General features: G+C 50.7%; 2 protein-coding genes across 5 annotated transcripts; both read left to right on the top strand.

Annotated features, from left to right (window-relative positions):
• Positions 1 to 943: 943 nt before the first annotated feature.
• DPYSL2 (dihydropyrimidinase like 2) lies at positions 944 to 45,159 on the top strand. 4 transcript variants are annotated; one of them, XM_048928059.1, is made up of 16 exons: positions 944 to 1,046; positions 1,135 to 1,307; positions 1,942 to 2,311; positions 13,608 to 13,696; positions 14,903 to 15,087; positions 28,545 to 28,709; positions 29,317 to 29,378; positions 30,117 to 30,197; positions 31,028 to 31,096; positions 34,412 to 34,532; positions 37,147 to 37,303; positions 37,440 to 37,581; positions 37,696 to 37,866; positions 40,498 to 40,677; positions 41,935 to 42,100; positions 42,720 to 45,159. In XM_048928059.1, the coding sequence occupies exons 3-16, from the start codon at positions 1,961 to 1,963 to the stop codon at positions 42,809 to 42,811; spliced, it is 2,031 nt and encodes a 676-aa protein (XP_048784016.1). In that variant the 5' UTR covers positions 944 to 1,046; positions 1,135 to 1,307; positions 1,942 to 1,960; the 3' UTR covers positions 42,812 to 45,159. The 4 variants fall into 4 exon arrangements, with proteins under 4 accessions (XP_048784016.1, XP_048784018.1, XP_048784017.1 ...); XM_048928061.1 differs by lacking the exon at positions 1,135 to 1,307 and having other exon boundaries at positions 1,028 to 1,046; XM_048928060.1 differs by lacking the exons at positions 944 to 1,046; positions 1,135 to 1,307 and adding an exon at positions 1,486 to 1,605.
• A 5,034-nt stretch (positions 45,160 to 50,193) lies between these two features.
• Positions 50,194 to 57,024, top strand: PROM2 (prominin 2). Its single transcript, XM_048928084.1, has 24 exons — positions 50,194 to 50,514; positions 50,716 to 50,765; positions 50,880 to 51,082; positions 51,257 to 51,377; positions 51,514 to 51,577; positions 51,655 to 51,744; positions 51,849 to 52,048; positions 52,123 to 52,197; positions 52,272 to 52,335; positions 52,910 to 53,069; positions 53,246 to 53,398; positions 53,706 to 53,829; positions 54,420 to 54,511; positions 54,599 to 54,683; positions 54,798 to 54,944; positions 55,032 to 55,103; positions 55,178 to 55,270; positions 55,356 to 55,409; positions 55,691 to 55,771; positions 55,909 to 55,977; positions 56,072 to 56,161; positions 56,288 to 56,394; positions 56,492 to 56,569; positions 56,767 to 57,024. The coding sequence occupies exons 1-23, from the start codon at positions 50,298 to 50,300 to the stop codon at positions 56,553 to 56,555; spliced, it is 2,475 nt and encodes an 824-aa protein (XP_048784041.1). The 5' UTR covers positions 50,194 to 50,297; the 3' UTR covers positions 56,556 to 56,569; positions 56,767 to 57,024.
• The last annotated feature ends 1,818 nt before the right edge of the window (positions 57,025 to 58,842 follow it).

The raw sequence follows: 58,842 nt of genomic DNA, 5'->3' as shown, positions 1-58,842 counted from the left end.
ATGACCATTAATATTTATAAACCTTAAATAATACAGGACTTCAGGGTACCTGAGAGACCATATGTTGGCCTCCAATTCCCAGCAAAGCACCTGCGATCCCTGTGACCACAAGCCTGGCTGATCTTCTGTCCAAGTCCCAGAAGGGAAAGGGTTGGAGCTTTTCCCCCAAGGGCGTCTATCGAAGGCCTCCTCCCTCCTTCATTAGTTACCAGAGCACATCGCCGTCATCCTTCGAGGCCAAGCTCGAGGCTTCTTTCTTTCCTTTTAGTCTGGAGTCTTAATGCATTGTGTTGTGCATTTATTATGGGGCTTCACTGGTTTGTGACCTTGGGTGATTCTTTTTTTCTCCATCCATCTATTGGTAAAAATGCATTGAGTTGAGTGTTGCTCACAGGGAGAGAGAGCTCTGAGATTTCTTTTTTGTAAATCATTTATTTACTGCTTTTGATATTTTTGGGGTCTGAGTCTTGCCAAGGTGCTGGGTAACCGCTTGGACACAGATGCCTCTAAATTACCATTTAATGTGCATGTGCAAAGATGCATATCAATGAATAATGCATAGTAATACATTGCTTGGTGATTGGGCTTGGTTCAGAGCAATACTGCACATGAATTAGCCTTACGGGCCCAAGTTGGTGTTAATAACGTGTATCAGGTGGAGACCAAGTGAACACCACTGCGTGCTTCACCGCTTACCTTTGCAATAAAAACATCTCCCACATAACCCATCTCACCGGCCTCGCAGAAAATACCCCACAGAAACGACAGGGACAACTCTCCCTCGGATCGGCACCCTCTGGGGCCGTCGGTTTAGCGGCAAACCCGACGGAACGAGGCGGCGACGATCCCGGCTGCCGCAGCAGGAGGCGGCCGGGCCCCGCGGCGCGGGTGGTGCTGAACGGACAGCTCCGCCGGGCGGGGGCCGCCGCCGCTCTGCCCCCCCGCACGGCTGCGGGCCGCCGCCCCTCCCCGGGGAGGGAATGGGGGGCTTCTGCCGTTGCCCAGGCTTAATTGACTTGCTAGGTCACTAATTTCGCTTTCGCGAGGTAAGTACTGGTTAACGGCTCATTTTCTCCCCTCCCTCGGTTCCCACACCCCTCTCCCATCTGTTTCTCTTTTTCATTCTCTCTCCAGTGCCATCCATCAGCCCCTTTCCCCCCTTCCCCAAGAGGGACTATCAGAGGCCCGGCACCAGCGATGCCCCAAACCCTAGAAAGATGAGTCAGCGCTCAGCCTCCCGCCGGCCCCAGGAGCCCAGCCGCGATCTCCGCCGCTCCCCGCCCTCCGGCTGCGCTGCCTTGAGAAAAGTGAGGAACAATAGGATTCCCGGAGCACTCCCCGACTCCACCATTGCGGGGCTGGGGGAGGTAGGAGAGAGGGTGGGGGGAGGAAGGAAGCGATCCTTTCTCCCCCGCGTGGGGAACACGCCTCCGGAGGTGCGGGGGGTGCTCGGGCTCCGCCAGTCTCTCCGCAACTTGTAGCGAGAGCAGCGCGCTGGAGGAGGCGGCGAGCACCGATGGGGGCTGTTGCTCCAACCTGATCGAGTCCATTTGCCAATTCACCACTCGCATCACTTCCGGATCAGTCCCCAGTTTCTGCTGCAGAGTGAGGATTTTTTTTTTCTCTCTCTCTCTCTCCTTTTCCCTCCCTCCCCATCTGGATGCTGGGAACTTGAACCCTCCTCCCTTGATTGCAGCAGGATCTGCCCCAACCTTCCCTCAACTTTGCACTGCATCAAAGAAAAGAGAGCGAGCCACAGACTATATTGTATCGATGGGGGCAGGGGATTTGCCAGGCACAGCCCTCTGCCATTGATGCTGCCGTGTCTCTAGGACCCTGAGCGATCTCTTTTTTTTTTCCTCCTCTTTTTGCTTGTGTGTGTGTGTGTGTGTGTGTGTGTGAAGGATCCTCCTGGTTACCGCTGTTGTTATTTCCCCTTAGCAGGGAGACCACACGAGCCATGGCTGAGAAGAAGCAGTCTGGCCGGCAAGGCGAGGAGGAAGAAGTGCCAGCCTTCTTCAAAAACCTGGGCTCGGGCAGTCCGAAGCCCCGGCAGAAATTCTGTGGCATGTTCTGCCCGGTGGAAGGCTCCCTGGAGAACAAGACCATCGACTTCGACTCCCTCTCGGTGGGCCGCGGATCTAACAAAGTGGTGGCAAAGCAGAAGGATGTCGCCCACTTGGGTCCGGATGCTCAGTCTGTCTATTCCAGACAGAGTGGGAAGGGAGGGGAACCATCTGTTGATTTCGGAAGAAAGGTGGAGATAAGGAGTGCCACTGGGAAGGAGGCACTGCAGAACCTGAATGACAAGGTGGGTGCACGTATGTGTGTGTGTGTGTCTGATGGAGCTGCAGCTTGCACATGCAGTGGGCTGCAGGAGGGACGTATCATTTCCACCCTGCGTTTCCTGCTTTTGTCGCTTGCATGTACATAGCAGTCAGTGACTTCCCCTAAGAAGCAACATCTCTACTACAGCCTCCTTGGCAGACCTTTAATGTTATCCCTGTGCTCTCTGCAGGTGTGTGTGTATGTGCACGGGGAGGAGGGCAGAAGAAGAAAGGAGCCCCTGCACACACAAACACCCTCCTTTCCCCGCCCTGCCTTCCCATTTGGTGGCAGAGACTGACTTTTTTTGTTTCCCCAGCACAGCGGTAGCAAAATGCCCCACCCAGCCACTGAATGCAGCTCACGGAACAGAAGCGCAATTGTAAGCAAAAGAACATCAGTGAGCCTCCACCTACAGGGATCGATTCCCTGCAGGTTTCTTCCAGGGGAAGCTCAGCAATGCACTCCTCCTCCTCCCAGGGGAGGGGAGACTCCGAGCCACCCATGGGAGCTATATTTCAGTGCCAATTTTGATGAAGGCCTTTGGCTACAGGGGCATTTTTTGCCTCAGGAAAACGTGCCAGGGCTTTAGCAGGAGTGTGGTGTTCTCTTAAGAAATCTGCTGAACTCCTCCCAATCCTTTAAGGCTCCTGAAGCTATTTTCTCACTCTTTGTATGTGTCATGGTATAATAAACCTATCCTTTTCCTGAGGCAAAAGCCTGTTAAGCCACATGGTTCAAGCTGACCGTGCACAATTTTTTCCCCCTCCATAAATAGATTTAAGCAGGCTTTATTCCTATCTGAGCCATGAAATACTCAGAGTGTTCCTCCAACGAGTCTGGCTCCTGTGGAAGAGCTAGAATGAATGAAGCAGCAACCAGCAAACTGGTGAATTTCTAGTAGCATGTGGGGTAGAGTTGCACTGAGCGGTGCCCCAGTGGGTTTAAAGAGAATTCCTTTCTTCTGAGCTTCTGAGATGAGCCTCTTGATTTTCACTAATGAAACCGGTTGGGAGTTTGTCTGGAATTTGTGATACAGGCCGGTTCCCTGGTTTCACCTGCTGTCAGAAATGTGAAATGTTACCAGCAGCATTGCTGGCTCTTATCCTCCCCACGTCAGACCCTTCTCTGATGCTTCCTATTACAGTAACCTGAGGGCTCCATGCAGACACGCTTATGTGTGTGAACAGCTGTGGTTTACTGTGAGATCACAAAGGCAGGCCCTGATTTTCAGACGTTCTACACATCAACCTCTAATTAGAAGTGGGTGATGCTCCACGCCTCTTCTCATCAGGTCAAGCAAAAGTTTGCCTCTACTGATACCTGTGCCTTGATTTGAATACGATTATGATCCCACTCCCCCTCCATGGCTGATTAGTTGTCTTAGACATCTAATTCCTAAGGAGCACCTTAGGAATAAAGGCCTGTGTATCTCAGGAAGTCAAAGGTTTTACAATTTGGGGCATTTTCAGGACTAATTTGGAATACTTTGGTGTGTTGGTGTCCTAAAAGATGCAAATGTAAACAGGTAACGTATTCATTCTGAAAAGATGAATTACTGTGTGGTTGAGGGATACAGGATATTAAAATCTGCAAGTATAAATGGCAGATATCTATAAGGAATCAGATATCTACACAGAATATTGACCACATTTTGGTGAAAGAGTTTTTGGTTGGTTCTGTTTTTAAGCTTATCACAGAATGTTAACTGTGAAGGTGTGAAATGATGGGACAGTGCAACATGGGAGTTGTTTCTCGTTACCTTTGTGTAGCACTGGTGCCAGTGGATTGTGCTGTGAGGGGCTGTGTGCATTTGGGTAAGTGCAGCCTTCTATTAGTCTTGCTATGGATTGGCACTTCATAGTGAGAGTGTTTTAGCTTTAATGGTTTTCCAGCTGACTGCATCTATAGCTTGAATCAGTGGTTAGATTCTTAGCAGGTAAAGCTGGCTTTGCTTCAGTGCAATCAGTAGGAATGCATTTACGAAATGATCAAATACATTGAAATAAAAATACTGCAGGAAATGGCATTAAAGGCAGCACTGCATTAAAATCGGGTAGGAGTTGAAATGCTGAAGGCCTTCTGAAATTCTGCAACTGAATTTGGCCCAGTATTTTCAGACCTGCATTGACTGGATGCTATTTTCATGTGATGTGAATCTGAACTGTAGTGGAAAGAAACAGTATTCTAACAGATAAGATCTTGAAATTATATAAAATATTTTACAATGGGTAGAAATCTTAATGCTTCATTTTCTTTAGCTTGAGGCTGAAAATACATACAGGCACAGAGGATGGTTGGGTTCAGTAAAGGTACATGGAAGTGCGTAGCCAGTGACTGGATCCAAATGGGTTTAAAGCACAGTCATCCTTTCTGTCACTCTATAGAAAGATCTTGCATTAACCTCCATGGAAGTAATTAACAAAGCAAGAATGACAAGCTATTTTTTTATTGTTCAGGGGTCTTAACTTTCCAGAGGATAAAGAAAGGAATGCAATTATTCCACGTTAAATTGCAATATATTGTTCTGCAGGCACAGATAAGGGTAATCAAATCTATTTGTGCCTATTCTGTCTGCATTCTATAGGCATCTATCACAGCCTTGCTTTATTGCCTCTGGGCCATGCTGCCTCATAATTCAGGGCTAAGATCATCTCCAGAGGCAGCAGGAAGGCTTTCTGAGTTTGAGCAGCTCCTCACAGCGAGGCAGCGCGGCCCCGTCAGCAGGTTGATACCTGGGAGATGAGGTGAGTTTGCTCCCTGCCTTCCAGAATTCACCACGCTTCCATCTCCTGCCTTAAACCTGTCCCACTGTCCCTGTTGGGGTGCTTAGAGCCCGGTCCTGCAGCTGTTTGTTCAGTGTTGGAGCGCTGCTTTGTGCTTTGGGGCCGTGGCCTCCGCTGGGCCAGCACTGCTCTAGTGAGGATGTCACATTCAAACCCAGGTTTGCTTGGATGAGACCAACATGGAGCCTGGCTTTCACCAGCTGGAGGAGGGAGCAGTAAGCTCATGGCCTTTAATCTCATTTCTACAGAGCCTGAATCATAGAGTCACAGAATGCCCTGGGTTGCAAAGGCCCACAGTGCTCATCAGATCCAACCCCTTGTTGTGTGCAGGTCGCCCACCAGCAGCCCAGGCTGCCCAGAGCCACATCCAGCCTGGCCTCGAATGCCTGCAGGGATGGGGCATCCACAGCCTCCTTGGGCAGCCTGTGCCAGTGCCTCACCACCTGTGCAAAAAACTTCCTCCTGATATCCAACCTCAACCTCCCCTGTCTCAGTTTAAAACCATTCCCCCTTGTCCTGTCAACCCCTGAATGGGTCCTAAGAGCCTTCAGCCCAAGTGCGGGCCCTGGGACCACCCATCTTTAGATGCCAGACCTATCCACGTGATTTCCTGTGTGATAAGCCACTGTCTTCACCTTCTTTTGCTCTCTTATAACCCGTCCATAGGCCTTTGGGATGTGCAGAGCGCCGAGTGCAAACAATTGGTCTAACATTAAAAAAAAGCTACATATGATAAATAGAAATAACAAAAGCGGGCTAGGAAAACGTTCTTATTTTAGAGCTGACAGAAGAGGAAAGAGTCCTAAAGCACCTGAAGCTTTGGGTGCAACCCTCACTAAAGCCTGAAATCTCTCAGGGTCGAGGTTGGTCGTTTCTGGAGAGGAGTGGTGGATGGCACCACGTCGTTCAGTGCTCAGAAATCATGGACTCTGGAGCACTGATGGAACTGTAGTGTAAAACAAAGGCCTCGTTCCACACAGCTGCAAGTGCAGTTAGGATTTTAATTTGCTACAATGCCTATAATTTCTTTAGTCTTGTTTCAACAATATTGCTCGCAAAATAATTATACAGGAGGACGACTTGCACGATTTTCCAATGGATCACAATAATTTATCCGGCTACTAGGAAAATAAACCATAGGGGGAAAAAATTGATAATGAGCACAAATGTCACATTCCTCTGACTTCTCAGATTCCCCTCAAGCTATCAACGTGCATAGCTGGAATGCACTGTGTGCCCAGCGAGCGTATCACCAAGTGGTCTGCAGTGCTATGCGAGGAATCCGCTGCACCGCTCCTCTGACACAGGAAGGAGCAGAGGGCTTTGAGACAAGGCCAGTTTATTTGGAAGGAAAACATAAACACCTTGGGCCAAGTCCTATTCCTCCCAGTTTGGAGCAGAACTAGGTTGGAGGTCTGGGCTTTCGGCAGCACCTGGCGAAACAGGGATGGATGTGGTTCCTGGCGGCTCTGCGTGCCGCCCTCGTGCCAGTGCTGGGGCTCATCTGACACCAGCAGGTTGTTTTTAGCAGGCATGGTGCGTAGCTCTGCCCCTCTCCTCCTGTGGGAAGAGATGGCATTCAGGAGCAAAGCTGGAGCAAATTACCAGAAATATCAAACTTTGCTGCTGTAAGATTCACATTCAAATGCATTATCCTGTTCTTCAGTGCACCTCCTGGGGAGCTGGACTGGTTCTTAGGGGGGAGAATGCAGGTCTGAGTTGTTTCTGTGTCTGGAGTGATGACTGTGCTGTGTCCTGCAGGTGGACCCAGCTGGCTGGGTGATATCTGAGTGATAGCTGAGAGCCCAAAGATTTGGCCTGTATTTCTGGGGAAGGGGAAGGAACGATAAGAAATGGTGTAAATCCCCACGAACAGCTGTTTCTTGGACCCTGCTCTTGGTTCCTGTTGTGCTGGAGATGCTCATCTCCTTGCCCTGGATGGAAGGAAGGAGCTGTTAATTCTCATTTGTGGATCATTTTTTTAATTGACCTCTTTGTGTGGCTGCAAAGTGAACTGCTCCCCTCACAAACTCAGATGCTCTGTATTCAGGGGTTACTTCTCTGAGAAGGTTTTTCACAGTTGACCCCTATGGTCATTTCCATAGCATGACACTTAGTTCTCATTTTCTCCTGTAGGATAATAAAGCAAAGATGCCCATTGGTGAGGATAGTCTATGTCTGCAATTGAATTTAATCTACAGAGATTAAGTAAGGGTAATTCTTTGGTAGCCTTTTATGAAAGACGGAATGTACTATCTCACCGAATCATCTGATTCTACCATTCTCTGATACTTCTGCCATGCACCAGCTTGCATTTCGTCTTCCCAGTGCTCAATAAGAAGCACTGCTGGTCCATAGGAAACTTCTGAAGGCATCAAGACTAAGAGCCAACACAGCAATAGGCATGGCAGAATCAAGAGAGAAAACTAGAGCCTGACCAGTGAGTGCCTGAGGCCTTTAGCCCAGTTCTGCTGCCCCAGGGCAATAAGAAGAGCCTTTCTGACGATTCCCCAGCAGGCAGGGTGGGCTGTGGGCAGCCAGCAGCCCCAAGGGAAATGGAGAGGCTGCTGATGCACGAGTGCTAGAATTTCAGATACGCTTCCAGGGATGCTTTCAGTCCAACTCTGATCCCTATTTCTGTTACGTTTTTAAACGTCTATTTCTGTTTCTGAGTGTTAAGACTTCCCAGCAACGTGTCCTTCTGGAGAGACCTATAAGAATTCAGTAGGAGTAAAAGCAATTGGTTGTTGCAGAAATTCTGTGGGATTTGTTGCAATGACACTAAAATGCCACAAAGAAAGAGACTCTGCTGGTATTTTTTTCCCAGTAACTCCACTGTGGGAATGATGCTCCCTGCTAGGTGCATGGTGGTCTCCCACAGACCACGCGAAGTTAAGACTCAGAGCTGATGGAGACTGATTCCCACTCGTGCCTATGATGATTTGTTTTATTGCTGCTCCGAGACTCTCCTATTGCTGTGCAGTTCTCCTTCTCGACCTTTCCAGAAGGCACATTCAGGCAGAGATATTCCTTTAACACAGAACTGCACGCAGTCAGGGTTGGGCTGGCAGTGGGCACGATGCGCTCCTCCCCTGCCCTGCTGTTAAGTGGAGTTGTGCTCACATTGCATAATTCAAGGCATTTCTGTTGCTTTGGGGTTCCTGCACACTGCAGTGACTGCTGCCAGGGCACTGGGCTGGGCAGCTGTCCTTCGTGCTTCCATTCTAGCAAGGAAGATGGCAGTATTCTCTATAGCACCTTATTACCCTCTCCTAGACCTGTGGAAGACCCATCGTGCCAGCATTATCTAGAGCACCCATCCCAGCACCTCAGCAGGTAATGGCACAGCATTACAGCAGTGAGACTGGATGTGAGGCTGCAAGGATTTATGGAGCCCAGTGCGCTGCTGTCAACCCAGGAGCTGACTCCTGCAGCTGGCTTCTCATAAGGATTCATCTCCCTAAATTTGACTTAATGGGAAGGGTTTACACTGGGAGAATGAATCAGCTTCTGTAAGAGGTGTGGTGGTGCACCTCTGTAGGACCAGGCTCCGTTCCCACTTGTTCTCATCTGAGGCTTTGCTTGCCTGTGTTCGTCCCTCCCAATTACATCTATCTCGGGGAAAAATGCACTTCTGGTCCTTTAGGTGCACACTGAGCCATAGAGATTTTAAAATTGGGTGCTGTGTAGATGCTGAATGTCAAACACCCCTGGTTTCCAGCCATTTAATCTCTTCTTTTATTCTGTGCTACTTAGGCTCTTGCAGCACGGTGATGGGAAGGAAAAGCTCAGAGTCACATGAAGATTCATTATTTCTTTTTGTCACGATTGGATCAGAGTTATGGAAAATATTCCAAGTTCAAGAACTCCTGCTCCCAATTAGGCCCATATGCAGTAAGGATTACCTTTCCAAAAAGTATTTTAAATAGGTTTGAGCAGGTGAGAATAGCTTTAGGAGTATTGGTGTTTTGCTGACCTCTTCCCTTTAGAGATGCTTCTATTTCTGCTACCAGTGCTGTTGCTTCACAGCTTGGAGAAGAAATGAGCTGGTAGGAATGCAAGTGAGTGCTGGAGACGGATGGTTTCCTACTCCCATAGTTGTGTTCATCTGTCTATAGTGAATTTTCTGCTCTCGGGGCAGGGTTTTGAGCTGGGCTTTGCACGTCTCAGATCTGCTGCTTTGATCACAGAAACAAAGCATTGATGCTCTCTCAAACTCTTACTGTTGGCTTCCTTGATAGCTGTAGACGCTCTGTTACCTGGCAAGCAAAGGCAAGAAGCCATTCAGAAACAAAAGCGAGGAGCAAAACCAGCATTAAAGAGAGAAAAGGCCCAGCTGCACTGCCTACATGCAGGGATGTGGTGGAGGTGCTGTTGTCCACATTCTGAGCAGAAATATGCCGAGGTTTCCAAACATCAGAGCAGACCAGAAAGATGCAGGTTACACCCTTTTAATATTGTCACTTCTAATCAAAATAAAACCCGGCAGGCTAACAAATTAATCATTTTGCTGCTCTCGTGATGAGACGCTTTATCATTTGCTACTAATTGGATACTAACTGATGGGCATATCAGCTATTTAAACAGTGCCTGCTGCCCCACCTATACTCAGGAAAAGCTCTTTTTCCCTCATAGGCTCCTGTGAACTAACACACATGGAAGGTCCTGGTAGTCATCTGCTTGCACAGATGTTGCCTTTGTAATGATTAACTGCAGCAGGATTGTGAAGGCTTGTGAGCAGCTTGGGTATGTAAGGAGCGCTCTGTTATGTGATAGGAGCAGCTTGGTTTGCTTTGTGGGATGTGGAATTTGCACGTGGCCGAGGGAATGAGGTGAGTGCTGGTTGGTCATTAATGGGGCTGTCCTGACCCCCAAACACAGGTGGGCTCGGGCTGATGTTTTGGATGCCCCATCCCTGGAGGTGTCCGAGGCCAGGCTGGATGGGGCCCTGGGCAGCCTGGTCTGGCATTCAATGGGGAGGTTGGCGGCCCTGCATGCGGTGTGTGGGGGGGAATGGGATTTGGAGATTCATAATCCTTGAGGTCCCTTCCAACCTGGCCATTCTGTGATGCTGGGGCTCTCCAGAAGGCACGATAGATGTGCCAGGGCTGCGTTCCCAACGCCTGTCCTGCACTGCAGCCACGAACCCATTTCTTTGTGTTGCACGTGCAAGGAAAGAGGGAGATGCGCTGCCTGATGCTTTTCTTTCCTCAAGTGCCAGCCTGAGGAGCACAAGGACACAGAATCTCCCAGTGCGGCAGAAGCACCGAGTGCAGCACAAGGGCAGGAATCGGCCCCACGGCACCCAGCTCGGCAGCGGCTGCAGGAAGGGGCTTCGTTCTGCGCCTCGGCGAGAAAGCAGAGCTGTCCACTGGGACACGAAGGAGCCGGGAGCGGCTGCGCCTTATTTTTCCCCTCCATCCGCTAAGGCGTCGGCAGCGCCAAGAAGGGCGGGGTGGGACAAAGAAGATGGAGGGCGGCGCGTCCTCCGGCAGCGGAGCCGCGCTCGGTGCCCCGCGCCTCTCCGCAGCGCCGATCCGGAGCGCGGCGCCGCGCGGGCGTTTCCCGCCCCCCCCTCCTTTGCGCCAATTCGCCCCGCGCCTCATTTGCATCCCGCCGCGCGCGCAGCCAATGGCGCGCTGCGCCGGCGGGAGCGAGCGACAAGAGCGGCTCTCTGCGCATGCGCGGCGCGCTCCGCCGCTGGCGCTGTGCCGGTGCCCGGCCCCTCCCTGCGCGGGCGGGGCGGGGCGGCGCGGAGCTGCGCGCAGAGCGAAGAAAGGCGGCGCGGCGCCGGGCTGCTGCTGACTGCGCTGCGGAGAGCCGCGCTCACCTCCCCGGCGCTCCCCGCGCCCCTTTCCGTAGCATCGCGGTGGTTTGGGCTCGTGCCGATCGCTGTTATTTTATTTTTTTGGTATTGTTTCTTCTGTTGGTTTTTTTTTTTTCTTTTTTTTTTTTCTTTTTTTTTTTTTTTTTTTTTTTTTTCCCTTTGGGAAGCGTTTGCCGCACGCGAGACAATAGGGATACAGCATCCGCCCCGCAGCTTTTTCTTTATTTAGAAAAATAATAATAGGTGGATAAATAGAGCGGAGGTGAGCTCGCACCATGTCTTACCAGGGGAAGAAGAACATCCCGCGGATCACGGTGAGTGGGGGGCGCGGGGAAGGGGGAGGGGTGCGCGGGGATTAAAGCCCTTTGTGTGCCGGCAGCCGGGGCTCGGGGCCGGGTAATGAGATCAGCGCCGCGCGCGGCCCTTCCTGCGCCGGGGGACGGACGGGGACACGCAGCCCCCCGCCCGGCGGATCCCTCTTTCCCTTCCCCAGAAGCTTCTCGCAACGCGATCCTGGGGGAGCGGGGCCGGCGCCGTTATGTAAAGCCCCTCCCTCGCTTCCCCCCGTTGCGGGAGCCGATATAGGGCAGGTATTGCGGCCCCAACTTTTCCTTACGTAAGGTGGGCGCTCCCCTGTTCGGAGCGCTGCGGGCATCGGCCGCTCTGTCGGCTCCCCCCCCGCGGACACACCCAGCACCGTCGCCGTCCGAGCCGTGACAGCAGCGCTGCCCTCATCTCCCGTCGAGGTGTTTTTAGGGACGAATAAGAACTCTCCGACCGCACGGCAGGATGCCCGCAGGGACATAACGGGCGGCGATGGTTCCCGTGGGCCGGGAGCCGCCTGACGCATTTTTGTGATGACGGAACGCTCGGATTTCCGTGCTGGATGCGCCGTGCGGGGCAGCAGCCCAGCCCCGTTCCCATCGTTTTGCTGCAAACCGCGTCCGTGCGTGCAGGTGCTGCGTCCTGCTTTTGTCTCAGGGGCGGCCGAAACGAGCAGAAGGATCCGTGCTCCTTTCAGAGCCTTCCCGAGCCCCAGTCAGCAGCAGAGCATCCTCTGGGCGAGCGGTCCGTGACGCGATTTGGCCCTCGCTGCTGGGTGCGTTGGGCTTTCTGCTGCCCGTGACGCGGGTGGCCAAAGCTCAACCCATCCCCGTAGCTGCAGCCTTTGTAGCAGCACGGGGAGCCTGCATTGGAGGTGGGCACCGATACTGCAATGCTTTTGGGAATGGAAGGCATGTAGGGCAGTGCTCTGCTGCCTGACACTGGGAGGTGGGCAGCTTTTCTCGCCCTGAGTCAATTTGTTTGGCCCTAGTGGTGTTTGTAGCTGCTACTGTGTTTAAATCTCAGCTTTTCCTTTGGTTTTGGTGTTTTGGTTTTCATAAGCAGGCGTTGTTGGGGGAAGCTCTCCATTGCAGCAGGGGGAGAAAAAGGGAGGGGGAAGGAGAAGCATTTAATGTCTCCTAGAGTTGCTGCATAAAGGATGGATCTAAGGGTGTCAGTTAGGAGCTGGTGCCGTTTTAGCACTCAGACTGCTGAAAATGTGAGCTCCTTGGGAGGATGCTCGATTCCTTTCTTCTGTCAGACCTAATTCAAAATAAGGGCTCCGAGCTGCGCTATCGTGCATCCATTTGCTTAAGTTTGAGGCAGCTCTGAGTTCCTGTTCTGCTTTCTACCCTTCCTTGCAGTCACTTTTGGCATCACCATGCTGTGCTGTAGCTTTGTCATATGGGAGGACGAGGATGGAGTGCTGCACTGGGGCCAAGTGCAGATTGAACACAGTGCTGCATCTCTGTATGCGCTGTGATGGAAGCGTAGGTCATAGCAGGGGTGGAGGAGCCAGCAGAACAGAAGTCACTTCCAGCTTGTGTCCCCAAGCACAGCTCTGCAGCGCCTGCTCTGCTGTTGCTCACAGCTGCTGCAAAAAAGGGGCAGATTTGCTTTGGAGCTGCCCTGGCTGGGAAGGCAGGAGGTGACCTGGGTGGTGTATCAAACGCAGTGCCCAGCAGCTGCCTTGTCACAGCTACCTTTCTGTTCTGCCAAGCTGCTTCCCAGTCTGTGGGTGTTTTAATGAGGCTGTGCTTAAAGCCCTTCTTTTCAGCTTGCTTTGCTCATCTGGGCTTGTTTTCCATCCGATCATGTGGTAGTGATCTGGACAGGCAGTAAAAGCATCCGCTGCGCCCAAACGGCCCTGAGTTGGACAAACGGGGTTTGTTTGTGTGGTGTAACCCCTGGCAACAGACTTTGGGCCATTTCCCTGACAGCCGTTGACTCACAGTTGGCCGAGTGGTGGCTGCAGCCTGTGGGTGCACATGGGAAACTTTGCATGCGACCGAGGCATTGCAAACAGCAGCATGGTGGCCATTAAGCATCCCCAGAGAGCACTGTGCGCTGCCTTTGCTGCAGGTGATGGTGGTGCTGCAGGGCTGAGTGAAGCTGCCAAGCCTCGACCCAATGCCTTTTTCCCTTCTGATTCCTTGGGATCGTTTACATGATGAAAGGACTGAAACAAAGCATTTTTATCTCTGCAGTTGAAAGCACGGTGATGGACGGAGCTGCATTCTGACTCCTGAATAATGCAGAGCTTCTTTCCAGCCCTCTTTCATCTCAGGGGTGACACTGCAGACTGTCAGTGTAATTAGGAATTGCTGTGTGCTTCTTTGTTGCAGAGCGACCGTCTTCTGATCAAAGGTGGGAAGATTGTCAATGACGACCAGTCTTTCTATGCAGACATCTACATGGAAGATGGGCTCATCAAGTAAGTGAACGCGATGGCGTGCTGTGACTGGAGTGTGGGGAAAGGCACTGCTTGGACCCTCAGCGCGTTGGGTTGGGTTGCCAAGAGAAGCGAGTATTTCACTCACATACACACTGATCGATGCAGGAACCTTACAAACAAAACTGAGATGATCTGGCATTCGAGTGTGGGTTGAAGGAGGTGCTTTAAATGTGCTTAATTTTAGCCATGCGAACAGCCCCATGCTGAGATGGCACATATGTTTGGAGTTATCTGTGTTGTACAGTGAGCTGAGTTATGACTGAAGGCATTTTGAATGCAGGATTCAGTACCCGGATGCCTTTAATTCTGTTCTAAGGCAGGAAATTGGACTGAGGTGACCCCTCGGGGTCTCTTACAGTGCTGTTTTTTGCTATTCAGTGATGCATGGATCAATCCGAAATCCCTTTGAGTTAAAGAGGGTGCTGCTGTTTGTGGACATACCTCTTCCCAGCGCATTTCTGTGTTTGCATTCCCAAAACATGCATTTCTGGCACGTTAAATAGATCAGAGGTTTCTTAGGAAAATTACACTTAGGAAAAAAGCGGCCGAGCCAGAGGTTACAAACAAGGAGTTTTCCTGTTCTGGCTCTCACAGGCAGCACATGTGCTTTGTTCATCAAGGTTAGAAGTTAGAGGAGCCATCCACAAGCAGCTCTTTAATTGCCCCATGTCACCCACCATTGTGTTTTTCACAACCAGCGGGTGAGAGGAGCTCCCACCAGCACTGCATGTCCTCCTGTTGGTGCTACATGATACCTATGCATGGAAGGAGAGTACAGAGGCCAGAGTTCTTCTGTGCTTCCAAACCTGTTAACATCCATCTTGCTGCTGGATAGCCAGCACTGGGTGTTGCGTTGCCACTTGGTGACCTGCTCCTGTCCTAGCAGAGCTGCTTGCTTGTTGTGCTTGGTCCCTTCTCTAGCTGGCTGCCAGTGTGTCTCCAGCTTTTCCTTCCTCTTAAACCTAATGTTCCCCCCAGGTCCCGAAGTAATTGCGTGCTTTGCTCTCAATTATGCAGCTGCTTCAAGGGGAAGAATAAAACTCTATCAGCTGGGTCTGCCAGCCCTGTGCTTTGCTTTATATGGAAAAGGAAAACAGTGGCTGGGTTCAGCGGCGCAGGGTGTGTGTTTGCAGAGCGTGTGCCTCGTCTGCTGTCTGTCTGACCTGTTTGCAACCTGTGCACCAGGCAAATAGGAGAGAATCTCATCGTGCCCGGAGGAGTGAAAACCATCGAAGCCCACGGCAGGATGGTGATTCCTGGAGGGATTGATGTTCACACCCGCTTCCAGATGCCAGAGCAGGGGATGACTTCTGCTGATGACTTCTTCCAGGGGACCAAGGCTGCGCTGGCTGGGGGCACCACCATGATCAGTAAGCTGGCTGCTTCTCTGTTCCAGGAGAGCTTTACCTTTCTCCAGTGGTAACTAGAAAGCCTGCACAGAGGCAGTGAGGGGTGAGGGGTGTACCAGCAGCAGGGGATTTCCTGTGGCTGGTCAGGTTGCTGAGCAAAGCTTGTGTAGGGGCAGGGAGTGGGGATGAAACACTGAAGTCTCCACATCTGCAGCTGTCATCCACTTCCCTCCTGCTGGCACAGTTTGACTCTGGTACTTTGTGACTTCGCTGCTTTCCCTGTAGGTCTGCTCCTACTAAAAGCAGCCTGACTTTGAGCTCTGGCTCCAGTATGAGCAGCACCTTGGACACCCTGTGCCTGTTCCCTTCCTCAGTGATGTCCAAGGTTTGTGCTTGCTCACCTGTAGAGCTCAGCCTTTCTGGAACAGCAGTTGCTGCATTTACAGTGAGAGAAAGGACAGCTGCATCATGCAGGGCTGTCAGGGGAAGGGTCGGTGTCCGTAGCACAGTTCTTGCTGAGCAGCTGCATGCCGTTGTGTCTTCAAAACCTGGGCCACTTATTTGAGGGTTTGCATGATCCCAATCTGACACACAGTTTTGGCACTGGGGTTTTCGAATAATCAATTAAGTGCTGTTCCTTTTGTGCTCATATCGTCTTTTGGAGGAAGACAGAAATCAGGAAATGAAAACATCTCAAAATAAGGACAGGCAGATGGACTGGGCGTCCTGCAGGGTCAGGCACCCATCGTGTTCCTCTCTGTCTCTCCAGTGTCTCCTAGGTGACTTCCAGACTATCTGACCCCACTGACACTGGCTGCAGAGGTTTGGTGTTGCCTTTGTTTGGGCTGGAGGTTTGGAAAAAGAGAAAATAAAGCACTGCAGTGCAATTGGTCACATGTAAACCAGGGCATCCTGCAGCGTGTTGCTGCACGTGGCAATGAGGGACAAAGGTGTAAAGCAGCCCAATATCTGAGCACTGCATTTTTTTTCCTGCACTCTGAGGTGCTGCCATTCCACAGAAGGGGAGCTGAGATGCAGAGAAATGAAAGAATACAAATCAGAAGTTCTGGTGGCTTTTGTCCCATCCAGGTGTATACAAGGGGATGTGAGGCACAGCCAGGAGCTGCCCTCGCTCTCCTTGGTTCAAGCCCAGTTCCATATGATTGAGAACATCCTCAGCTCTTCGAGAAGAGCTCTCTGAACCCTGTCCCAACTGGGGGGGGGCTGGGATTGTCTGACACTGGGAGTAGGAGCCACTGGTGCCAATGAGCCAGGCTCTATTTTGGAAACAGAGCTTGTTCTGGGCCTGGCCCACACTGAATGGTGTGTGAACGTGGTCAGGAAGTAACCTGGGAAGTTATTTTTCATCGTGTTACCAACTCAGAGCATGAAGTTTGAGTGTGGAGATAACCTCACGCATTCAGGGAATGTAAACTGGGAATGCAGCTGTGGATATTCTCAATTTTATCACTAATATCCATTTTTCCCCTCTAAATCTTTGCTGTCAATCTAAGTTAATATGGCTTAAATGGGATTTGCTTTCCAGCTTCAGTCCATTGACTTTGTTTAGTTGGCTGTCTGTGTTGTTAGCACACCTGGTTCACGTTGTCCACTTGAGTCATCGCTTTGTTCTTCCTTGCTAAGTTGAATTAGATCAAAATAACTTTCCCTGTCGTTTGTGTCTGGGCTCTGACAGCATTATTTCCCTCCGTGGAACCATTGTGAGCAGAAAGTCAAGTTTTCTAAAGCAGCCCTTTACTTCAGAGGGATCAGCTGGGTCTTTGTACTTCAGAAGTGCTTAAGCCTCTCTGTTTGCACACACGTTGGTTGGCTTTATGACTGCAGTACCTGAATGTCTGTGTGATGGTGCTCATAACATGACTCTGAGTTGGGGAAACTGGAGAAAAGTCCCCCTTTAGAGCTTCCCCCATGCTTCCCAATCTCATCTCTATGTTTTTCTCCCCTGGTTTGCCTGGGTTGGCTGTGCTGTCTCTTTCAGCTCGAATCGCATGAACGTTGTCCCTTTAATTCTCACATGGGCTGCATCCGAGGGAAGCACACAGGAATTCCAGAATGTAATCTATTGTTTCCAAGCCATGTTCCTATTTACTTCCCCTTCACAGTAATCTCATTGCTGCACATCCATGATGGGAACATTGGGTTATTGATGGGTATTAAACAGTGCAGCCCCGTTTTCTGCCCAGCCCTTCTCTTCCTGAGCTCTCTCCTCTCACAAATTGGGACCGATTTCTGAGCAGGAATTCCTGCTGTGATGCTTCTGTCTCTGCCCCCCAGTGCCAAAGGCACATTGTGAGGCTCCAGCTGGCCTGGCTGGCATGCAAAGAAGCAAAACCAGGTTTGCTGTGCGAGGCTGAATTGAGGCACCGTGATGCAATTATTCTTCTGAAAGCGTCATTTGCTGCACCCCCTTTCTCCATCCCTGCCTTAAAACAGCATTACTGCGGGTTGTGTCAGCAGAGGGCGAACAGCACTGCGTGTCTCAGGAGAATATTGCTTTGGGAAGACTTGGATTCTGGCCCATTTCTAACGTTGGAATGAAGTGGTTGAGGGGAGAAGGATTCCAGGATGATCCGCAGCTGACTTTGGAAGAGGAGGGCGTATGGGGCTGTAGTTCGTCCAGCTTCCCTGAGCTCCCCCTTTTTCTGTATTGGTAGGACAGGGGAGGGTGGCATTAAGTTGTGCCAGGCTGGGTGTTAGGGACAATTTGTTCTCTGATAGAGCAGTGGTGCAGTGGCTCAGCTGCCCAAGGGGCGCTGGGGTCATCGTCTGCAGAGCTGTTCTATGGAGATGTGGTACTGGGGGTCAGTGGCACTGTGGGGCTTGGTGGTCTCAGAGGTCTTTCCAGCCATAGGGATTCCATGTTGTGTGGAAAGAGAATGATCCTTTGGAGTTTGGGAAAGGGCTCAGCCTGAAGTTGTTCTTTACAAGTATTTTTCTCACCTGTGTAGCCTATGGAGTTTATGTCGAGCTAAAGATGGCGTTTGTGGGCACCCTTTGTCTTGGCCAGAGAGAGGCTGATGCCCTCAGGCGTTCCCTGGAGCTACTGGAGAAGTTAAGAGCAGGGTGGTCTCTTAAAAGCACTGCAGTCGTTTTGTTGCTTATTGGTTGTGATGGGCGAAATCCCCTTCGACACCCACAGTCTGACTCCCCCTGACTTCAGCAGAGGCAGGATTTCCCCTCTGCTTCTTACCCTGCAGAAAGGACAAAGCTGAGCTGCGTGTATTTATGGGCTCCCCGATCCTCTGGTCTGTTGAATGTCCCATGGCAGCTCCCACACACGTTTAGTTCCCCCCAACGCTGCTGCTTTCTGGGTATCTGCAGTCCTTGAGTCTGACTGCTTGCTGACATTGCCTGTGTTGACTCAGTCAACCGCTGTTATAATCATAGGGAGAAATTACAGTGAGGAGAAATTATAGCTCTGTTTGGCTTGGTGACTTGGGAGCCAGCTGCCTTTTGAACTTGACTAGCAGTTATCCTAATAACATGGAGAATATGCACTTGGGATATGAGCTTTGTATCTGGGGAGGTTCAGAACACGAAGGGGAACTTTGAATGGAATGCACTCAGCTTCTTAATGTTTTACCCTGCTGTTAAAGGGAGGGCTGGAGCAGGATGGCAGGGCTCCTCAGGAGAGTGCTGGCTGCTGGGCTCCACTCAGCAGTGTAAGCAAGGTGACTTTACAGCTCCTGGGTCGTCCTGAGGGATCCCTATCTCACAGTTCATCAGCTTAGAAGGGTGATCCCAACCTACTATGGTGCCTCACCTCTCAGTTCTTGGGCTTCAGAAATGCAAGTGTAATAGAGGGAGGTTGGAGAAGGGCTTAAGGAAGGGCCAGGCAGCATTCTGGGGCAATGGCAAGCTGGCACAGTGTGTGTTAGATCCACACATGGAGATCACCTACAGTCCCACTGGTTGCTGGGTTGCTGTGAGGGTTAGTCCTGTCCTGGTAGAGAGGAAGAGTCTGGATGGTGGGCAGAGGAAAAGGATGGAAACAGAGGGAGAGAGGTGACCCAGCAGTCATGCACAGAGCATAAGCCAAGCAATTGAGTCCGAGGGCAGTGGCCACAAAGCTGCAGCACCTCACCTGATCATAGAATAGTTTGGGTTGGAAGAGACCTTACAGGTCATTTAGTCCACCCCCCCTGCAATGAGTGGGGAACCTATGGCTGTGTATGTGTGCATTGCATTGTTGTACAGAGACCAGCCTGAATTTTGCTCCTTTTTGCACCCAGAAGCAAAGATGAAGAGGAACTGTGCAGTGAGGGACACCAGGCCAGGCAGCGGCACATGCCTGCTTCACCTCCCGCAGCTGCTGGCAGTTCTGCAGCAGAGAAATGTTTAATTCTCTAGAAATGTAATGGAAACATCCACTTGTTTGGAAGTTGGATGTTTGTGTGGGGAGAGGCTTCTCTTGGATGCTGGTATTAAGATAATGTTGTGACCACACAGGAGTACAAAGTCCCTCCGGCCGTTTCTCTCCTCTCTCCAGTTCTCAGTGCCTTTTGTACCCCCCTGCTCTTTGGGCTCTGCACCAATTCATGCTTAACCTCCCTTGCTTTGCTGCCCTCCAGCTCCCTGCTGATGCATTTGGTGCTTTCATTCAGAGCAGGCTTAAAATCATTCATGAGAAAGGCTGTCTGCATGCAGGGATGGGCAGTCCCCTGTGGTGTGCTGCTCTGCTCCAGCTTTAAGCCCCTCTAAGTCCATTAGGCATCGTGGTACCCATGGGCTGACAGCCTGCTCTGCTGCCCGTGCTTCCTGCTGTCCCCTCTTTGCTTTCTGCTGGGTGGGATTGTGCCTGTTGTTCTGCTGGGATTTGCTAAGAGGTCTCTCTGGAGCCAATCTGCCAAGTCCTTGATGTCTCTTGCCAGTTAGCACAGAAGGAAGCAGCTGCTCAGCCCTTGACATACGTTGTGTGTTCCGTGCGTTGGATTCCCTTTGGGCTGCAGCGGTTGTAGCATCTTTGCTGCTGCTGTGAAGAGCAATTAAGAGCTGTGCTGCTTTGCCTGAGGTTGTGCAGGAGGTGGTGGTCCCTGGCTGGTGGCCGTACTTGGTGGCCCTGCCCAGTGGCCCTGTCTGTTGGCTGAGCCTTTCTTAGAGCATCGGCAGCTTGGGGATGGAGTCCTGTGAGCCACTGCTGTTCAGCACAGCTTGCCTGTAAGTAGATTTCCCCTATTTTCCCATCTTCTGTCTTTTCCAGAGCTGCTCTGCACACCGTGCCTGCCTTCTCTCTGGTCTCCTGCATCTTTGGCAGCCCTGATTTCTGACAGAGGCCCCAGCACTGTTTGTTTTGTTCCATAAGGAGGAAGGAGTGGCTGCAGGCTGTCCTGCACGTGCTGCAGCCTGGATACCCCAGTGTATCCAGCGTAGCTCTGCACAAATGAGTGCTGAAATGTCCACAGCGCTGACAGTGCAGCCGTCTTCCTGCAGATGGAACTGACCTACATTTTTCCATGCATCTGAAAAGAGGGATTTGGCACTCGCTCAAGAGAAGTAACCAGCGTTGTATGTTTATGCAATAGCACTTAATCCCTCTTATTCCATGCAATGGTCGGGATGGCTGTACTGCTTTCCCGCTGCATGAAGCCCACGTTCTTTTCTTTGAAGAGCTGCTTCTAAATGCTTCCCTTCCTTTCATGTGCCCAGTGCACTCAGCCCCAAGTCCCGTGCCTTAGGGATGACACACAGAAGGATGGAGCTAATGGGTATCACTTGACAGTGCATGCTGTGTGCTGCCAAGTTTGAGCTGGGTCCTCAGCTGCCTGAGCAGATGATCACTGTCTAAAGGTTGTCTACTGGAGACTGAAAAGCAGTCTGAAAAAACAACAAAAAAAAACTATCAAAAACCCAAACAGCAAAACCCCACCTCCATCAGCACTGTCTGTGATGAGTTTTCAGGGCATGTATCAAATCTTGCTGGATAGCCTGTCTTAATCACCCTCAAGTTGAGACAAGGTCATAAAAGCAGCGGGAAATGGTGCCTCCAGCCCTTCCTTTGGCACGGTTGGCTCTGCATGGATTGCTGCCTTCCTGCTGGCGTTCTTTGGCTTCTTTTGCCTTCTTGTGAGCTTGACTCAGCAAAAATCATCCTTGTCAGACAGGAACTTTAGCTTTCCACACTGGGAATTAGCTTTGCTTGTCAGGGGAAGGAAGCAAATGATGCCTGAAAGAAAGCATGGCAGAACAAAACACGTTATTTCTCGCGTGGGCGCGGTGGAATTTGGTGTCCTGAGTCAGCAGAGCCCTTTTCCATCTCTCAGCCACTGTGCCTTCAGTTCATGGATCCCCTCTGTTTCTTACAAATGGGGCCTTTTTAATCTTCCTGCTGGGAAGAAGTGTTAAAGGAATACCAATTAGCCCCCCGTCTAGTATAATCTAATCATGCTTTGCTTGCTGGGCGTGCATCTCTCTGCCGTGGCAGCTGTGTGCAATGGCAAGGAATGCAGCAATGGGCACTGAGGAGTTATGGCTGCTGGGAAGACTCTTTTCTTCCTTTGGTGCAGCGCTGTTGGTGCTGCCAATGGGCACACATTTAATTTCTCTGTGCTTCTGAATTCCCTGTTTTTGAGCAGTGGGAGGAACCATTGGGTTTGATGCAAATGGGGAACCTGACGGTGAATTTTCAAAGCCCATCCTATAGGGCTGTGCTGTTGGAAGTTCCCCTTCCAGGACATATTTTTAGCAGATTGCTCTGTTCCTGAAAGCAGTTCCATGTGTGCTGTGTGTGTGTTTTTGAGATCTGGGGGTCTCTGTGGTGGTTTACATATGAATGCCATTCCCTGGTGCAGCCTATGGGCAGCATGAGCTGGTGGAGGAGCTCTGTGAGAACCATCCCATGCTGTTACACAGCACAAAGAGGAGGGAGGGGGGAAGTTCCAAATAATTGCATGGCAAGAGGTAGAGTAACCAACAGTTACAACATCTCACCCCATAAACGTGTCCTTTTAGGATTCTTCCCAGCTCGGGGCACGGGAACTGATCCATCCCTTTCCAAGAGTTTTATTTATTTCAGATGGAGCTTTTCAGGATTTGTAGCAGTGTCCAAAGGGATGAGTTCAGCCCCTGATGGGGTTCAGATGACTTCTCATGCTGATGGATAGAGGCTCTCTGCCCACCATGAAGCAGAGTAGTGTGGTGAAATCATTGTAGCTGGAAAATCTGTAGATGCTCTTCTGTCATGTAGAATTCGGCTGTGGCTCCAAGATCAGTGTCTGCTCCTGTTAGTTTGAGGAGCAGTTTGCAATGGCAGCTGGATAGAACGGGGAAAAGTCCCATAAAGTCACCCTGCAGCTCTGGATCTATCTGCTACCAGCAGTGAAACTGAAGTCACAAATGTGAGAGATGGCGTAAAGGTTTGGTCTGTGGTGGAAACAAAAGACAGAGCCTTGTCTGTGCAAGCTTCAGTCATTAGTGTGGGTTGGAAGAGCCTCGCTGCAAAAATTCCCACTTACAACTGTGCTCCTCTTCATCTCTGTGCTCCCATGAGGCAGTGATGGGCAGTGAAAGAAGGCAGAGAGCCACAGCGTGATCCTGGGGACAGCAGTGCAGACCCAGAGCTGTTCCAGCTTCCCAAGTGGTGGAAAAAGCCTGCAGGGCAGGGCCCAGCTCTGCTGACCTGAGTGGGACAGCGTGTCCGCTTCTTTCTGATCGCAGTTTTGCCCCCTGGGTGCTGCTGTGGTTGCATTTGTTGTTGTGGTTGTGTGTTGCCTTGACCTGAGCTCCGCAGCTCCAGCAGCATTGCGCTCGGTCCCATTCCACAAAGCATTCCAGCCAATTGGCCTCTGAAGCGTTGGGCTTCAAGTGTGGAGTGAGCCTAAAGGAAGGTACAAGTTTTGGAATCACTCGAGTATCTCATCTGAACTTGGCTCCCCTCCTCCTTTAGCATGACCTGGGTGAGCAGTGAACCTGCTCTGTGAGGAACCGGGACCTTTCGTCTAAAGATGCAGTCATTCCAACTGTGGAATTGGGGTTAGTAATTATTGTTTGGACATACAGCCTGCTGTTCCTTAAATTTGTGTCCAGAAGACATTATTAATCATATTTTGGATCTGATCAGACAGCTAAAAAGACAAGGGAAATATCTACGTGACATCAGCGGGGGAGTAACAGAACGTTGCAGTCTGAAAATGTCACCAGCCTGGATATATCCAGTCCTTCTGAGTCCCGTCCAGTTCCTGACTTTCTCTGCATGGAGCCTAATAAACTGCATCAGGACTGACAGAAAACAACCTGTGGTGTCACTGACTCTGCCTTTCCCTCTGTTGGTCCAGCAGATTCTTCCAAGCGAATGACCTCGGTGTGTTTTGTTAGCATGGGATGTGCCATTGGGTGCAGAGAGCTGTTACTCCTCGGAATGATCCCTTCTGTTCTTCAGAAAGCGTAATTTGGGGATAGGACCCCCAGCTATGCAAACTGAATCTCTTTGTGAGCTGTTAGGAAGCTTCTTTCTTTATATCCTCACTGTCTTCCTTTGGCCAATGCATCAGCTTGGGTACAACAGGTAGGTGAAGCAGTGAGCTTAAAGGTGAACTAGTAGCGATCCTTCCTTGTTCTAGATTGAGTAAACACACCCTGCAGTGTGTTTTAGGGGAAGAACTGTCTGTAATGGGAATACAGGGGATGTGAGGCTCCTGCAGGTTGCTTGACTGGGGATTTTGGAGCTCAGAAGACGTGCTGAGGTCTCTGTCCTGTAGCTGAGAGTTGGCTTTAGAACAGTGCTGTCACTGCACAAGGCGTGTTGCCTTGACCTTGGTTATGAAGGTCTCTGATTATGGCATGAAGATTATGGCATGATCTTCTCCTGGGTCGGTCAGGGGCCTGCCTTCTCCTTTGGATCCCACTCACTTCCACAGCATCTCTCCCAGTCCACCCCAGTGCCAGGAGAGCATTGCTGCAGCAACAGACCAGCAGCAGCTCCAGTCCTCATTGCAGGGAGCTCTGCAATTACCAGGGATGAATTTAATTACAGCCTTTCCATAAAATGCCTTTCAGCAGTACATACAAGTCAATAAATACACCAGATTTCATCACAAACGGTGGCTGCGAGGATTAAGTAGTATTAAAAAGGCAGATGTGTTTATAGTAATCAAGCTGCTATTTAAAACCTGACTGCTATCAGTTAAATATTGAGGATTTACACCTTAAACTCTTGCACAATAGGTGCATTCTGTGCTGGTCATTGCCTGAAATAATGTGTACAACAGTGAATGGAGCCCTGCACACGTGGTTGTATGACATACCCAATTTTTTTGGCCTAATTCAGTTTTCTGTTGTCCATATAAAACAGTTTTTCTGTTTCCTGGTAGTGGCATTCATTAGCTGAAGACAGAGGAAGAGTTTTGTGCATGCTTTAGATGTCACATAATTAAAGGGGTTGAAAAAAGGCTTTAGAGGGCAAAGCTGGAAGCAAAAAACTATTAATAGAAACTCCAGGAAGAGCAGCCAGTGAGCCAAGCCCTGCTCAAATGAGGCAGGATGTAAAGAAAAGAAAAAAATCTGAACATGCCACAATACCAGGAAGCCATAAAACCCATTAATCCCCACCCATCAGGGCATCCATCCAGCAAATAACGTTCTGTTTCCAGTGCAGGGCTGGATTCAGCTGTGCCACTGAGGTCCAGAAAAGCAGCCGTTTCTCTTAAGCTGGGTTCCTAACCTGCATTTTTTTTGAGATCTTCAGGTGCCCCAGAGCTCTTTGAAGTGATGTTCGTCCGTCCCAGAGCATCCTGTAGGCTGTTGGTGATCACATCTGCCTGTTACTTCTGTTCTCCAACTGGGTGCTGCTGGGGGAGAGCTGGGCAGCCCCCTGCTTTGGGAAAGCTCCAGTGGGAAGAGGAAACCAACATGCCCCAAGAGATGGTGGATGCCCCGTGCCTGGGGACACCCGAGGTCAGCCTGGATGGAGCTCTGAGCACCTGTGGGTCCCTGTGCACTACAGGGAGTTGAGACAGATGACCTTTAAGGGTCCTTTCCAACTCGAACCATTCTGCGACTCAAAGTTTCCTTTAAATTGGTGCCTTTAAGTTTCCTCCTTCCCCTTCGACTTAATTCTGAGCGTTAACTCTTTGCTGCAGCGTCCAGCCTTATGGGATGGTAGGATGCACAGTGTTTCATGTGGCTGAACGCCAGCCCTGGGACGTGGAAGCCACACACATAAGCTCGCAGTTGTTGGTGCTGTTGTCTCACTTTGGCTTATTGTCTGCTTTTCATCTTGAGCTGATTAATCTGCCTGAGGAGGGGAGCAAAGGATCGGGAGAGGGGCAGAGAGCAGCCATGGGTGGTGAGTGGGTGGGAGCCCAAATAGTTGGAAGTAAGTACAGATGCACCTCATAAGCAGTGTTATGGGGGGAGAGCAAAACCAGCACATCAAAGGGGTAATTAAGGGCTGTTTGATGATGGCATGTGGGTGCACAGGTGCTCGAATCCCACTGCATTACAAAGGGTGGTGAACTTCTGCTTTGTCTGAGAAAAAGACAAACTGTCCAGTAATGCTGGAATCCCATCGGTTTCTTATCAAGAGAAAAATGAGATGATTTGTAAAATACATCATCTTTTTGTTTTTCTTCCTGTGGAGCAGTTGCTTTCCTGATGCAGACCAGCTTGCTTTACAGCCTCTTGCAGTTTGGATTCTGTGTCTCACAAGGGTAGAAGATAAATCTACAGAATGTTTTCTGCTCTGAGCTGGGAAACCACTGCAATCCAAACCCCAGCTTTGCCACTAAGAAGCAAAGAGGATTGGAGCTGAAGTTCAGTGCCGTGCAGGGAGCTGCTCTGAGGACCACAGCTCTGTAATTCCTCCTCGAGGTTTCGGCGTTAGTGAAGTGATACTGAAACGATCTTTCCTTTTCTGCCTTTTCTTCTTCCTTCTGTTTCTTTTTTTGGTGCATGCTTTGAGCTCGAAGTGAGTTGGCAGCTTCCTCTTCAGTACTCAGCAGCTGACATCATTTGTACAGCAGGAAGAAAACATCTGGGCTTGGAAGCGAGGCGAGATGAAGGCTGCAGTGGTCTGGAGAGCAAAGGGGTGACTGCAGTGTGTTGCAACAGCTTGCCTTGAACGCGTCCTGCAGGCACAGCAGTGAGCTGGGGGTTCCCTGGGGAGCAGCGCTCACTGAGGGCCAAGCACTCTGCTTTTCACATGGCAAACCCCCACGGCTGTGTGCTCTGCTGGGTCAGGAGACCTCACATCCGTGCTGCTGCCCGGGGGTCATCTCGGGAAGCTCAGGGCTGTGGGAACGGGGCAGATGGAGCTTTCATCTGCTGCTCTGTGCCGCTCCCTGCGTGGGGACCGTAAAGAAAAAGCTTTTTGTTGCAGTCTGAGCTCTGCCCGAGGGCTGGAAGGAGCTCTGAGATGTGTGAGGGCAATCCCTACCCGTGCCCAGTAAGCAGAAGTAGCTGCAATAATTGGTTGATTTAGCAGCAGGCAAAGAATCAGTCTTAACTCTTCTCCTTGAAGGGACCTGGGCTCATTCTTGCTTGTTTGGACTCTAGCTATTATGGTTTAACTAAAACACAACCAAACAAAAACTAAGCCCCCCAAGCCCTAGCATGGAGGAATGTGGGACGTGATCTCGCAGTGTAGTAATGAGAGGTGATAAAACTGAGAAGCCGTGTGCATGCCTGAATTTGCTCTAGGCTGGATCTTGGGCCTTACATCCGTGTTTCTTGTGCCTTCTGTGCAGCATCTGCTGCCTCTGCAGCAGCACGGATGGGTGATGGTTGGACTCAGTGATCTTTGTGGTTTCCCAGCCTTTATGACTCTATGAATGCAGCTTTTTCCCCCGTGCTGCAGGTCAGATGTGGCTGCTGAGCAGCTCTGTGCTGCTTCCCCAAATCTCTTTGGAGCTGTTAGATCCCAGGTTTGGGGAAGCTGGCGGTTACCTTGCACACCTGAGCCTGCCTCTTGCTGGGTCCTTCAACGTGGATGTAACCAAGTGGGTCACTGGTAGTATTTGCTTGGCAGAGAGCTGTGATGGAAGCAAAGCATTCTGTGTGGATGGGGATGATGGGTTGTATGGCTGCAGTGAGCCCCAGGGAGCTGCTGCAGGATGTGGTGGTGGTGCAGCTTCTATGTGACACATCCCAAATCCCAACATGTGCCCCATTACCTCCATCCCTTATCCTTACTATAACCAGCTGTAGTCTGGCTTTGTCAGAGATCTGGTAGAGGTCCCTTTCCCCACCTCCCTGCGCTGACTCCCATTAGTCATACTTGGGCAGTGCATGAAATGGGACGGTGATAAAGCTCTGATCCTGAACACCAGAGTCAGTCCTAGGGCCTCTGTGTTGGGCTGCAGAGACCATAGTGTTAACCCCTTGCTGCCCTCAGGCAGAAATCCCTAATGTCCATAGGCCACGTGTTGTCTGGGGGCTGAATGCACTTTTACAGCACCTTTCATCTGAGCAGAGATGGATTTATGACTGCGGTGCCATTGAGATTAAATGGGATTGTTTTGGCTTTTTAATTAGTTAGCAGGCTGAGGAAGACAGCTCTTTTGTTAAGACTGGGCCATGTCTGCAAACCTGGGTTTTCTCCATGTCCCTTTGGTAATGCAGAGGGAATGTTATTTTTCTCCTTGTTGTTCGTACTGTTTAAGCTGAAGATTAACTTTGGCAGAGTGACAATGGGCTGCAGAGTGGCCAGGAAACAATTCAGTCTGGAAGCTCGTGGAAGGGTTCTGACCATTGGAGAGGAGGAGCTGGTGGAGGAGAAATCAGATGGTTTTTCCAACAGCAGGACTGTTTGTCAGCTGAGTTTGGCTTCGTTTTCCCAGAGGTGATGAAAACGACATCCGTGAGCTGATGCCAAGCAAATGTCAGAGCTTTTACCCATAGCATAGATTTCTTTAATGGGCAGAAGCCTGTGTCCTCATGAGCAGATAGAGCCCTCCTGTTCCTGAACCCTTCAGCCCCCAGTGGTGCAGCTGTGCCAGTGGCACATGGACAAAGAGCTGCATGTCACATCCTTCCCTTTGCAAACCAGAGCAGTGCTTTGAGGGGCAGGCATGGCCTTTGGGAAAAAAGCAAATATTTGAACAGCTGTTTGCTAGCTGTCATGTGAAAGGCAGAGAGGGAGTGGGTAACGTTGCAGGAAATAGGGTTGGTTTGGGTTAGCCTCTTGCCTTTGTACAGCCTTTACACACCTCAGAAAGTGGAGACATCATTACCAAATCCCTTCAGTTACCATTTGAGGTGGTTCTGTAGGACTGGTGGAATATTCCATAGCTGCCTATGAGCCCGGGTGCTGTTAGACCCAGTGTGCTGGGCTGAAATCAGACTGAAGGGATGGCATGGGCAGCAAGGCTGTGTCTGCGTTCAGGACAGGCTGTTGGTCCTCCTTGTTCTTCACTTTGCACTGCCTCTTGTTTGGGATGTGGAGCAAAAACCAGCTCGTATCCTAAGGGTAAAAGTGATGGCTTGGTTTTGCAGCAGCTTACTGGTGTTCTTATTGTCTTTCCCAGTTGATCATGTGGTTCCTGAGCCGGGGACCAGTTTGCTGACTGCATTTGACCAGTGGCGAGAATGGGCAGACAGCAAATCCTGCTGTGATTACTCCCTGCACGTGGACATCACCGAGTGGCACAAAGGCGTCCAGGAGGAGATGGAAGCTCTGGTTAAAGATCACGGTACGTACAGTTAGAGAAAGCTGAGGGAAGCCTTTCCCCTCCTTGTTCTTCAGAATTGCTTCCTATGTTTCAAGACTGGCTTTTCAGATGTACTTTATCCTTACATCCTCACGACATCAGGCCCTGTTGTTGTCTTGTCCCACTGATGTGGGGAGCACTGATGTACAGAGGTGAGCCTTTGGCTGCTGCCGTGCAGAGGAGCACCTTTGTTCAGTGGAAACCCATCAGCTTGAACTTGAAAATCAAATGCTTTGTGTCGTGAGTGCAGGTGGGTGATCACTTCAGATGCGAAATGAAGGAAGAATCAGGGGCAGAAGAGCTGAATTAAGCAACCTCACAGGCTTTTCCCCTCTGTGATTTCCATGACATTGCATCCTCAGGCTTGAGTCATTTTCCATCTTGCTTTTAGTTTCACTGCCTTCACACCAATTTGCTATGAGAGCATATGTATCGCGTGCATGCATTTCACAGCAGGTTAAAGTAATTTATGTGTCTATGATTACTGCTTGATAAGGGGCTGATGGAGTGGGATGTCTTCTTTCTGTCCTGAGCCTTATCTGTGCCTGCAGTCTGTATGCTGAGGACAGTTCCTTTGCTCTCTTTCTAGGTGTGAATTCCTTCCTGGTTTACATGGCTTTCAAAGACCGCTTCCAGCTGTCTGACTCCCAGGTAGGAAGGATCAGCACATCTGTCTCTATCAGGGTTTATATTCACTGTATTTGGATCTAGCATTCTTCTGGTTTCTGTCTTTTTGTATGTGTAACAGTACCTGAGGTTTGTAACAGTACCCAGAGCTCTGCCTCGAAGAATTCTTTCAACTCTTGGCTAAGGGACAGCAATGGTAAAAGTCATTTTGAGGGAACAGAGGGTTTATCCCAACTCCTTTCGTGTGGAAGCAGTGGCAGTTTTATAAATTGCTGCTTTCTGCATCAATACAGGGCAGGATGATGAGATCCCTGGCATGAGTTTCAGTTTACAAACACATCCTAGTTCAGAAAGTGGGTTTGGGGCTGTTGTGTTGGAACCACTGGGACCTCAGAAAGGAACTGCCCTCCTGTTTGCCCTTCCAGTGGATCCATCTGAGCACAGCTAATTGTCGAGCTGGATAGTTTATATTTCTAAATGTGGTGGGAGGAGAGGAATGCCTGGGAGTCATTTGGAACCGTGTGGGAGGCAGTGGTGGATGACAGTTACCTCTAATGACTCTGATGAGCGTTTTAATGAGCGGCCGTTAACAGAGCAGGCATCAGTTGTGGGTTGGTCAACCTGAGCCCTCTCAAACTCATTGCAGAGTGGGAAATCACACTCCTCTGTCCTCCATTCTGACAAATTCTGTATGCTATTCGAATGTACAGCTGCAGACCACAGACCTGGTGTGTACTGTTGTGTGTATTCTCCCTCTTTCAGATCTATGAGGTCCTGAGCGTTATCCGGGATATTGGTGCCACAGCTCAAGTGCATGCTGAGAATGGTGACATCATTGCTGAGGTATGTTCTGTTTATTCTGTGGATTATCAGCTTCAAACTGCTGGGAGAGGTTTAAACTCAACATCCCTCTTTGCAACCAGGATATCTCTGAGCCACTTAAAAGCACAACGCAGCTGTGCATTGAATGTCATTCCCTTCATTGTCAGGGATAAGTCAGGTTTCTGGGGCAGCTGTTGGCCATCTCTGCCTTTCTGGCCATAACTGAAAGACTGTGCTGGCTGTGACTGCTGCTGCATGCAGAAAAATGCTGTGCAGTAACGTAAAGAAAGAAAACAACTTCGTGTAGTACCTGGGATGCTGACGCTTGGAATCCTTGAAATAGCCACAAAGAGGGCATTGCTAATTGGATGTAATCTGATCTGCAGCTCGTTTTACACGTTGTGCCTCTCCATGTGGCATTGCAAAAGGTTTCTGCATTGTCTCAGTGGGGAGAAGACCACCTGAGTCCTTGAGCCCAGCTGCCTGCCATCGCTGGATGATGTTTCCATGAGATGCTGTTTTTTGAGTCGTAGAGGGACCATTTTATAGACGTGAGTGAGCAGTGAAAGCTGAGGGGACTGTGAGCCCATTGTGAGGCAAATTAATACACAAGGCTTCCCGAGCTCCTGTGAGCGAATCAGCTGGGCTATTGCAGAGCTCTGGTTATGCTCAGCAGTGCATATTGGATAGAACTCTGGTTCTAAGGCCCTCATGCAAAGCCCCATGTGACCACCAACTAGGACAGATGCTCAGGATCTCGCTTGTACCTCTTTCAAACAGCTGTGTTTGCTGCAATAATGCACATTGCTTTAAATCTTTTTTTTTCTGCTCTTCTTTTTAATCTGCCTTAGGAGCAGCAAAGGATCCTGGAGCTGGGAATCACAGGCCCTGAAGGGCACGTGTTGAGCAGACCTGAAGAGGTGAGGATGCCTTTACCGTTGGGAAGCTCCGTTGGGATGGATGTGGCCAGAAGCAGGATTTCATCCTGGCTATAAGTAGTATTGCTATATGGGATAAGGGAGGAGGCAAGGACTCTTCTAGGGACTAGCTCCTACTAAATGACCAGTAACTGCTCCCTTCTGACTGCTGCCTTAGCTACAGTGGGTACTTACGAGAAATTGAGGAACCCCCCTCAGCTTTTCTGCTGGGGAGAGGAGTGCTTTCAGGGAACAATTTTTCCACCCTAAGGTTTAATTCACCCTCTGGAAATGCTCATCTCTTTCTGTAGGTTATTGGAGAGGGTCTGTGAAGGTGCTTTCACATGAGGTACCTAAAGCAGAGTGACGTTGTTTTAGACACTTGTATCTTCTGTTGTATTTGATTGTTAGATGAATGTTGTACAAATGGTGGATTTTATTTTTTTTTTCTACCACGAGGGACCCAAATGATGTACTGAAGGCACAGAAAATGTGTACCAGAGAGGGGAGCTGAGTTTCAGGTCCTAGGCAAGCACTTCAGCACACCTAACCCCTCATCTTCTCTGGGGTTGAACACCCTACTCCCATTTATCTCACTCTCTCTGAGTCCTTGAAAGAATGTGAAGAGCAGAAAAGAACTCACAAGTTGCCCTTTCAGTTCTTCATTTCCCTTCTTTCAGTATCTCTGAGCTCAGTACCTTACCACGGCATTCAAGGGTTGGGATGTCCATCTGTGTGCTTACACACCATAAGTTATCTCTCTTCCCCCAAGATAACAGGGCTGTGCTGCCCGCCAGATGTGGTCCTGCTGGAAGCTGGATGTGTGAGATCATCTGCACGTGCCCTCACGCTCCCTCAGTTTCCTCCCTCGGTTCAGACAAGCAGCATCCAGCAGCATTTCAGTAGGAACGTAAATCATTCAGCTGCTGCAGGCAGAGTGAAGGGAACGCTCTCAGCTTGGGCTGAGCCCTTGCAGAGCTGCTTGGCCTCAGGAGCTGGGATTCTTGCTTCCTGGAAGTTGTGAGCTCACACACCGAGCCTTCCACCCACTCCTGCATTTTTTTCAATGGGACATTTTTCTTGCCTTGCATCAGGAGAGCAGGAACAGATGCCGACTTGACACTTAAGGGCTCATCTGTGGAGCACCCCATAACTGCTGTGGACTTATGAAAGGCTGCTCCTATCATCAAATTAGCCCAGCCTCGTCTGGCTGCTTCGAAAACCATCATTAGCAGAGCAGGAGCTTCAAAGCATGAACCGTGTGCGCCCCTGGCTCGGGTTTGGTGCTCCATCTGTCTCCTGCACTGTGCAGGAATGTGTTGTTGGTAGTGGGGTGAGGAGGGCTGTCCCAGGACACGTGGCCCAGCAGCTGGGCAGCTCTGAGCTCAGCTGTGCCGTCTGCGCAGGGTGGAAGCTCTCAGCCCACGTTCTCCTCCTTTAAAGTCATAGGAAACAGAGCAGGAAACGATGTCATCTGGTTCCCTCCCCTCCTTTTTCCCTGTTGTGTTTTTCAAACCACGCAGCGCTGTTTACGTTGGCTGATGGAGGCCATGTCCTGCACCCCCTGTGAGCCTGCAGGTTGGGCAGGAGGCACGAATGGAGCCTCGCATTTTGCTGCTGGCTCTGGTGTCACAGCCAGCCTTCGGTCCCATCCTTCACAAAGCCACCCCCGTTCCAAGGCAGCATCACCCATCACTCTCTGTAGCTCCCAGCCTCACAGAGTGGATCATTCTGTGATGACTTCTCAGAGCCATCCGTCACTTTTCTGCTGTTTCTGTTTCAGCCACAAGAACGCCGAAAGCCCGAGCGATCCAAGCGCTCCAGGAAATGTCTGTCTTCTTTTTTCTTTTTTTCAGGAGAACTGCTGTGTTAGGGCTTCTGATGCATGCTGGTAATTGCAAACATTCCCCTTTGGACTAGTTGCTGGGTTATTGTTATGTGCCTGTCACCATAGCATCTGGGCACAAGGCAGGAATTCAGCAGCCTCGTTTTCTTCTGGGCAGAAATGATCCTCTTCCTGCTCAGCAGCTGCTTGGAGGCGTTTTGGTCAGAGCTGCGGAGCTGGGCGTTGTTTTATCCCTGTTTGCAAGTGAGGAAACCGAAGCATGGGGTGGAAATGTGAGTGCTGCAGCAGAGGAGCAGTGCGTGTGCCTGCAAACTGATGCCATTGGGAACATCAGCCCATCTGACGTTGCTCTTTGCTTCTCAGGATGGACAGTCAGGCTTTTCTTTGCTCTTTCTTTCAGCCTCCCTTTTCCTGCTGCTGACTGTGGAACCTTGAAAACAGCCTTCCTTTCAGCCTGTCCTTTTTGGGCCAGAAATGTCCCTGTTCTGGCAGCAGCACTCTCTAGGGAAGGTTGTCACCAGCCCTGGAGTGGTGACAGGCCTGGGCAGTACCCCTGTAGCTCTGCTGGGTTTGGGGAGCTGGTTGGGCATCCTTGTGCCAAATTCAGCTGCCAGCTCCTTTATTTCAGGTGCTCCTTTCAGTGCATGGCCCAGCAGCTGCTTCTGGGGCTGATGGGGTTTGGCTGAGTGTGACCTGGGACAAAGCACTGCAGAGCAGATCTCCAGAGTGCTGAGTGTGTGCCAGCCCTGGGCAGGTTCCTTTTGGAAATCAGGTGCCTGGTTGCTGTGGGTTTTCCTTTGTTGACATGGAAGATGTCCATGGCATCGCAGCTCTTTATAGTAGTAGGCACTATGAGAATTCCTCTCATTAAGTTTGTCAGCTGGACTGCTTTGATTAGGATATGTGACTTGGGAAACTCCTGATTGCATTCGTTCTAAGAGCAGCTAGCATGTAGTGCCTCAGCCTTGCTCAGGCTTTCCTTATGGGTATCAAAGTAGTTGATTTATGGGGTGGTTCACGCTCTGTCAGATCCCAAGCCAGATATCGTAGTGGAGGGTACAATTTAGAAGGCTTGCTTGCAAACGTGGCTTACCAGAATATGTGGCTACAGCATCTCTCTTCCGTGTGGGCTGGAACACGAATAGTTCTGCTGAGCTAACATTTAGTTGCTTATTTTTGCTTAGGTTAAAGGAGAGGCTTAACCATACTGACCCCAAGCACCTGGGGGGTTGCTTTAGGACTTAGCCTGCTTGTAGAGAGATTCAGAAGCAGCCTGGGAGGAAAGGGAGTAATGAGAGGGGAGTGTAGCTTGATGCCATCTTAATTATCCTGATTACATGGTACATTTTTCCGGCTCAGATTTGGAGAGGTGGGAGCTCACCTCACGCCTGCACACCCTGATTTCCCCTACAAGGAGGATGGGTTATGCTGTCATGCAGGGATGTTGCTGATTTGCTGACTTTGTTTCTCAGGTGGAGGCAGAAGCTGTGAACCGGGCAATCACCATCGCCAACCAAACCAACTGCCCTCTCTATATCACCAAGGTGATGAGCAAAAGCGCTGCTGAAGTCATTGCTCAAGCCAGGAAAAAGGGTAAGTTATTGCCCTTGGATGGAAGCAACCTATTAGCTCATTCCGTGCAAATCCTTGCCAACATAAGCTTCACCCCTACAGGAGGAGTTTCTTTTTCCAGTGTTACTATCCAGGCTGTCGTTCAAAAGGTCCCAAGCAACTGCTTCTGTCTCATCTCCTGCAGAGAAGTATTCAGGGATCGTTATCAGTGCCAGAAGCTGTTTTTTCTGCTCAGCCTCCTCGCACGCATCCCACTACACTGAGCCATGTGCCTTCGTGTTATCACAGAGTAATTCCCTGCTTGACAAATCTCCATGGAGACAGCAAGCTGTGTCCTCTCTCCAGCTCCTGTGCTCTTCCCTTACTGCTTACTGCTGAGCTGCTTCTGGGGTCAGAAGCAATTCCAAGAGTCCTGATGGAGCTCTGTGACTCGTGGGCCCTCTTGGAGGTGGTTGGAGTAGCTGATGTAGTTACCAGATCTTTGCTTGTGAAATAGATGCTCCTGGTGCTCACAGCCTGGCATCCAAGCAGGAATTGGGATTGGTAGTTTAGGGTTGGCTGGGAGTTCCTGATGCCTCTAAGGATGCTGCAGGAAGGACCCAGACCTTGAGTGCTGCTTCTCATGGTGAGGTCCATGAGGGAGCTGTACTGCTCTCAGTGGTGCAGGAGCTCCTCCACGTCCTGCCCATGCTGCCTTGCCCCCAAGAAGCAAAGGCTGCAGAGTGCAGTGAGCGCCTGTCTCCCTTCTTCTGTAACAAAACTCTTCTATTTAAAGTTGTTCTGGGTGGGTGAGTAAGCATGAGGGATGATGGTTCCCCTCCTTTCCTTGGAGGGGTTGTGTTTAATTGTATGCAGTCTCAGTAAGCCTGAACAGATACACAGATGACATCACTTTCCATCTGGGTGCTTGGTGCTCGAAGAGCTGATTTCCTACTGCAGCTTGTGTGTGTGTGTGTGTGTGTGTGTGTGTGTGTGTGTGTGTTAGCTCAGGAGTGTTTTGATCCCACGATACCTGTTCAGAGAGTTCAGAGCTGGTAAGGGGACTGATCTCCAAGGCACCTCTCTCTGTTCATGATGTGGAAGCAGTTCAGGCTGTTTTGGATGAACTTTCCGCCCCTAGCTCCATTATAGTGGAGATCACACTGAAATGAGAAGATGTGTTGACTTGGTAAAGTAGCTGCATGTTGCATTACCCCAAAAAACAACTTGATGTGTCTGTGCAACTTAATCCTATAGGCCAGGGAAGCCGACTTCGGATTACATTTTCTCCTTATAAGGAGAATTAGGGGTATAAATGGCACGCCATTCTCTGCTCCTTTATTCAAATAATTCAATTTAAATGCTGTGCAATTACCCAGCTGGATAGCCCAGGAGGGCCACACACATCATCCTTGCCCTCCCAAGCAACAGAGGAAACTTAGTTGAGGACTATCCAAAGCAAAAACAGAATGGAATTGATTGGCTAGATGGAAAAGAACGGCTGTTATTTAAAGCCAGATGCTCCCAGTGGCATTTGTATGGAGGAGATTCCCCGCAGACTCCATCGCTGGCAGATCTTGGAGCTCATTCTCTGCAGAACAATCCTCCCAATGTCCTGGCCCACAACAGGCCTCCCATTAATAGGCAGCGTGTGTTTTTTGCCTTGTTCTGGTTTCATAACCCTATTTGGGGCAGGCGATGTCAGGCAGCCCCTTCCTTTGCTGGTGGATCCCCTCTGATCACGCTGATCCTATTCCTCTGGTGTCACTGGGGTCTGGAAGCAGCACGAAGGCACTTTGTGCATTTGTTCAGCCTCAGCTGATACACTCTTTCCCATTCAGAGATATGGACAGTATGGTGGAAGGCCGTATTTCTGTGCTCTGCATGGTGAGCTGTGCAAGAGCCTGCTGACCCATTCATGGGTTGCCTTGGTTCTGACTTTGCCCCATCCTTTGCAGGCTGTTGCGAATGCATGGGGTGTCTGGACTCAGAAGCCAGATGGACAGGCACTTTGCAGGGGTTTGGGGAGGGTTTCATTTGGTGAGCAGACCCATGGGGCTGCAGCCTGTGCTGCTTTTGAAGTTGCAGTACCTTGCATCTGCTTGGTGTGCAGATGTGCTGCTGTGTTCCAACGTGCAAAGAATCGTGGCCTTACGGATCAGCTCTTCCTTCATGTGCTTCCAGAAATGTTAATGAGGAGGAGGGGTGCACTGGTGGTTAATGCACTGGACAGAGTCAGAAGATCTGATTTCATTTCCTGGTTCTGACACGGATTTACCCTGAACCATTGGGGGAATCAGTTTTCCTGAGCTGCATTCAGGAACCAGAAGCACTGATGCTTCCTCTTGGTGATGTACTTTCTCTTTAGGCATTAAGCTCTTCTAACACGAGTTTTCTCTTAGCTGATCTGTGCGCAGAGCCTGCTGTGATAAACCCAGCCTTGTTAGATCTTTATTGTATGTATGTTTATAAAAATATCACAGGCATCTTTTGCTGCTCCATGCTTTTATCTGTAGCAGTATCTTTATTATTAACTCAGGAGTGTAAAGGCTTGGAAACATTCATTTCCAGACAGAGGCTTTGCTCCTGGAAGCCAGGATAGAGATGCACATTGCTCAGCAATTACAGTGGATTTGCCTGCATTCCTGTCTTGTAGGCACTGTGGTGTACGGGGAGCCCATCACAGCCAGCTTGGGTACTGATGGATCTCATTATTGGAGCAAGAATTGGGCGAAGGCGGCCGCTTTTGTCACTTCCCCACCACTGAGTCCTGACCCAACCACTCCTGATTTCCTCAACTCCCTGCTGTCCTGGTGAGTAGAGCTCTTTGTGTTCATTACAAGATGTGTCTCATCATGAGACGAGCGATTAATAAAAATAATAGTGGTTGTTGCCAGCTAGCAAAAGGCTGTGACAACACAAAACCCATCTGTCATTACCTTTTTCCAGCGGAGACCTCCAAGTCACTGGCAGTGCCCACTGCACCTTCAATACTGCTCAGAAAGCTGTTGGGAAGGACAACTTCACCCTGATCCCCGAGGGAACCAACGGGACGGAGGAGAGGATGTCCATCATCTGGGACAAGGCTGTGGTATGTCACACGTCATGGACTGGCTGTATTTTGGCTGGAGAAGGAGCTCCTGCCAGCCCTGGGGCTGGTTTCCACAGTGCTGCCATCCAGGCTAATGCTTCCATCTCTCCGCAGGTGACTGGCAAGATGGATGAGAACCAGTTTGTGGCTGTGACCAGCACAAATGCAGCTAAAATCTTTAACCTGTACCCACGGAAGGGCCGCATCGCCGTGGGCTCTGATGCTGATTTGGTTATCTGGGATCCGGACAGCGTCAAGACAATCTCTGCCAAGACCCACAACATAGTAAGGATGTTTTCCATGATGTGATTTCTCCTGCATGTTTTGTTCTCTCTTCTTCAGACGGTGCTGATAGGAACCAGACCCTGTGACAACTGAGGGCTTTTTTACTTAATTTATTTTTCTTTAAACCTTTGCCCCAAGCCCTTTGTGGTCTTACATCCAGTACAGCTCAGCTGTGTGAGTCCAAAGCTGAAATCACATGAACACCCAGATATTCCTTTCAAAGCAAAGAGCTTCTGAGTGTTGGATGTGTGGATCTGGCTCTTTGAATCTTTTAAAACACAGCTCATCACAATGTGTCACTGATGACCTTTTGGCTCAGCAGCACTGGGATTGAGGACTGCGCCTTTCCCAGTGAAGCACATCAGCTCCCAGACACCTTTTCTGGAGGTGTGATCCAGGTCAGTGAGTCTGAGTGGATTTACATTGAGCACCAATCTGTCCCTGATTGCTGCAGGCTTCTGGCAGCATTCAGGCTTTGATGCAGATGTCCTGCACCTCGGGAGCGTGGAGAAGCAGGGTTAGTGGTGCTGTGGAGGCCCTGAAGTTGGTGAATATCCATGAGGATGAGGGAAGTTGAGAAGAACCCATGGCAGGGACCATTAGCTGAGTGAAGCCATAGGGGAAGCATGTGTGGAGTCAGGCGTGATTTTCCTGATGCTCATCCCAACCCAGGATGGCACAGAAACACAGGGCAGCTCCCAAACTAAGCAGCGCTTCCCTTGTCTCTTTATGGTGGCACTGTTGGAGCTTTGTGGCCCACAGCAGCATCCCAGACCTCACACCTGGCTCCTGCAGTGCAAGAACCATCCCAGCCTGCATGGAATGGCAGCACTGTCCCCACACAGAGCACTGGTTGGAGTCTCCTTGTGACATTTGTGCTCTGTCGCAGAGAAAGCAACCCCTGTTTGCATTTGTTGACAACTTGTTTCACTGCTGGCGATGAACCTATGGAATGTTTCCCTGGAAAAAAACTCCTTGTTCTTTTTTCCATGAATGCTTTCATTCACTCCGGAGCTGAAGGAGCAAAATTTTCTTCCACACTTGGATCCCTGGGCACATTCACAAAGAAACCTTTTTTTTTTTTTTTTTTTAAAGGTTTGATTTGCTTTCCTGTGACTTAACTCAGTGTCAGAATTGGGCACAGATGGCCTGGATTCATTTTACCTGTGCGTAATGTCTAACACAGGCGTCCAGACTCAGAAGTTTGGTTGCTTTTGAGGTTCTTCCAGACTCATCACATTCAGTCTGAAGAGAGAAGACTTGCTCACGTACAGAGTGCTGGATTCAGTGGTGTAAACCTGAGTCTGTGCATATGGGAGCTGACGAGCTCTGAGAGCTGGAAGGAGCTTCCTGGATTGAATATTTGACAGCCACTGCATTTTAATGGGTCTTGTTTTTAGGAAGTGGAGCCTTCAACGTTTCCTAACACAAAGTTCAGGTATCTTTTGCAGATGTTCTCCAGCACAATCAGGAACCACTGCTCATCACCTCTTTTTGCCATATGTCTGGGCTCGGCTGAAGGACCGCCAGACAGATGATCTTCATGGTCTTTTCCAGCCTTAATGATTCCATGATTGTATGATCTCAAGGCCGCTCCTCAGAAATGGTTTGTGGGCTGAAGACTGCAGATCCCCACTGCGACTCCTGCAGAGCATCTCACACACTGTGAAAGAAGAAATGTAGAGGAGTGATGCCCATAGAGTCAAGGCATCCCATTTAAATCACAAGGATAAAACAAAAGCCCTTTGAAAGTCAGGCAGAGCCGTTGCCACGACACAAGGAGACATACTGATTATGTGGCATCGGATGGTTGTTACATTTTTTAATGCTAGAGCAACATGCAAACATTTTCCAAGAATTCACACTGCTGTTGCCACTGTCTGGCAAGGAAACGTCAGGAGCTGGAGGGGGAGATGGTGTTGTTCTTGGAACAGCCTAACTCATAAGTTTCTAACCAAGCCTCCTCCTTTGCCACCACAACTTTTTTCATACTGGAACTGGTTTGCTGTCGGTTTAACCACCATTCTAGCTAATTGTAAATCTGCAGTCAGGCCTACCCATACTTATAACACACTTCAAGGTTCAACTCCATCATTAACTCAGAGAAAAAGACTTGGATTCCTTTCAGAGCTGGTTGCCTGAGTAAGAGTCCCCAAATAGCCTGGTTGTAGTGTATCTCCTTCCAGGACCCTTCTTGGGTGGGACATCTACCAGCGATTCCTTTAAAACTCCTCTTTTTTTCCATGGTGTAACGTTTCAAATCCTATTAATTGAGGATGAGCAATCCCATTAGAGTAAAAAGATTGTCCTGGTCTCTGACCCATCAACCAAAACTCTGGTTCCAAGTACAGTCTTTGAAAATAACCATCGCTTTTAATATGAAACTCAGGTAAAACTTAATTTGGCTCTTAAATCTCATGCAGTGCAGAGAAGGCACGTGCTGACGTCTGTCTCGACCAGGTATGCTTGAAAGTATCCTCATTTAAAACGAATTCTGTTGAGGCACTGTGTGTACAGCTGAGGCACGTGCTGTTGGGTTTGCTTCCAGGCCTTAGGAGTTAGCATGGCCGTTGATTGCTGGGCTTTGCTGGTGTGAATGTTTGCCTTACGCTGCCTCTCTGTCTGTTCCAGTCTCTGGAGTACAACATCTTCGAAGGCATGGAGTGCCGTGGGTCTCCCCTGGTGGTTATCAGCCAGGGGAAGATCGTGCTGGAGGATGGGAATCTCCACGTAACGGAGGGCTCTGGGCGGTACATCCCCAGGAAGCCGTTCCCCGACTTCGTTTACAAGCGCATCAAAGCGAGGAGCAGGGTGAGTGCAAGCAGCTGCCCCCTGGAGCTCCCCAGAGGAAGTGGGTGGAAAGCAGAGGCTGTCCCTGGCTCAGTGGGTGCACTTTGCAAGAGGAAACATTGCCTGGATAGAAGCCATGTGTAGCTCATTCCCCTTTCATTTCTGCTGTTTGCTTGAGTCACTACTTTGACTTCAGATTGGCTTTTCTGCAAATTTTGTTCCTTTTGCTCTGTAATTCTTTGCTACCTTAGAGACCCCTGGGCAGTGAGAGCTGTCTGGATTGGATTTGAGTCCATCTGTAGATTACCAACAGATTGTAATGATATTGATAGCAATTACACATCAAACCTTCCAGCAACAGTTCAGCATTCTGATTTGTTGCTACAGATGCTCCTTTCCCTTCTGTCAGGTACAATCAGATGCTCTTGTCTGGTGACTGGTGAGTCACAGGCACAGCCCACGACTGCTTAAAAGTGGGAACATTTCTATTTTTAAGAGGCTAAAATACACCCATTCGAAACAGACTGCTCCTGATATGCCTTTAGCTGGTGAAAAGCTGGTGCTAAAATCAGTTGCAAATGAACTGCAGGGGATTTGAGAAGTTTATTTCCAGATGAAGTCAGGTTTCTGAGATGTTTCAGAGCCTGAGGTATTGCCCTCTCCTGGACAAAACCAGAGCTGTTTGGGTTTGCTGACCGTAGGCAGTCTGCTCATCCCTTGTAGATTTTTCCTTAATTACTTGTTGGATGAATTACAAGTTACAAGAATTACAAGCACAGATAATTCAGCACTGGGGAGAAGAGAACTGTAGTTTCTGTTGTGTTCTGCCCTCCTGCAGAAATGTGTGTTTGACCTACAAGTCCAAATCCAATTGGGCAGTATCTTGGCTGGAATAATTATGTTTAACCCAATGTAAAGCTCCGAAGCTGAAGAAATGAAGCTGGCCTGGCTTCTGTCTGTGCAGCTCTGCTCTGTAGCAGCGTGGCTCTCCTGGGTTAGGAGCAATAAGCTCCTTAGAGTGGCCAGGAGCATTTAATACAACAGCAGGTTGGCTGAGGTCATAAAAGGAAGGGGAAAAGGAAAGGGGAAAGGAAGGAGAAAATGAAGGGGAAAGGGGAATAGAGTGGAAAGGAAAGGAAGGTCCTGTTTGCTTTCAAATCCTCTTAGTAGAGATGAATCTTGAAATATGCATCTTTGGCTTAGCAACATCTGGCCAGCTGCTTAGGGCCGTGCTGAAGGCTGTCTGACCCTAAAGCTCCCTGCTGCTGTGTGTTGCAGCTGGCCGAGCTGCGGGGTGTGCCTCGAGGCCTCTATGATGGGCCGGTCTGCGAAGTGTCGGTGACGCCGAAGACGGTCACTCCTGCATCTTCAGCTAAAACATCTCCTGCCAAACAGCAAGCCCCACCCGTGAGGAACCTGCACCAGTCTGGCTTTAGCTTGTCTGGTACGTATTCTTGTAGAGGAGCTCTCATAGAGCCCTGTTTATTTTCTTAAACGCTGCATTCCCTGTAGCTCAGTGCTCAGCTGGCTGTGTGATTGCACCAGTGCCAGCTGCCAGCTGAGAGCAGCTGTGGGTCTGGCATGCAGCAGGTGGATTTCTCCATGCACTGGGGGTGGAATAGTTTGGACAGGACACAAGTGCCTTAACAGGGTCAGGACAAGTAGACTAAGAAAAGAAGCCGAGCGTTACAGGGCAAGAGGCTCAGCAACAAGGAAAGTTGGAGACAGTGAGAGGCTTGCAAAGGGAGAAGCATTTAGCCAGTTCTCATCTGCATAAGTTCTGCATAGGGCTGGGTGCCCGTGTTCAGAGTGGTGGTGTCAATGCAGAGCAGATTTCAGCAGAATTAAGGCACTGGAAACCGATGCACTTTGCTTGTAGAATGGTTTGAGTTGGAAGGAAGGCTGTGTGGTCCAGCTCCTCTGCAGCCAACACCCACAGCTCGATCGGGTGCTCAGAGCAGCCCCATCCCCGGGGGTCTGCAGGGACGGGACGACCTGTTCCAGACCCCCTGCATCTCACACAGTCTCCGTGGTGAACCCGACGTCCCTCCTGTCTCCCACAGGTGCACAGATTGACGACAACATCCCACGCCGCACCACCCAGCGCATCGTGGCACCGCCGGGCGGACGTGCCAACATCACCAGCTTGGGTTAAGGACCGACCCCTTCCGCCCGCCCAGCGGACCAGGGGAGGGGATGGGGGCACCTGGAGACCCTTTTTGATTCTTTTAGAGCCTGTGATGGTTACTGCGGGCAATGGGGGGGGCTGAAGTAACGCGCCTCTTTCGGTCCCCTCAGATTCCCTCCTCATCTTCACCAACCCCTCTCACTTCCCTGTCAGCCCCTACACGTTTAAAGAGAAAACAACCAACCCTGTTTTGACACCTCTGACATGCAAAAGTAAATGTGAAGAGGATGTTTGAGATATGTGGCCTATGTCCCATTCAGCATCTTTCTTTTAATAAAGGAAGGATAAAGTGAATTTCCCCGGAGCTGCCTTTAAGACACAGATGAAAAGAAAAAAGAATAAATAAATTTTAAATGTAAAAAAAATAGCTTTTTTTTTTTTTTTTTTTTTTTTTTCCCCAATGTCAAGCAGAAGAGTAGTTCAAGGGTTATAAACTGGATGTTCTTTAGGGTTCTGTGTTCCAGCAGCATAGCTAGGAGAGCACGGAGGGCCACGAATCCCAGTCTGGCACCGTTCCCCACCACCACCTCTGAGGCCACAGAATAGCTGTTTGCTGCCAAGAAAGAGAACCAGGACCCAGCACTAGGAGCTGACAGAGCACATGGCACCCTGCCATCGGGTGAGCTAGAGCTGTTGGAGACTTTTGTTCTGTTGGGGTTTTTTTTTCCTTTTTTTTTTCCTTCCTGATTCTGCTGCAAATTAGGTTCTTGAGGAGTTTTTCCTTTTTTTTTTTTTTTTTTTTTTTTTAATTTTAAATGTCTGTGTGTGTTTTTAATACGTTTGTCTCATCGTGTTTACAAAGCCTTATCTCAGAACTGGGCATCTCCCAGTTCTCCCTGCTCCTTCCCGACCCTCATTCGAGTTATTGACCCCCACCAGTGTCACTGCCCCTTTGGTACTTTGGGTGCTCCTAGGATGCATCATTCCAGCCTGTTCTTCCCGCTTTGCTGCAGTAGGAGGCAGCAGTGCAGGTTCATAAGCTATGATCTTCACTTCAGCATACTGGCTCTTGAGCTGGTGCAAACACTGGGGCTGCAGAGCTGGGCAGAGCCTCTGGAGAAGCTCTTAGCAGTTGGTTTACAGGTAGCAGTCAGTAAGCAGAGGGCCATAGGCAACAGGCAGTACTTTGCCTGAAAGATTTCTGTAGCAGCCACATCCCCTTTCCTGGCCATTAATGAGTGGTTATTTAAAACTCTGAGAGCTTATCTTTAGCTCTTGTTGGAAGGCTGCTCTGTTGTGTGCATGCCTGAGCATCTGTGGCAATTCCAATTAGCGTCCAGATGCCCAGCTGTTGTAACTGGGAGCCTCCAAGCAGCTCAGTGGGTCAACAGCAGCTGAGAATCTCTCATCCATGTGCGAATTTCACAGTCTGTCATTCCTTCAGGGATCTGCTTTGGTGCAAATATTCCTGAGAAGCCCCCGGCCCTGCTCGGGTACGTGCCTCAGGTTTGAGAAACCAGAAGGTAGGAGTGCTCCTCCAACTAAGCATTGATCACAGGATCATTTAAACCCAGGACTGAGAGGTCTTTTAGCGCTAGTATTGGAGGCTCATGTTTTCAGGTTTTCAGGACATGGAGCATAAATCTGCACTGTTAGAGTCCCACTTACGCTTCGCTGGAGGGCTTGATGGTCCCAAGGGCTCAGGCTGTCTCTGAGCACAGAGAGCTTTTCTACCCACAGTTAACAAAGCATTACCTCCACTGTCTGTAGCCCTGGTGCTTGGCTGTGTCTTCTGCTTTCTCTTCTGTTTGTCCTTCACCATGTGCATGGACCTCATTTTCCCTATTTGTGAGCATTTTCTTGAATGGTTTCTTGTAATGACATACTAAATATGAGAAGGCTTTTAAGAAGCAACTACCAAATTTGTTGTGATGCAGTAGCAACGCTGGGATTGTCAAAGGATCTGGGAGCAGTGTAGGTACCCTGCCCCTCCCAGCACAATTCCCATAGGCCCCTTTGAACATCAAAGCTAAGACATTGCCATACTCATCCATGCCTTTTGTATCTAGGTTTAACCCTTGGGTGGTTAGTTTTGCATAAGAGTTTGCACTTTGTGAAGTAATCTGTGAGCATAATATATATTGCAGCTGTCTTTCACCTATATGTTAAAACCAATCTGAATGAGTTGGGGAGAGAAAGAAAGAAATTGGGATCCGTGTCGATTCTACAAAACACGCGGCTCTTCAGTATTCACTTAAGTCTTCCTTTTATTTTCCTTCATTGACTCATGATGACTTTTGGATTTCAATTTGTTCTTCGAAAGAGTAAGGGAAAAAAAAAAGCAAGAAAATCACAAAAAAAAAAAAAGATTTTTTGCAGGCTGTGTAAGCATGTTTTTTCCTGTGAGAGCTCGTCTGCTTTGTGTCTGTTTATTGAATGTCATATGTAAATGCTTAAAGAAAAAAAAACATGACTTAATTAATTAACCGCAGTGACTTGAAGCTCTAAAAATAATAATAATAATAATTAAAACAAAAACAGTAGGATTTAATACTAGCTGGATTTAACCCTTGGATTTGTGATTGTGAACCATGAGTGGAGGAGCTGTAAGTGCTAAAGCTGATCATGTGTGTAGACAAAAAGAAGTACTGATATTTGACCATTGTCTCAATGGCAAAAAAAAAAAAAAAAAAAAAAAAACCAACAAAAAAACACCCAACCCCAAGTCTTGTGTTTTATTCCTGAAGAACTCTGTGTTATATTACCATGGGAACTCCTAATAAAGACAAAATGTTGTTGTTTCACTGGGTGCATCTGTGTCTTGAGGGTATGTGTCTGTGTAACTGCACATCTGGGCTGGTGCCTTCAGCAGGCAAGAATCTGGGCCCTCAGGTTGCTGTAATGTGGGTGAGGAGGAGGGAGGAAGGCAGCAGAACATGGTTCCTGGGAAGGTGATAGTGAAGATGCCAACAGTGTGATTTCCTGTATTACTGCCATATCCTCAGCCATTCTATTTGAACCCTCATCACGATGGTGGTGGAGGAGAGAAACAGCCTTCAGTGGAAGCTACGCGCAGGTAATGGAATGGGGGTGATGGGGCTGACTGGAAGAGCAGCAGCGAAACCTCCAGTGATAGCAGTTGGGTCGTGTGCATGAGATGTGATGGAGATGGCACTGGGCATGGGTGGAGGTGGGGTTTGGCCAACTTCTACCCACTTCACGGTGAAGGTCACCCATCCATGGTGTGGAACAGCGTTGGGTTAGCATTTAATGAGCAGCACCACGCAGCAGTCACCTGCTAATAAAGCACTTGGGTTGGTGTGGGCTCCTGACTCTTAGCAGTGAGGTGTGGTTATTGGTCTTAGGCATCAGCACCCATGCAGTGAAATGGCGTAGTTCAGGTTTGCTGGTCAGCTGTATGGTGTCACAGCTTATCACAGCAATAGATGTAGCCTAAAGCACTGCTGTTTGGTCGACGCACATCTGTGGAACTTCCACTTGGTTTTGTTCTATCACTATTTCTTCCTCAAGATTCTGAGTTGGAAGGAAGAAATGTCTTCTTCAGGAAATCAGTGCCTGGGACTCTGAACCTGCGACAGAGCAACGCTGTGGGGGGGGAAATCAACAGAAGTGTATAGAACCTGAGGTCAGGAAGAAGAAATCAATCTTAATTGATTAACTGACCTTAATGCACTGAGGAACAGAGCAGCCAGAAATCACAGAAGGGCGTTGAGGTCAGTGGGGCTGTGCTGCTGCAGAAGAGCACAGGAATAGCTGTGTTGTCAGCCCATTAATCCAGGTAATGCCTTATGCTGGCAGCACTGAGATCCAGCTCACAGCTCGTTAGGCTGCAAGCCTGCCATTAACTGTTCTATGTGCATATAAGGCCAAATATAGGTCTAATCTGAGCTTAGAATTGATACAGAATTAGCAGCTAAAAGCAGAAGAAAGGAAGTAGAAGTAGCACAGGATTTTCAAAACCAAAGCTATTGTGACCTGGAGCTGTTTCATATCTACCTTCCAAGTAGGTATGTAGAAGAACATGTGTGATGCTGTCTGACCCAGCAAGTTTTTCAGTAGGCAAGGTTAATTTGCACTGTTTTGCATTTTGTGGTGGGTAAAACCAGTGTTCATGCAGCTTAAGACCTTCCACCCCAGAAGAGCATGTCCTGTAGGGAGCTGCAAAGACCCTTGGAGCAAACTGGGAAGGTCCTGCAGTACGTTGAGCTCTGCAAGTTCTCTTGGACACCTAATAGTACACCAGGGTGCCCTGCGAGACCTCCAGAGCACCTGGGGAAGCCTCTGGGTCACCATGGCGCATGCATTTGAGCACTGCGGGTACCCTTGGCACCAAAGAGTACAGGCTGGGGTACGGGGAGGCCTCTGGAGTGCCCTGGAGCACAAGAGTGAGCCCTCTGAGGGACCCTAGGTGGCCTCAAGGGCATGCAGGAGTACCAGCAGAGTTTTCTCAGTGTACTCCAGGGTGCCTGAGATGCTTCCATGTGTGTCTGAGTGGCCTCCCAAGGCCACCTGTGTGCTATCAGGTATCTGAGAGTAGCAGCAGAGTTTGGCGGGGAACCTGAGAGGCCTCTCCTGCTGCCCAAGGGGCCACCCAGTGCCCCACTGTGCGCTCAGAGGCACCCAAGAGCTCCTCTATGTCCTCCAAAGTGCCTCAGAGGCCTCCCAGAGCCACCTTGTGTGCTCTTGGGCGTCCAAATGCACCTGCAGAGCTCTGGGTCCCCCAGGAGCCTCCCTCGAGTGCCTGAGAGGTCTCCCATCCCTGTTCAGTCTGTGCCAAGCTCCATCACCACCAGCTCTACCCATTGCTGCAGGAGGCTGCTGATGTGCTGCAGGCAGAGTTGGGAGACTCCAGGCAGGTTTGGGTTTCACGAGAGCACACTTGGGGTCTCTAAGCAGAACTGGGGGGCACTGGGAGGTTACTGAGGGGCTACAGGCAGCACTGGTGGAACTCCAGATGGTACTCAGTGGCACGAGGTTTGTACTAAAGGTTCTAGACAGCACTGGGGGAATGCTAGGAGGACCCTGGGTGCTCTAAACTGTACTGGGGGGGGCACTGGAAGAGCCCTGGGGGACAGCAGGCTGTTACTGAGGAGCTGTAGACAGGAGTAGGGACCATTGGGGAGCTAGAAAGCCCTGGTGGGGGATCTAAACAATAGTGGAAGGGATTGAATTTGTATTACAAGGTTCTAGACAGCCTTGGAGGATACCGGGAGGCACAGAGAAGCTGTAAGCAGTACTGGGATTGCACTGGGAGCATACTAGGATGTTCTGGATAGAACTAGAGAGCACTGGAAGGGCGATGAGGAGATACTGACAGTACTGGTGGTACTGGGATTGCTCCGGGGGGCTCTCAGCAGTACTGGCGGTACTGCGATTGCACTACGAAGGTTCAGACAGACCTGAGGGATCCTGGGAGAGAGCTGGAATGTTATTGAAGGCTGCAGACAGCACGAGGGGGCACTGCGGAGCTTCGGGCAGCGTTTGGGGCGTGGGAAAGGCTCTGCAGTGCTGGAAGACGCTCGGAAGGATGTGGGCATCTTTAGGTAGCACTGGGGGCAGGTTAATGAGGGGCTGCAAATGGCACTGGGGGAGACTCCAAACAATGCTTGGGGGCAATGGATTTGCACTGTGAGATTCTGTACAATATTGGGAGGCGTTGGGAGGTTATTCGGGGACTGCAGACATCACCAGGGGGCACCGGAGAGCTTTGGACTGCGCTTGGGGGGGGGCTCTACACAGCGCTGGGGGGCACTGGGAAGGACCTGGGGGCTCTGTGAGGTTATTGAGGGGCTGCAGACAGCGCTGGGGGGCTCTGGGCAGTACTGGGAGCCCACAGGTGACTCCGGGATGGGAAATCTTTTTATTTTTGAACAGGAAATCATTGCGGTAACAGGAAAGTGGTGGTGGTGGGCTTCTGGCCTCCGTTCCTGGGCCGCAGGACAGGCTCCAGCCCTAAAACCTTAGAGCCAAGGCTCTGCAGGACTGACACCTGGAGCAGAAGATGCCCTACAGTGACCTGGGTAGGCACATGCTGGAGTCCATCCAGGCCCTGTGCCCATCTCAGGCAGTACAAATGCATTGTTGTCCTGGGGGCTGCCTCTGCCAGCCCCATCCCTTCCCCTCTAAAAAGCACCTCACCCCCAAAAAAGCCTTTGTTGGGATGCAGAATTTTTGGGATGGAAAATTAGGATGTATTTGGATAGTGAGTGATTGTCGGGAAAGAAAATCACTGGGATGGGATTATTTTTTTTTCTTCATTTATTCTCATTTCTCTCATGCAGCACTTTATTAGGGAAGCTTCCCATGCCTGCCCCATGAATTGGAGCCTGGATGGCCACCATGGATGGGAGCAGATAGATGAATGGAGGGGGAATCTGCTCCTGTCCTGCTGTGGGCACCCATGGGAGATGCAGGGAGTGCTGGGAGGAGCCGTTCCCACGGCACAGGGAAGCGGGGGCGGCCAGGGCTGCTTTGCAGTCATATAGACCTATATAGATGCCTTGCATGTAATTGCTCTCCCGACTCCATGCTTTTCTGGTCCTGGGAGTTTTGTCCTGGGACAGGAATCAGCCAAGCCTGTAGGTCCAGGGCAGGATTTTCCAGTCTGATGCATCTTATTCCCAGGAGGGTTATAAAGGGGGACTGTAAGAAAGAAGGGGACAGATTTTAGCAGGATCTGTTGTCGTAGGATATGGGGAAATGGTTTCTAACAGCAAGAGGAGAGATTTAGGCTGGATATAGGGAAGAAATTTGCAGTGAGGTTGGTGAGGAACTGAAATGTGTTGCCCAGAGGGATGATGGATGCCCTATCCCTGGAGACATCCACGGTCAGACTGGATGGAGCTCTGAGCACCTGACTGAACTGTGGGTGTCCCTGTTTGTTGCAGGGAGTTGGGCCAGATGGCCTTTAAGGGTCCCTTCCAACTCAAACCATTCTATGATTCTTTGTGGAGCAGTGCGTTATGCCATCTGCTCCACAAAGTTGCTGCGTCCATCCATCCCCTGCTGGGGGAAAGGCACCTTTTTTGAAGGAGGGACCACACTGCTTTGCACTCTGTCCCAAAGGGAAACTCCCTCCCTTCCTGCCATCCTTGTCACTAGAGCTCAGCTCCTCCTATGGAGCAGGACATGCCCATGGGACAGCTGGGGACAAGCCTTGTCCAAGCCCAGCCAAGGGGATGCTGTTTGCAGGTGAGGAGGGATCTCTGCTGCCTGCAGGGCTGAGCATGGCAAGGGACGCAGTGCTTGCAAAACAGCCCTGGGATGGTTTGGGAAGGTTTGGGCGGCTCATCACCCCGCCTTGCACAGCCTGGCCAAGCCCAGACGCCCCAGGGAGGCCGGGGGAGCAGCCACGCAGCGTCTGGGCTCGGCGGCGGCCAACCTGTCAGGCAGGTTTCCTTGGAGCAGCCGACGAAGCCACCAGGGCCGGGCATGCCCCTCCGTGCGCTTGCAGGCTGACGGGCCGCCCGGCTCTTTCCTCACCGCCGAAGCCATGCGGGCAGCCGGGCTGCTCCTCGCTTGGGTGCTGCTGCGTCCTGCTGGCGCCCAGCAGTGCCTCCCCAGCAGCCCTGCTGGTGTCCTCCGCTTCACCGACACCCATGCTGAAATCCGAGTGCCGGCGCTGCACCGCGTGCCCAGCTCTCTTGACCCCCTCTATGGCCTCGTCCGACACTACCTGGACCTCATCCAGCAGAACCCCCTACCCACAGGTGAGTCCCCACCTGGAGAGGCAACATGACCACCACCACCACCCCTTGGAGCCCTCTGCAGTACCTGGGAGTGGTTGGTGGGGTTGAAGCTGCTTTGTCCCATCATGGAAGGGGACGCTGCCCACGGAGGGATAGGGGTGCACCAGGTGGGATGTGGGAGCTGCCCTTGAGGCATTCACCGTTGCCACGGTTTGTTTGCAGAGCTTCTCAGGGCAGCCTTGAACAACCCCAGCTCAGTGCGGGCATCACAGGTGAGCAGGGACGTGAAGACATGGAAGCCACAGCGGTGGCACCCAACCCAAAACTGGGGATACATAAAAACAAACAGATGGAACACCCCAAAACCACTCTCTGCCATCACACAGGTGGTGCAGTACGAGCTGGGCTACGTCATTTGTGCTGCGGTGGCTCTGCTCTTCACTGTGGCTGTGCCGGTGGCAGGGCTGTGCTTCTGCTATTGCCGGAGTCGGCGGCGGTGCGGGGGCCGCCTGCGTGCCCACCGGCGTTCCCTGGCCTGCCGGCGCCGCTGCCTCCTTGTCTGCCTCTCCATCACCTCCATCATCATCCTGTGAGTGTCCTGAAGTGCCTCACCCCAAAGGGAGCATGCTGATGGGGATGGGAATAGGGTTGGGGGTGGGAATAGAGTTGAGGATGCGGATTGGGATGGGGATGAGAGTGAGGATGGAGGTGGGGATGGGGATGCTCTATGGGACCTTCCTGTCACCTCCTGTATCCCTGGCAGGACCAGCGCCATCTGTGCCTTGGTCACCAACCAGCGAGTGAAGGAGCAGATGGAGCCGGGGCTCGGTGCTGTGCCGGCCACGCTGCGCACACTGCGGCAGCACATTGCCAACATCCCCCAGGTGGGTGCTGGAGTGACCGATATGCCAGGGCAAAGCAGTTTGGGAAGCAAATGAGATGGATGCATTTCTAATACAACACAGGGCTTCCTTTGCTCCCTGATGATGCCCCTGCACAGCAGCTTGTCTCTCTTTGCAGGGCGTGCAAATGGCAGTGGACCAGTTTGAAGTGCCCCGGCAGCAGATAATCTCTGACCTGGGGGGTAAGCACTGCACAGACCCCCGGAGCACCCTGTTCTGGGATGGAACAGGGGGCTGATGGTCTCGTGGTGCCTTGCAGGGGTGAGCCGCAGCGTGGGGCTCTCCATCCACACACAGCTGAAGGCAATGACCTACGCAGCACTGGCAGACCTGCAGGACAGGGCAGGAGGTAATGTTAAGCGTGATTAACCCGGGGCTGCTCCCAAAGCCTTGCTTGCAGACAGGGGTGGCCGAGTGGAGCAGCGAGAACTAGCCCTGGGCTTTCTCTTTAAGACCTACAGACCTCGCTGCACCATTTACAGATTCTCAACAAGACGGTCCGAGTGCTGACAGAGGCACGGGCTGAGCTGGAGCCGGCACTGCAGGAGCGACGGCAGCGTGTGGTCGCACTCCTGGACGATCCGCGCTGCACCTCCTGTGCCAGCGTGCTGGGCAGGGCACAGAGCCTGCAGCTGGGTGCTGACTACAGCAAGGTGGGATGGGGTGCTGGTTACCCCCCACCCCTCCGACACTCGCCAGGCTCACGGGATGCTTTTCCCACTCCAAGGTGCCCTCGGTGGAGAAGGTGTTGAAGACGTTGGCTGGTCTGCCCCGAAGTGACTTTGCAGAGATGATTCGGCAGGTGGGTGGAGTGGGGTGGCTCAGCACCCATGGGATCTCCATCTGTGCCACTCACAGTCCCTCTTCTCCTCGCAGGGCAATGGTACTTTCAATTCTATCCCAGAGCTGGCTGTGGAGAGGATGGCACAAGTGATCCAGGGTGAGCAGAACCCCCATGAGGAGGAGGGATGCCCTCCGTGGGGCAAATCCTGATTCAGAGATGGGGTGGGACATAGGGACCCTCTCCAATATAAGCTTAGAATCATAGAATCATTAAGGTTGGAAGAGACCTCCAAGATCATCTAGTCCAACCCCAGCCTGCCCTGCCATGCCCACTGACCACATCCTTCACAACCACATCTCCACGCCTCTTGAACATCTGGGACAATGACTCCACCACCTCCCTGGGCAGCCTGTGCTGGTGCCCAACCATTCTTTCTGGGAAGAAATTGTTCCTAATATCCAACCCAAATGTCTGTTAGTGCAAGTTGAGGCAATCATCTCTCATCCTATCGCTGTTACCTGGGAGCAGAGGCCAATCCCGCCTCCCTACAACCTCCTCTCAGGGAGTTGCAGGGAGCCACAAGGTTTCTCCTGAGCCTCTTTTTCTGCAGACTGAACAGTCCCACTTCTCTCAGCTGCTCCCCATAAAACTTGTGCTCCAGACCCTTCACAGCTTTGTTGCCTTTCTCTGGACTCACCCCAGGATTTCAGTATCTCTCTTCATCTTGCAGAGCTGAGGGAGGAGATGGCCCAAGTGTCAGAGAAGGTGCAGACCATAGCCGATGGCTTCCCCCTTCCTGACTACACCCGGCACGTCAACAAAGCCCTGCTGAAGGCAGAGGACAGGAGTCAGCCTTTCCTCCGGGAGGTGGAGCGCTTCGAGTGGTACAGGTGATCCAAATGGCTGCAGGGGATGCAAAGGAGGTGGGTGCGGACCCTCTCTGAGCCCCATATGGGTCTGTATCTCAAGGTCATGGCCTGCTGCAACTTAGAATCATAGAATCATTAAGGCTGGAAAAGGCCACTAAGATCATCAAGTCCAACCATCGGCCTGTTACTTCCCCCAGGTGGGTTGCAGGCACGGCGCTGTGCTCCATCGTCCTCCTCATTGTCGCCTGCAATGTGGCTGGGATGGCTCTGGGTGCATACGGACTGTCCAAGCGGGAGGACCCAAGCGACTACGAGTGCCGAGGAGAAGCCGGTGCCAAGTTTCTCCTGATGTAAGCATTACTCCCAGGGGTCTGTGGCCATCTCATGCCACCCAAAAATACAAAAAAAAAAAAAAAAAAAAAAAAAAAAAAAGGGCAAAAGCAAAGGCAGGAACCAGGAGCCAGCTGAACTGAAAGGCTTTTGTAGATTCCGCCTGCGCCGGAGGGTTTGGGAGAAGCTGCTCCTCCCTGGGAGCCAGCAGCTCCCGCACCCAGCCGGCGTGCCTGGGCGCAGGAGGGAGCCGCGGGGCCAGGCAGGTCACCGCAAGCCTGCTCAGGTCTGCAGAGCTGCCTTGGGCACCTCCTCTCCTTCTTTCAGCGGCGTGGGCCTGGGTTTCCTTTTCTCCTGGCTCCTCATCCTCATGGTTTTCACCACCTTCGTGGTTGGGGGCAACGTCCAGACGTTGGTTTGCAGGAATTGGGTCAACCAGGAGATTTACAAGGTGGGTGGACATCTGTCTGTCTCTTCATACGCCTCTGCATGCGCTCACCAAGATGCCCACAAATGCTCTGCCTCCTGTCCCCGAACCCAATAAGGTTGGAAAAGATCATCTACTCCAACTGTCAACCTACCGCCAATATTGCCCACTGAACCACGTCCCTCGGTGCCACATCTCCGTGATTCTGGAACACTTCCAGGGATGGTGACTCCACATCCATGGGCAGCCTGTGCCAGTGCCTGAACACTCTTTCAGAGAAGTTTTCCTTAATGTCCAACCTGAAAGCCTCATCCTAGACCAAAAAATTAAGATTCCAATTGGATTACTGGATTTGCAGTAGGAAATTGGCTTTTGCAGTGATTCATTTCCTTCGTGTGACAATGCTCCCACCTGCATCACTGTCCCCTGGGTGTTTGGAGGTGCTGGGATGGTTCTGAAGTGCTCGTGATTGGCAATGCAATTCATGCAAGATTAGCTGCAGATGGGATGGGGTACACCAGAATACACATGTGAGGGCAGATCACCCCCAAAAATACATGTCTAGGAATGCATGCGTCTCACCCTGCCTCTCTCTTTCTGACTGTTTTGTTCAGTTTATTGACACCCCTGGGAACCTCCCTCCATCCCTGAACCTCACCCAGCAGCTCAACCTCAGGAGGGATTCCAACCTTACTGCTGCATACCGGTGGGTGCTGGCAGGAGCCCTCCGCTGCCCCAAATTGGCGGGAGGAGTGCTAATTGGGGTGATACCGACTGCCCCTTCACTTTGCAGGGAGTGCAAGAGTGGCGCGGGGCTGTGGGAGGTGCTGCAGCTGGAGAAGTCCTACGACCTGGATGAGCACCTCAAAAGCCCTAAGGTGAGGGCTGCCTTCAAGCAGAGCTTCTGGAAACAGCGCAGGGATGCAAGAGCTTTACTGGGGTGACTGGGATGGAGGTGCCAGGCCCTGAGCATCCCTATCTCATCCCTGCAGTACACGGCCAACTTCCAAAAACGCCTGGCTGACTTTACGGCACAGCTGGGGGATGTGCGGCTGCTCCGCAGTGAGGGCAGGAACGACCTGGAGACCTTTGCCCGCAGCGGTGTGGATGAGGTGGACTATAGGAGCTTCCAGGAGGAGGTGAAGGGCTGCTGGCAGAGACCTGGTTCCCGTGACAGTCTTTCCGAGGCTGGATTTCAAGCAGCCGATGACTCTGTTTTTCTCTAGATGAAGATCCCTGTGGTGCAGACCAGCCTCCCTGCTCTGGCTCGGAGCCTGGAGGGGCTGCAGAAGATGCAGGTGAGTGGCATGGCAGACAGCAGCAGCTGCCCGTGTGCCCACGGGGCTGCCCTCACCCCGCTGTCCCCCTGCAGAGGAACGGCACGGTGGCAGGACGGCTGGCTGCTGAGGCCAAGGCTCTGTGGCGGATGCAGAACTCCACGGTGCAAACTCAGGAGGCGCTGGTGGTGAGTTCACACCTACAAGGCAGCTCCTGTCCCTGTGGAGGGGAGAAAAGGGATTTTGCAGCTTTCTCACCTCCCTGTCCTATAGGTGAAGCTGGGAGAAAGCGTCCGGTTCCTTTCACGCTTGGCACCACACCTTCAGGTACCAAAAGCATACACGGGGCCCTATGTGTACAGCATCCCAAAAGTGAGTCATAGGATGATGGAGACCCAGGAATGATGCCAGCCCGTGAGCATCAGTCCCATCCCTGGCAGAGATGCCTCACTGCGTTTAATTGAGCCTCTACCCTGCCAGGAGTGTTTTTTCTCCCTACCCCACAGCAATCAGACCAAATTAGAAATTTCATCCTTGGGCACCCATCCCACCAGGCCCAGTGTTGCTGAGTGCCCTGAGGGTTTTCTGTACTTCTTGCACTTCTCTAGGACCGAGTGAAGACCACACTGGCCACCATTGCATCAGTGGAAGCCCGGCTGCCTGTGCAAGCCCAGCAGATCCTCCGGCAGGTGAGCCAGGAGCAGAAAAATACCCCACAGCCAGAGAAAAAAAGCAGTAAAGGAGCTCTGGAATCGAGGAAGAGGCAATTGGAGCCTCAAGTCCTCTTCCTAAGCCCAGCCTCCATGCCACCTTCCTTCCACCCCAGGAGATTGGCTGCTTCACAAGGAAGGAGCTGCGCTACTTTGCACAGTACCTGCACTGGGTCGGACAGACGGTGGGTGCTCACCTTTGTCAGAGTGGAGGCAGCAAACTGCATCCTCCTGAGCTGGGTGGGATTTTAAGCTTCGCCTCCCCACTTCTTGTTCCAGCTGAGGGAGGATGTGGCTTCGTGCCAGCCTCTCGCCACAGCCCTTGACAATGGGAGGGTGATCCTGTGTGATCGCATTGCTGACCCCTGGGTAAGGACCCCAGTGCTGCACCCCACGCTGGGACCAGCAACCACAAGGCTCCCCAGCCCCTCTGGACCTTTGGTTCTGCCTCTCCCTGCACAAACCAGCAGGGACCCATGTGCTCTCTCCTTGCAGAATGCCTTCTGGTTCAGCCTGGGGTGCTGCACCTTCTTCCTCATCCCCAACATAATCTTTGCCATCAGGCTCACCAAGCATTTCCGCCCCATCCGCAACCGGCTCATGTAAGAAGCAAGCATGGGGTGGGCGAGTTCCAATGCAGAGAGGGCAGATATGTGCTCCTCCTTGGCTATCTGATGTTTTCTCCTTCTTTCTCCACAGCTCTACAGGCTCAGAGGAGACCTGTCCCTTCCACATCCCTCGTGTCACGGCGCTGAAGCTCTAGGTCAGGTTCTGCAGGTATGGTGGAGTCTGAGACCTGGGCTGCTTGCTGCATGCCCTATGTTTCTGCCTATCAAACTCATATCCAAGCACTGTAGAGCTTCCTCCTCCTCAGCCATCCTTTCTGAGTGTGCAGCACATCCAAATGTTGTAGGGCTCCAGGTCTCTCCAACAGGCCAACGTTCATGTGTTCTGCCTATCTTTCTTGACTACAGGGACACCCGTCTCCATGCACTGTAGGACTCCAGGTCCTTGCAGCATCTCTTCCTCGGTGTCTGAGTACCACCAGGGACCTCCCTGGAGCCTGGCTGACCAGGGACCTCAGGCAGCGTCCCTGCAGCTCCCGCTGACTGCTGGCTCTCCTGCTGCACACGCAGACCCCGCTGCGATGCATGCCTGGCTCCCTCTCGCCCACTGCAGCCCTCCTGCAGCAGCGCCCTGCAATGCTTCTCCACTCCTGGGATGGAGCACATTAAACCTTCCTGAGCCAAACCTACCACTGCCTGCTTCTTTTTGTGATTTTGCCAGGAAATGCTCAGGCCTGGGGACTGCAGCCTCTCAGAGGTGTGTACCCAGCTCTCAGTCCCCTCTGCTGCAAGGTCACTTTAGAGGAACTCTCACAGTCGCAAGGATGAGGGCCAGGGTGGGGAGGGGAAGGGGGGGGATCTTGAGACCCTCAAGATCTTTGCTCTTGGGACCCTCAACACCTTGAGTGTTGGCAGTACCTTAGGTTTGGGGACCTTGAACACCTTGGGTCTTGGGACCCTGAACATTTTGGATCATCAAACCTTCAGCAGCTTGGGACTTGGGATCCTCCAGCCTGGGGCCTCAAAGCACTGGCAATATTCATCATCTATGATTATTAATTATTATTTCCTGGCCCTGAGAGGCGCTCCTGGCACTCACTAAAGAGACTGATGAAAAAAACTTCCAGTGGGCTGGGGACCAGAAAACCCCTTTGCTTAAGGCCTGAAAGATGGGATCCAAGCAAGCCCACCTCTTAAAAATAATTAGAGGATAGTCCAGGGAGGAGCAAAAAATTCAGGCTAGGCCTTCTTTTTTTTCATGGTAAGGGACTCTTTTATGATAGGAACCATCACATGCTTCAGGTTTGGGTTCAGAAGATGCTTACCTGTAAAGAAATGCAGCCGGAACTTTGATGTCCAATTTGTGGCATCGGTGGCTTTGTGGCAGGAAGCGCCTGCATCGCTGCGGAATCTTTCACCATCCTCAAAGCACTTTGTCCCTATCAGCAAGTTATTTTTTACAAGATCTATTGGGCAGTTGACACATCTGTGCTTTCCAAACGAGTGAGGGTTTCCCTGTGTTTCCCCAGCTGAAATACTCAGTTTGGTAACAGAGAAATGCCTCATTTTATGCATTATTAAAGGATGATTGCTACCCAAAGCCAGCAACAGCGCATAAAACGCCCGTGTTATGCATTATTTACGTTATTGCTGCCCAAAGCCAGCGGGTTCTGTGCACCATTTACCTGCAGAGGTCAGCATTGCAATGGGTTTTTGAAAAGGGCAAAAGTGCAAGGTAACAACTACAGAAACAATTGTTTAACTGACCGCTGATGGAAGAACAATACAGGTGTGCCAACAATGGAGCCTAATTCAATTAGCTCTTCTTAAAGCCTAATCACAGTACACGAAGTGCTGCACGGATGAGTAATGAAGAGCAAAGGAATACAGTGCTGTAAATGCGTGTGGTCAGCGCTGCCACAGCTCTGCTCCCTGCCTGGGAGGCACACGGGTTGAAAACGTGAGTGGTTGCATCTCTGGGTTAATAATAAATTACCAATGAATATTCCAGAAATTGCCCTAATCCAATTAGGTTCGAGTTTTTCTTTATTTTTATGGGGAAAAAAGGAAATGAGGACAGTCTTGGTTAATGATTCCTCAGCTGAAGCAAGGCCATGGTTTATGAATAACCTCCAGCCCTTTCCTAAATGTCCCCTTGTGATGGTTTAACTATTAATGTTCATCTGTGCACCACCATAGAAGGAGAGAGGAAGAAAATACAATGGCAAGAGAAGGAAAGCCTTATAAATTAAGAATAGTTTAACTGGGGGGGAGAGGGGGTAGAAAAAGAGGAAAAGAGGAAAAGAGGAAAAGAAAAAGAAAAAGAGAAAGAGAAAGAAAAAGAAAAGAAAAAAGAGAAAAGAAAGAGCTGTGCAAAAGCAAAAGGAGAAAACATTATTCTCTTCCTCCCATGCCCAAGCAATGCTTGGCCACTTCTTGGGAAGCAGAGCCTCAACATGCATTGCAGTTCTTTGGAGGAGAGCT

This window comes from Lagopus muta, chromosome 27 (genome assembly GCF_023343835.1).
Source record: "Lagopus muta isolate bLagMut1 chromosome 27, bLagMut1 primary, whole genome shotgun sequence".
Lineage (NCBI taxonomy): Eukaryota > Metazoa > Chordata > Aves > Galliformes > Phasianidae > Lagopus > Lagopus muta.
This window is presented reverse-complemented; position numbering and strand designations above follow the sequence as displayed.

Coding starts and splice junctions, on each gene's coding strand:
- DPYSL2 (XM_048928059.1), top strand. CDS start 1,961: ATGGCTGAGAAGAAGCAGTCTGGCCGGCAAGGCGAGGAGGAAGAAGTG. Junction 37,304..37,439: donor CTCAACTCCCTGCTGTCCTG/GTGAGTAGAGCT, acceptor ACCTTTTTCCAG/CGGAGACCTCCAAGTCACTG. Junction 37,867..40,497: donor CTGCCAAGACCCACAACATA/GTAAGGATGTTT, acceptor TGTCTGTTCCAG/TCTCTGGAGTACAACATCTT.
- PROM2 (XM_048928084.1), top strand. CDS start 50,298: ATGCGGGCAGCCGGGCTGCTCCTCGCTTGGGTGCTGCTGCGTCCTGCT. Junction 51,745..51,848: donor CCTGCAGGACAGGGCAGGAG/GTAATGTTAAGC, acceptor TTTCTCTTTAAG/ACCTACAGACCTCGCTGCAC. Junction 55,410..55,690: donor GCTTGGCACCACACCTTCAG/GTACCAAAAGCA, acceptor GCACTTCTCTAG/GACCGAGTGAAGACCACACT.